At 47.5% G+C, this 72,089-nt stretch overlaps 1 protein-coding gene across 1 annotated transcript; it reads left to right on the forward strand.

Moving 5' to 3' along the window:
• The first annotated feature begins 12,440 nt into the window (after positions 1–12,440).
• On the forward strand, positions 12,441–22,185 carry FEZF1 (FEZ family zinc finger 1). Its single transcript, XM_086936557.1, has 4 exons — positions 12,441–13,588; positions 13,677–13,811; positions 16,157–16,289; positions 21,420–22,185. Exons 1-4 carry the CDS (start codon positions 12,707–12,709, stop codon positions 21,701–21,703), a joined length of 1,434 nt encoding a protein of 477 aa, XP_086792683.1. The 5' UTR covers positions 12,441–12,706; the 3' UTR covers positions 21,704–22,185.
• Positions 22,186–72,089: the final 49,904 nt, after the last annotated feature.

Raw genomic sequence — 72,089 nt, forward strand, 5'->3', positions numbered from 1 at the left:
TGTTTTCGTGGAATTTCATGGTTAGGGACAGCAAGTATGCGGGCATACCCATGCCCTCAAGTACAGCCCACAGATGGTTGCGTGGAACGAGGTCAAAGGCAGTCCGTAAATCGATAAAGGCGAGATACAGACTGCCCTTGCCCAATGTAACCACTTTCCAATAGAGCATTAGGAAACGGAATGTCTGTTCAATCGTGCCGGTTCCAGATCTGAAACCGGCCTGAAAGTCAGACAGAACCTGCATTTCCTCAGCCCACTGCAGGATCCTGCCCAGGACCACCTTCCCTGCTGCCTTCTGGGTGGAATCAAGCAGGCTTATGGGTCGGTAATTGGCAGGATCATCCCTACAGCCCTTTTTAAAGATGGGGACGACTTCCGCGCCCCTCCAGGAATCCGGGAAATCGCCACCCGCCATTGCCTCATTCAGGAGTTTAGCAATAAGTGGGCTCCAGACCTCAGCATTGTTGCAAAGCAAGTCACCAGGGACTCCATCTGGGCCTGCCGCCTTGTTGGGGACTATAGGCCTAATTGCTCTGTCCACTTCCCTAGAAGAAAAAGTGGGGCCAGGAAGAGAGCTATTAGCTGACACTATATGGCCAAATACCCTGCTTGGACCCAAGACCCCCAAGGGATTGGAGTTGGAGTAGAGTTTGGAGAAGTGGACTAACCAAACTTCCCCTGTAATATTACACGTTAACAGGGAATCAACAGGCCTGTCCCTGCCTCTAATCAAGGCCCAGAAAGCCCTTGAGTCCTTTCTGGAGCCAGCCTCCATTAAGTCACTCCAAAAATTGGTTTCGTGCGTGGCCTTTGCCACGGCCTGGGTCTTCTTGTACTTTTTCCTGGCTACTGCAATCAAGGCAGGGTCTTTGGCACTAACCGCCAAAATTAGCTCGCTTTTTGCTAGACGGCAGTCCTGGGAATACCATTGGTCTCTACCCCTAGTTTCTTTTTTCCGCTTGGACCCTCCCCTCCCCTCAGGAACCATGAAAAGATTGCTAAGAGATGCAATGGTTTCTACAAAAGGCACGAGGATAGGAGTGTCGGAGTCCAGCGTGTCGACAATACACTTAGCTTCTTTTAGGATGGTCTTAGCTTGGGCCATTCTTTTAGCATCAGAAGCAACCTTAGCCCACTTCAGTCGCCTCCCACAATTAGATGGAATAACTTCGTGGGATGTTTTCCCGGTTAGCCGGGATGGTGCTGTGGCCCCTAGGTCCCACAGGAGAGCAAGCGAGAGGACCAAAGGATTGTGATCACTGTCCGTAGTTTGATGAACAACCATATCAAGAACATATTCCCACAGATTACAATTTAACAGCACATAGTCGATTCTGGAGGTATGTCCAGTCCTATTAAAGGTATGCGCACCCCCAGTATCTGACTTGCAGCGACCATTGGTAGCTCTAAGGGCGTGTTCAAGGCAAAGTGCATTAATGTCAATGGCATTCTGTGTCCATTTCTTGATAGGGTCAAGGGTAAGCAGGGGAATGCCTCTCTTGACATCGTCTTCCCATGTGTCCAAGATGTCATCACTGGCCAGAGGCTCGAAACAACAATTGAGATCCCCAGCCAGAATTATAAAAGAATCGATGTTACAGCCAGTTAGCTCCTCTTCAACACCAGTCGTGGACAAAGGGCTAGAGTTCCCCGCCCTAGCCCCCCTTAAATACAAGTTAAAAAGCTCCAGAGTTTTACCTCCCGGACATTGAATAGTGAGTCTCAGGAGATCTGGGGATGGAGAATTTATGTGTTTTACTGTGAGCCCCAACGAAATACTAAGCCAAATAAGAAGGCCGCCAGAAGGACGGCCTTTGCTGCCTTTGGGCCTGGAAGCCGGCACTATGTAGGTGGTGAAGCCAACCCTATGCACTGGCTCCAGGCACCAAGTTTCTTGTAGGAGGCAGATCCCAAAAGGCTCCATAAAGGAGATCCAATCAGGTTTATCAAGATTCCGGGCAAGCCCTGCCACGTTCCAGCTCAGAATTTTGAGCTGGGAAGCACCTGCCAGGGTTTTGCCCAACTGGGGCTCAGAAACTTGAGATATGGCATGGATGTCATTGGCCCTGGGAGATTGCAGAGGGGCTGGAGGTAGCAAAGCATCGAATGGGGTCAGTTTTAAAGCTAAAGGGATAGTAGGGGAACAGACAACTGAGGAGGGGTACACCGAGTCCTGTAAAGAAGGGGTCTGGGTTGAGGGCTGGGACAGAGGAGAAGTACTAGTCACACCCACAATAGTCGCCAAAGTCGGTCTCCCTGTCTCTGATATAATGCTATTGGGATTTCTAAGTAATACTATTGGTGGGGGCGTTAGGAGTCAGTCAACATCCTCCAGGCTGCCAAACCTATTTGGGTCTACAGTTCCGAACCAGCCACTGTTTGGGTTGGACACCATGGGAGGATATCCCCAGCTAGGCTGTTGGGGAACTGTAGGCCAATGGCCCCCCTGCGGACATACTGCACGGGGGGGATAGAAAAATGACAAGGGCCTAGGAGCAATGGAAGAACCCCAGTCTTGGTTCCCAGGAGACCAAATATGTTTGGCCGTGTGCACATCATCGAAAGTTACGACTATACAGTCACCGGGGGTCATTTTCCTCGTGGTGCCCACCCATGGGACTCTTCGTGTTATTAAAACTCTGCTCCTCCTGCCATTGGGGATAGGTCTATAGGTGTTGAGCCAGTGCATAACTTTATTGCGTAAGGAGTGCTGGTCCTCATACTGGCCATTCTCCAATTCCGGGACACCCGTTAGGACCACCATATAATCATTTGCTTCAGGAGGAAGGTCGATATAGCCTCCTCGAAAATTACTCCTGGTTTGAGAGCCCCCAACAGGATGGGTAGGGGGTTTGTTCCGGGGGGCCTTAGCAGGGCGAGAACCAGTGCCAGCTGAGCTCTGGGCTCTTGGTGCTGGTGGATTATTATTCTGAGAGGCCTGGACAGGGCGAGAGCTAGAACTAGCTACGTTCTGGGCTCTCGATGATGGTGTAATGTCATTCCGGAGGGCCTGGTCGGGGCGGGAGCTAGAGCTAGCTGAGTTCTGGGCTCTCGATGCGTTTGAAGTGGTAGCCCTGGCCTGAAGGGACGGATTTGCGGCAATACAACTCCTGGTGCGGGGTTTGGGGATGGGGTGAGTCGGACGGGAGACAGTGGGATTGGGGGGCAGACCAGGGATAGATGCAGGGGGTAGAATAGGGTCCTGAGGAGTCATGTTGCTATCAATCAATCCCTGGCGTTCGAGGCCTCTCAGGCCAAGAGTGGCCAAGGCGATGATACTTTTCTCCATCTCGAGGAGATTATTCTCTATACGAGAAAGCCTTAAATCCAGGGGGGATAGAAGATTTTTTAGGGACTCCCATACCACTCCTATAAATTCCCTCTCCCTCCCTTCTTGGTTAGTCCAGCCCGGATCTATTCTCTCAGGTAATAGCGTGCTTCCAGGATCTACAGGGACTTGCCCCACGCTATTATCGACACGGGTGATCAATGGGGAGGAAAGGGACGTGACCGAACTAGCATCATCTATAGTTTTATCAATGGTGGGCGTGTTGGCCCCCTGTACTAGTATTTTTTTCCGTGGGGAGTTTAAACTAGGGGAGCGTTTTCTCTTATTAGGATTCTCTAGAATATTATCGAGGCCGCCATATGAAGTGGAGGCCAAGGATACGTCAGGGGATTGTGGAGAGGAAATGGAAGGAGCAGGGGGGCTACCCTCTGCAAAGGGCGAAACGTCAGTCAATGCGGGTAGACCTAGGAGTGGAGAGGGGGTAGGTAGAGTGGGTATATCATGAACAACAACCAGCGCTATAGCACCCTCCTCTATAGGAGTGTGATTGGGGGAAACAGCAGTAGCTATATGGCCAAGGGAAGATTTTTTATGGGAAGCAAATTCGAGTGAAAGCTTCCTAGCCGCTTCCAAGTCAAGGGATACTCTAGTTTGCAGTTTGTTAATTTCGTGATCAATCGCCTTGCTTGTCCTCGTGATAAAATCGTCCATAGGCCCATTAGGTGCCACCCCTCCCTTAGCTGCCCTATTACGTGTAACACGAGTACACATGGGGGCTGCCTAAGGCTAACAACCCAGACGACAAAAATAGGCAAGCTCAATACCCAGGAAGCAAAGCAAGGATGAAAGAGAAGGGGCCCAGACCAGACCGCTCAGACCTCGAACGGCCTCAAACGGCCCGCTCTTTGCCCGGTCTTAGCCCCGGCGCTGCGTCCCCGCGCTGCGGGAGTGCTGGGCAGATAAGTAGTTGGCCGGATCGAACAAGGGGGTGCGGCAGCGGGGAGAGCGGACCGGAAGTTGGAAGACGGTCTCGCAGGGACTCCTGGGCAATGGAGTCCCCTGCACGCTCGCAGCCCCGCTGACCACACTCACCCGGCAAGCCTCTGGAGCACCTCGGTGCAACCCAATGTCCAAGGGTCGAAGCGGCACCCGCGGAGCGGGTGCGGCGAGTAGTGGCTGGAGTAGTGGCTGTAGTCCAAGGAAATGCCGCTGAAGGTAGGAAAGTGCTTCAGTGCTCTCTGTGCGTCCCACGAAGGCAAGGCGGTAGGGCTTTTTCAGTGCTCAGAGAGGCGGGGGGCGGCAGCGGGGAGAGCGGACCGGAAGTTGGAAGACGGTCTCGCAGGGACTCCTGGGCAATGGAGTCCCCTGCACGCTCGCAGCCCCGCTGACCACACTCACCCGGCAAGCCTCTGGAGCACCTCGGTGCAACCCAATGTCCAAGGGTCGAAGCGGCACCCGCGGAGCGGGTGCGGCGAGTAGTGGCTGGAGTAGTGGCTGTAGTCCAAGGAAATGCCGCTGAAGGTAGGAAAGTGCTTCAGTGCTCTCTGTGCGTCCCACGAAGGCAAGGCGGTAGGGCTTTTTCAGTGCTCAGAGAGGCGGGGGCGGCAGCGGGGAGAGCGGACCGGAAGTTGGAAGACGGTCTCGCAGGGACTCCTGGGCAATGGAGTCCCCTGCACGCTCGCAGCCCCGCTGACCACACTCACCCGGCAAGCCTCTGGAGCACCTCGGTGCAACCCAATGTCCAAGGGTCGAAGCGGCACCCGCGGAGCGGGTGCGGCGAGTAGTGGCTGGAGTAGTGGCTGTAGTCCAAGGAAATGCCGCTGAAGGTAGGAAAGTGCTTCAGTGCTCTCTGTGCGTCCCACGAAGGCAAGGCGGTAGGGCTTTTTCAGTGCTCAGAGAGGCGGGGGGCGGCAGCGGGGAGAGCGGACCGGAAGTTGGAAGACGGTCTCGCAGGGACTCCTGGGCAATGGAGTCCCCTGCACGCTCGCAGCCCCGCTGACCACACTCACCCGGCAAGCCTCTGGAGCACCTCGGTGCAACCCAATGTCCAAGGGTCGAAGCGGCACCCGCGGAGCGGGTGCGGCGAGTAGTGGCTGGAGTAGTGGCTGTAGTCCAAGGAAATGCCGCTGAAGGTAGGAAAGTGCTTCAGTGCTCTCTGTGCGTCCCACGAAGGCAAGGCGGTAGGGCTTTTTCAGTGCTCAGAGAGGCGGGGGGCGGCAGCGGGGAGAGCGGACCGGAAGTTGGAAGACGGTCTCGCAGGGACTCCTGGGCAATGGAGTCCCCTGCACGCTCGCAGCCCCGCTGACCACACTCACCCGGCAAGCCTCTGGAGCACCTCGGTGCAACCCAATGTCCAAGGGTCGAAGCGGCACCCGCGGAGCGGGTGCGGCGAGTAGTGGCTGGAGTAGTGGCTGTAGTCCAAGGAAATGCCGCTGAAGGTAGGAAAGTGCTTCAGTGCTCTCTGTGCGTCCCACATGTGTAAAGGGTCCCGCTTCTTTCAGCGGCAGCCTGCACTGGAGGTGACGTCCTTTCTGTTACTGAACTGAGACTCCTCTTTTTAGCAGCGGCCCCGCGAGCCGGAGGTGCTCGAGCTGTATTCAGCCTTTCTAAGAGCTCATACTTTGACTTTCAGGAGCTGTCCAGGGTCCTGGGCGTGTTCTTTAGCTTCGAAGTCTGTATCAACCTCTGCTTTTGTACAAAGTAAGAGCAACAAAGGGCGCCCCACTCAGGGGAAGAGCAGTAAAGGGTCCGCGCACCCGGGACAGAGCTGCGAGGGCCCCCATACCAAGGGCAGAGCAGCAGGGGCATCCACACGGGGGGTGAGGGGGGGGGGGGAGCAGAGCACCACAGGCCTGCACACCCTGGGACAGAGCAGTAAAGGCCCCCCACACCAATTGTAGAGCAGCAAGGGCCCCACACCCGGGGACAGACCAACAAAGAGCCCGGACTCGGGGGGAGAGGGGGGAGAGCAGCAAAGGGCCCGCATACCCTAGGGAGAGGAGTAAATGCTCGCACACCCGGGACAGAGCAGGAAAGAGCCCGCACAAGAGGACGGAGTACGGGCAGAGCAGCAAGAGACTCGCACACCCTGGAGGGCAGAGAAGCAAAGGGCCCATACTACCAGAGTTAGAGAGTCGGTGCTCGCGAGGCCTATTTTCCCAGAATTGGGACATAAACAACCCCCCAGGGCATAAGCAGCACCCGCTTTTGGCTCATAGCGCCACAGTACTCGGGTGATGACTTCCATTTCGTTTATACCGGATAATGAATTGAAGGGCCTGCCTGGCCTCCTTAACATGCAACTGGCACCCCCCAGACACAGACTGCAAGTGACCGCCAGCCTGAACTGAGTGGCACGGGAGCCCTGGCACCAGGGGTGACGACACACAGACTCACTGCCAGGCAGCACTCTCTTACAGCGGTACACACACAGCGTGTGCGCACATCTGCACCCTCTTACCGCCAGTACAGACACACCGTGTGCACACAATTATCTGCACCTTACAGCGGTACACACACAGCGCGTGCACACGACTATCTGCACCCTCGTACAATCATGGTACGCACCCAGCGTGTGCATACATCCATCTGCACCCTCCTACACCTGTACACGCACAGCGCGTGCACACAACTACCTGCACCGTCTTATAGCGGTACATGCTCTGCCTGTACACAGCCCCTGCAGGCTCTTAGAGTGGTACACACTCACTGCTGCACAAAACACTCTGCAGCCTTTTACAGCCGCACACACAGGCTGCCTGCACACGGCCCTCGAGAGGCAACAGTTCACATGCCACACTCTTGCCAAATGCCACTCGCTCCCTGTGAATGTCCCTTTCAGCTTCCCTGGGATGGAGGGGGTGGGGGGGCTGGCAAACCAGAGAGGACATCTCACCGACGCAGTCTTCTATAGCCACACTCCCGCATGTACAGAGACCACCACCCACGAGAGACCGCCACCTCACCCTAGCCTTCCCAGACCTCACCTCTGTAGACACCCCCACGCCCGAGGACTCTTGCAAGGGTACAACCAACTGGAGGCACACGCAAGAGCTGCTCTACAAGGTCAGAGGGTTAAAACCCACCAGAAAGAACAGCTCGCGCGTCCCAGGCTTCCACAACACGATCACTGCTAGTATGAAGTCGGTTCATAGCCCTCTGCAGCCTCCTACATGGGCACAGGGAATCAAGCAATCAGGGGGTATAAAGCGCGCTACTAACCCGTGAGGGTCTCAAGGGGGGCAGCAACACGGAAGGCAACATTCGCACGTGCCCAGTAATTCCAAACAGACTCCCTGCCCTGCCCGCACACAGACCCGAAACACTCACTGCCCGCACACAGACCCGAAACACTCACTGCCCGCACACAGACCCATGTCCCACTCTCAGGGTGATGAAGCGCCCCCTATTGGCTGGTGTTAGAGACAGTGTTCATTGTACTGCAGAGATGACACTGTAGCCCCTTACAAATTCTAAAAACATTGGCGGCGGGGTGGCATCATTAGGATGGGCATTTCCCCGGAAGTGCAAGGGGGGGGGTCGCATTGAAATTGCAGCTCACCCGCTCTCGCCCTATGTGACGTTTCATCCGGTGCATTCCGGTTGAGGTGGGGGGCCTAGGAGCGCGGGTACTCCGGGGTGCAACAGTTTATGTACTGGAGGCGTCTGGGTGCTTCGTGGTTCACCCATTTTGCCTGCTCCTCGGACGCCTCCATGCCCTGACGGGCGCCTTGATAAAACGTCTGCTGGGGGGTCGTCCATGACCCCACGAAAGTACTGGGGAAGAAAGGTGCACACTGGGCCCTCAAAGTGTCAGTTATGAGGCTTAACTCTCACCTGGAGTGAAGAGTTGGTTCTCCTACAAGAAATAAATTAATATTCGCATGTAACTTGGAGGTAAGAACATGTTCCCACAGAAATAGGGTTTATTTGTGGAATCAGGGGCACACACCGCCATCGGGCGTTGTTGACCCTTGGGTCCGTAGTACAACTCGGGGGGGGATAGTGACCATGTTTACCTTGAGGTCAGGTCAGTATTGTCCCAGTAATGTTTTTTTCTTTTTGCCTGTTCTCAAAGTTTTACACCAGAAGTTATTACACTAACATGTTTGCCCCCTGGCGTGGGCCAATAATGGGGTTGAAAATGTTCGGGCCACAGGACAGGGTGTCCCTGGCTCCGAGCCGTGTCCCCATTCCGAGAGTCCAATGGGGTAAAAAGGCGGGATCGACCCCTGGCCTCTTGAGACAGCTGGAGGTGGACTCTGACATATGGGTGTTCGAGGGCGGTATGGGCACTGGAGCATGATGCCATGGCCGCCATCTTGGTCTGCCATATTTAAGGGGCGTGCAGGTGGCCTGTTCATGTCAAGCATGTATGCCTGGCCAATAGCTGAAATGGTAAAACGCGTTTTGGACTGGAGCAATGCCGGCCTGCCAGATATACATTTATTTATTAGGGAAATATTGTATTTGAACCTTAGATTCTCTTTTCAGGATGATATGTCCACAATTAGAATGTGGCTGTGAAAGATAAACAACTGTTTGCAAAAGACATACAATCCATGATTTCCAAAAGGATTCTTTGCGTTGTGACTATCCTTTTGGAGAGAGAGTGGCTAGGGCAGGCCTCGCCAGTCCACCGCCTATTCTGCATCAAAACAAAACCGAGGAAGACGTTGATCCTCATTGAACCATATAGTGTCTTGCAAAGTTGATTTCTGATTGGTGGAGGTGGATCTTAGGCGCTGTGCACATCTCCCAAGCAGAGGTGTCCCTCTACAGAGTATCCGGGCCAGGATCCTGCCTCCCTGTCAGATTCACTGCCATCTCACGGCACCAGATTGTCAGTCACACAGTTCTATTCCCAGCCCCAAACTTTCACATTCATTCCACTAATGCCACGGTCCCACACTGCTGTTGCTCAGAAACCCAATACCACATAGTACTACGGGATCACCCCAGCACCTCATTGCCATCACACATTCCACTGCCAGCACCGCGCTCCTACAACCACAACGTTTCACAACCATCATCACCAAAGTACCACACCCAAACACTGCTCTCCCACCACCACCAGCTCTACACTACAGGAGAGAGCACCTCCCCCCACCACAACAATACTGCCGAATACCAACAGCCATACTTAGCCACTATAGTTCCACAGCACCACTGCACACACCTGGATTCCATCTTCACACCACCGAACTACCACCACACTGCAAGCCACGAAACCTACATCAGCCTCTGAGCACACAGACCCATCCCCTGCACCAGGGTCCAAGTCCTAAAAAAAGAAGTGGGGGGGACGCTGACGTCATGACAGGAAGTGACGTCACAAAGGTGGCTTGCACCATCAGACTCTTTGCCTCCCCTCGCTCACCCCTTAGATGCGATTGCATCAGAGAAGCCAGCACGTGAGCAGCGTCCTGAATGAGCCCTGCTCTTGCCCCAGAGAGGCCCAAGAGTGAATGTGTGGCTCAATTTGCTCCAGTTATCGAGCTTCCGGTAAAATAAGTGGGGGGACGCCATCCACCCGCATGGTACCCCGACTCGAGCCCTGCCTTGCACCCACTGCAGCTCCACAGGAGTTTACAGCCACTTCCTGCGCCCTCGTTGTCCCACAGCACTAGGGGGCATATGTACAAGCCCCTATCGCCACCACAACGTCACCCATATGACGCTGTGGTTACGATAGGGGCTGCACCTTATGGGCAAAGCACCATTAAGCCACTTAACGTGATTTAACATTGCCTTGTACATAAGGCCCCCTCACGCTACGGTTAGCGTTAAAGGGGTGGCCAGTGGGTGTTGTGGTGGGAGTTCCACCTCAACACCCATTGTATTTGACGCTGCCCTCTATGTACAAGGGTGGCGAACATAGGAGTCAGCGCCAAGATTAAGACCAGGCAAAAACTGGTCTTAAGATGGTGAAACGCATTATTTCTCCTCGTTGCTTTTTCCATGTGTGCTGCCTTGTGCAGCACACTGGGAAAAAACCAAATACCATGGTTTTATGTGTGGAAAGGTGTCTCTTTGTGTACATAAACATTTTTAAAAAATTCAATTTTGTCACTTTCATGTGTGCTGCATGAAGCAGCATACATGAAAGTGACAGTATGGCATTTCTAGGATTGTTTACGTACAGGAAGGGACACCTTCCTACACATAACCAATCCTCCCCTGCACGCAGACACCCTTGCACTCTGGTGCTAAACATAACGCCATTGCAGGGGGAAACGCACCATATTCGTGTAAATATGGTGCAGCCTTGCGCTTCTGAAGTGGCGGGGCTGTTGTTAACCCAGGGAGGCTAAGGACACGCTCCTCCACTTCCTGCCACATATCCCCCTATTTTGCAACTTCACAAGAGCACACAACCCCGAGCGCCAAGTTACCAGCATCCCCACAACTGTACACATAATGCTTCTTCGGCACGAATGCCAATCAGTTTTCACTATAAAAATCCAGATCTGTTGTGTATGGCAGTGCAGGCTTCACACCGGCGCTAGGCCCAGGAGCCAGGGTATATGAAGCTCTAGTTCAGCTGAGGGCTTCGTGAAAGCGCATCAAAGCCCGGCCTATGCTCGAGATCAGAGGCGCTAGCAGTGAGACTTTCTTTTCTTCTTGTAAACTCTGCCATGTTCAGATGCCTGCGGTGCTGCCACAGGGTGCGTGTGGCGCAGGAGAGGAGTGCTGGAAGCGGTGCAGAGACATAGGACCCGCATCCCATAGGAGCTTTCTCTGTGGGGGCCAGTGACGTTTCAGCCACCTCCATTTTGTCCAAGAGTGTGAATATTTGCCCCTAAGCCCTGAAATGCAAGCGCCTGCACATGAAATCCAACCCCCAGCCTTTCACCACTTCCCTAATTATACCTTTGACTGCTTCCAAGAACAAAGGTTGGAAATGCAAACTGAAACTTGATTTTTAAATCGTTTTACATAGCTGTCAAGTGGCCCGTCATCGTGTGTGACACTTTCAGCCAACCCCGGCTTTTCATGTACAACGTCGCTGCACCCTGGGACCTCTCTGTCTTTTTTAACATAACATAAAGATTGGCTGAAAGTTTCACAGGCAAAGTGCTGCTCACTAAAAAGTCAGACGTGCCAGATTCTGTGTGGTGCATGACGTCATACATGACGTAAGATCACCGGGACTCAAGGTTTTAGCTTTTACAAAGAGGTTGAGTCCATTTACAACATGATTTCTCGCAGGTTATACCAGAGGTAAGATGTCATTCACGTCATGCATGAAAACAAGCATTGCCAATGCCGTCTCAACACATGTATGTGAAAATGTTACTTTAAAGCGCACGTTTTTTTCAAAAGTTCTTGGAGTGCCCGACCTCCTCCTCCCCCTACCATCCAGCCCATTAACCCTACTAGAAGAAGTCTGGCAGAAGTAACAGGGCTCATAATCAGCAGAAGGGACTGGTGTGTGGGTTACACCTTTGACAATTAAATTGGCAGCTTAGTCGACTCTTAAAATGGATTAAATCGCTTACATTTCACCAGTGGGCAAGCCTGCTGCACTTGCCTATTGAAAACTCGGCCACGTGACCAGGATACAGCAAACATTTCGTGAACCTGGCTCCCATGGCTCATAGCGTTCGTGCCACACAAGCCACCGGGCACTCTGTGCTAAGTGTGATAGTCTCTGGTGTTCCGGCTGTTGGGGGCTAGCGGTACCCCTGGGGTGCTACGCAAAGAACTCTTTCTGGTGAGACTCTCCTAATGGGAAAAGGGGCAACCATGGGGCGGGGTTGACTCCACCAGCTGGCTGGCATGAAAACAGAGACACAAATATTCATCTGCGCCTACAAACCGACCAGAAATGGGGTTCGGGTGAGCGCTGGGGCGGGAAACCAGTAGCTGGAGAAAGGGGGCAGGCAGGGAAAGTACAGGACACAGGCAAAGATATCCTGAGGAGGGAGGGGGGAAAGTGAACGCGAGACACAAATCAAAAGAGAGGGAAAAGGAGGAGGGGGCAGAGTCGGAGAGGGGAGGGGGCAGAGTGACAGCGAAGGCAGGAGAGGGAGGCGCGGCCCCTCCTCTGGGCGGGAGAACTCCAATCTCCAATAAAAACTCTTGGCTTACTAAAGAAAAAAAAAAGTTTGCCTCTGTTGACTGTTGGAAGCGAATTGAGCAATTACCTCGCCCGCCGCCTCGTCCTGGAAGTTAACGATTGCGCGCTCTTTGCCGAGTTATTGACACAACACTTCCCTGCGCCCGACAGGCGGAGCCATGTGAGGTGGCCAGGCTGCACCCCTCCACGGCCGGGGGCACCGAGGGCACGGGGGTCCGGGGGCAGGGCCAGGAGGATGCTGGCAGAGGAGCGCGCGCTGTCATCGCCACTTCAGTGACAGCAGGCGGGAGGCGTCCATCAGGAGCCAGCACAGAGACCCCCCAAAGCCCCGAGACATGGACAACGCCTGCCACCACGCTGCCACCACTCTCTTCACCTCCACGGGCACCCGGGAGGCCATGCTCACCAGTGCCAAGCCCCTCGCCTTCTCCATCGAGAGGATCATGGCCAGGACCCCCGAGCCGAGGGTCCCCGCGGGTCACCACCTGCTGCCCGGCTCCCTGGCCAAGGGAGAGGGCAAGCAGGGACTGCACCTGGGTCCCCCGGCCCTGCCCTGCGTCATCCCCTTCATGCCGGCCAGCCTGGATCTGAGGAAGGGGCCCCTGCAGCCCCCGGGCGCCTTCAGCTGCGCCCTGGCGCTCAAGGCGGACCTGCCCCGGGAGGCGCTGCCCCTGCACCAGTACAAGGTGGTGCGGCCCCGGGTGCTCAAGCATTCCTCCTTCCAGGCCATGGGGGCCGCCTTCTGCTACTTCAACCGCGGGGAGGGGCCCTGCCACCCGCCGGCCGGCCTCAGCATCCACCCGGTGGCCTCCTACTTCTTGAGCTCCCCCCTGCAGCCGCCCCCGAAGGCCCACCTGGCGGAGAGGAACAAGGTGTCCGTCCCCGCCCTGGACAAGTACTGCTCGGGCCTGGCCTTCAAGGACCTGTCACCGGCCCAGTTCCAGCACTACGTGAAGGAGAGCGCCCACCTGCTGTCCGACAAGATGGCCTTCAAGGAGCTATCCCAGGCGCAGCTGCAGCACTACATGAAGGAGAGCGCCCACCTGCTGTCCGACAAGATGGCCTTCAAGGAGCTATCGCAGGCGCAGCTGCAGCACTACATGAAGGAGGGCGCCCACCTGCTGTCCGACACGATGGCCCTGAAGCCCTCCAAGTTCATCCCCGCGGGGCCGGTGGCCTGCAAGCCCAAGGTGTTCACCTGCGAGGTGTGCGGCAAGGCAAGTGCGGGGCGCAGAGGGCACGGCCGTCTCCTGCAGTGCCACCCGTGCCGCGGAAGCTAACCCCACTCTCTTCTTTTCTTTAAAGGTGTTCAATGCACACTACAACCTGACCCGGCACATGCCCGTGCACACGGGAGCCAGACCCTTCGTGTGCAAAGTATGCGGCAAGGGCTTCCGGCAGGCCAGCACTCTGTGCAGGCACAAGATCATCCACACACAGGTACCGGCTGCTGCTCGTGCGCGAGCTGTGACAGGGCGCGCTGTGACAGGGCGCGCTGTGACAGGGCGAGCTGTGACTGCCGGTGACAGGGCGAGCTGTTCGTGCCTGTGGCAGGGCGAGCTGTGTGTGCCTGTGACAGGGTGAGCTGTGTATGCCTGTTACAGGGCGAGCTATGTATGCCTGTGACAGGGCGAGCTGTGAGCACCCATGACAGGGAGAGCTGAGTGTGCCTGTGACAGGGCAAGCGGTGAGCACCCGTGACAGGGCGAGTTGAGTGTGCCTGTGACAGGGTGAGCTGTGTGTGCATGGGAAAGGGTGCGCTGTGTGTGCCTGTGACAGGAAGAACTATTACTGTCTGTGACAGGGCGAGCTGTGTGTGCCTGTGACAGGGTGAGCTGTGTGTGCATGGGAAAGGGTGCGCTGTGTGTGCCTGTGACAGGAAGAACTATTACTGTCTGTGACAGGGCGAGCTGTGTGTGCCTATGACAGGGCGAGCTGTTAGCACCCATGACAGGGCAAACTGTGTGTTCATGTGAAAGGTTGCGCTGTGTGTGCCTGTGACAGGGCGAGCTGTGCGCGCCTGAGCAAGGGCGCATGGTGTGTGCCTGTGACAGGGCGAGCTGTGACAGGGCGAGCTGCGTGTGCCTGTGACAGAGCGAGCTGTGTATGCCTGTGGCAGGGTGCACTGTGTGTGCCTGCTTAAGGGCGAGCTGTTAGTGCCTGTAACAGGGCGAGCTGTGTGTGCAAACATGTTAGTGCCCTAATATGAACCGTGCAAGTTGTGCGCGCAAGTGTTAGTGCCAGAATGTGTGCCATGCCTATGACAGTGAAAGCTGTTGGCACCAGGCTGTTAGTGCCAGAATGTGTGCCATGCCTATGACAGTGAAAGCTGTTGGCACCAGGCTGTTAGTGCCAGAATGTCAGCCTTGCCTGTGACAGCGCAAACTCTTGGTACGGGTTATTCTCAGAACATGATCAGTGCAAGCCCTTAATGCGAGTGTGTTAGTGCTGGAATGTGAGCAGTGTATCTGTGCACATGCATGCACATAAACATGTGTACATACAGCAATATGGTGTGTAGTACCGTAGCGCAGTCCCCACAGAGAATAAAGACTTTATACAGACACGTCAGTCCCTAAAAGGAAGCAGCGAGTTGATAAAGTTGAAACACGGCGCTCCTATTAATGTGATCATGTGTCGCACACAGACATATGTGCGTGTGTGTGTGTTTCGCCTGTGCGCACACGCGCGCACCCTTTTATTTACATATATAGTGAATAAAGTGGGAAGCCAGAAATCCTGAGATGATTTATCCCAGATACTCTTGTTTCCTGTGTGTGTGTGGTGGGGGTATAAATCCTCTTCCCACTCTAATGAAGTGCAGTCATTCAGCCTAGATATTAGTGGGCAGATTTACAAGAAACTTGTGCCACTTTTGCGTCACTTTAAACAAGGGAAAAGTGACGCAAAAGTGACGCAAGGGGCTTGTAAATCTGCCCGTAAGTTTATGGGAATGTATCCTTGCTTCTTTTTACCAAAATATATGATCTAATTTCCAAAGGAATTGTGGCGTTGCCTTTGATGCGGTTGTAGTTCCAGCTGCCTCTTACCCTGTGCCCCTCGCCCTGCGCGCTGGGACCCTGGCCTCTTCCCTTCATCCTCTCTCTGGGGCTCTCCCGGCTCACCCCCTTGCTCACACTCCCTGGGGTGACCTTGGGCGGGAGGGCGCAGCTCCGGCCGGCCTCTCCTGTGCACCACTGGCTAACAGGCGGCGGCCTCCCAACAGCTGCCTGCACATAGAAAGCACCGCCCGAGCAGTGGAACGCTTGACACTTACGAGGACACCCCTTGCGCCGGGTGTGGAACCGAGGGTCGCAAGGAAACCCCGCAAATGATGATAAAAACGCGCAACTAATTGAGAAGACGCGCACATGCCGACTTCCCGTTACCCTGCAAAGCTGGGAGACATTTTGATTTTGTGAGTTGTCCTATTGCATTTTTTAAGCGCGTTACCCATTTTTGAGGATACCAGGCATCCGCCGAACGCAAATACACAGGGACAGATTTACAAGCCCTTGCGCCACTTTTGCGTCATTTTTAACATGGGAAAAATGAAGCAAAAGTGGTGCAAGGGTCTTATAAAGTTGCACCTCACAGTCTTAGTCCACTGGAAGTGCTGTCTGTCGCGTTGTGTGTGACAAGGCACTCGCATCCAGGAATTCCTGCCTGAGAGGTACCCCCGTCAATTCGTCCTCTGGACAGGTGTCTTATCACAGATAGAGTGAGGGCGGCCTGCAAATCGTCTCCGGCATTAATTGTATGTTTTTTTGTGTTTTTTTGTACAGGAAAAACCTCACAAGTGCAACCAGTGCGGCAAAGCCTTCAACCGCAGCTCCACGCTGAACACTCACACCCGCATCCACGCCGGATACAAGCCCTTCGTCTGCGAGTTCTGTGGAAAGGGCTTTCACCAGAAAGGTACGGCCGCCGCCGGCATACATGTTGGGCACCCCTGGTGCTGCCGAGCCACTTGGCACAAGGGTAGTGGAAAGATACGGGGCATTGCGGGCAAGGCAAACGGACAGATGGGCACAGTGCTCAAATAAGAAACGAACACTTCTATGCGCCGCTGGGCACTGCGCACAATTGTAACAGAGAGATGCGTGCAGTGCTCAATTAAGAAATGAACACTGCCTGGGCGCCAGTGGTACTGCGCGCAAGGGTAAGGGAGAGGTACATGCTCCGATAAGGATCGGGTACTTCTGGGCACCGCTTGGGCACTGCGCTCACAGGTATCGGGTATCCGCAGGCACCACCCGGACAAGTAACGGCCATTAGTGGGCACCACAGGGGCAATGTGTGCAAGGGTATAGAAACAATATGATCAGCTCATGGGTGCCAGAGAGAAAAGGACCGGGAGGGAACGGACCCTTCTTAAATCAAACGGGTACCCGAAACATACGGAGAACCGGGGGCAATCAATAGACAGAATTAGCGCATCAGTACTGAGCCTTTCTGGAATTTCTGTTGACGGGGCTCTCAGGCTGTATCTAAAAACGAAAGGAAAATAAAATATCCCAGGTAGAAACAGAAAAAAAAGCATCAAGGGGCGGGCAAAAGTGCACAGGGGACACTGTTTACTTTTATTAGATGGAGACTGTTGACTCAGGAGGGTCCAACTCGTGTTTTATGAAGCAGACACTGCGCACTGTCGGTGGATAGTATTCGCGGACATTGCACAGTGTGCCTTGCAGTATTCGTGGGCATTGCGCAGTGTGCCATGCAGTATTCGTGGGCATTGCACAGTGTGCCTTGCAGTATTCGTGGGCATTGCGCAGTGTGCCTTGCAGTATTCGTGGGCATTGTGCAGTGTGCTTTGCGAGTATCCGCAGACATTGCGCAATGTGCCTTGGGTTATACGTTGATTTTGCGCTGTGTGCCTTCCGAGTATCCGGAGACATTGCGCATTGTGCCTTGGGTTATTATGCGCAATTTGCGCAGTGTGCCTTCCGAGTATCCGGAGCCATTGCGCGGTGCGCCTTGGGCTTTTCGGGAACATAAGACAGTGTGCCTTGTGTTTTTCCCGGACATTGCACAGTGGGTTTTCCCGGGACATTTGCAGTGCGCTTTGGGTTATCCGCGGACATTGCACAGTGTGCCTTCCGAGTATCCGCAGACTGTGCGCAGGGTGGCTTGGGTTCTTCGGGGTCACTGCGCAGTGTGCCTTGGGTTATAGATGGACTTTGCAGTGTGCCTTCCGAGTGTCAGCGGACGGGGTCATTGCAGCAGTGTGCCTTGGGTTATACGAGGATTTTGCGCAGTGTGCCTTCAGAGTATCCGGGGACATTGCGAGGTGTGCCTTGGGTTATACGCGGACTTTGCGCAGTGTGCATTCCGAGTATCCGCAGACTGTGCGCAGTGTGCCTTGGGTTCTTCGGGGTCACTGGCAGTGTGCCTTGGGTTATAGGCGGACTTTGCAGTGTGCATTCCGAGTGTCCGCGGACGGGGTCATTGCGCAGTGTGCCTTGGGTTATACGCGGATTTTGCGCAGTGTGCCTTCAGAGTATCCGGGGACATTGCGAGGTGTGCCTTGGGTTATGCGCGGATTTTGCGCAGTGTGCCTTGGGTTCTTCGGGGTCACTGCGCAGTGTGCCTTGGGTTATAGGCGGATTTTGCGCAGTGTGCCTTCAGAGTATCCAGTGACATTGCGCGGTGTGCCTTGGGTTATACGCAGACTTTGCGCAGTGTGCCTCGCGAGTATTATCGGACTGTGCGCTGTCCTTGCGGCGCCTGCGCGGTGCTCACAGTCAGTTGTACGTATGGCCTGAGCGGTTGGGAATTAAAGAGCCCCCGCCTTAAAACGCGAATAGTCAATTACTCTTCGGGGTAGGGCGGTTACACTGCATTAAGCGCCTTGAAGTGCCGCTCTACACCAGTGTCAGCTCCATCGATTACCACAGTCAAAAAGGCTTCACCTGAATTTGTACGGCCGCTTTTAGCGCTTTGTAAACCGCAGACGGAAGCGTCGAAAGACCCGAGCGCATCTTGGAGGCAGTGAGCGTCGGAACAGATCGAAGCGGGGTCTGTGCACGTTTGATCAGCGGGGCCCAGGGTGCGAGCTGTCCCGTACTGCACCCGGCTCGACACGCCGTGCCAGGCGGCGAGCAGCGGCTGTACTATTGACCAAGACAAACATGGCAGGAACCATTAGCGCTAACATGTACTAGGGGGGTTATTTGCACACACCTTGCGCCGTGGTGCGTCCCTTTTAATAAGGGGAAACGTGAAGTACCGGCGGCGCTAGGGGTTTGTATATAAGGGCCCCAGGTGCTTGCTCAAGGAAAGCAGCAACGTCCCTTTTGCGCATTCGTGCTCCTTTCGTGGCATGGAGTTGCGCAAACATGCACACTTAAGCGTATGTTATAAAAATATTGGTGCAACAAGTAAAACTATGGAGAGTGAGGAATTTGCTCTAATTTTTTGTGTTCAGGAAACAACGAAACACATAGCTTTTCTTCTTTCTAATTCTAATTTAAGTATCATGAAAAAAAAGAAATTCATTTTACCAAAAACAAAGTAAACGAACCCAAACCCTTTCCATCAACTCCCTGTTTCAAATATAGTCAAAATAGTGCACTATTAGTGTGTGTTTTTATTGTCCGCAAATGTTACTGGCCGAGCAGGTTATCACACAAAAATATTTGTAAGTTAAGGGTGTGTAGTATATGTTTTTCTAAATTGTTTTACAATTTCGTCTCTCCATTTCTGGCATGTTGAAAGGGGAGTGCGCATGTGTGACTAGTGCAAAATCTGGTCGACACATTCTCATTTTACACCGTGAGGGCACCTTGTACCTTCCTGCAGCCCTGCAAGGACCATGCAATGCGCTCACAGTACTTCGGCAACAGATTCTAGGGGAATGCAACCCACGCACACAGGATAAGTAGAACACGCGCTCAGGGATCAAAGGTAGCGAACGGAAATGACGTCAGCCTCCTGGTGAAATCAATTTTGCACCAGGGCAAACATGCAGAGATGCTTTTTCTGTCGCTTTTCGTTCTCGAACATGCAAGGAAAGAAGCAGTTTTTCCCTAGCCCATAATAAATAACCAATATTTTACTCGCCAAATATTAAAAATACGATTGTGGAATAATTCAAAAGATGGTAATAGAGTTTGGTTGTAAATAGTACTAAGGTAAATGCTAGTTTAAGATAAAGTAAAGGTATGATACAAAAATGAGTTATATTTTAAAAAAATGTAACAAGCTGATTTATATATAAATAAAAAAATATAGAAATATATATCTATTATATATATCGAACTCTACCCGCCTGAAGGTATTGGCGCAGTTTACATAGACAGCAGTTACATTACACAAGATCATATACATTTTTTAGACACAGATATTGAGTGATTTGCAAGAATCACGGGATGTTGAGCCAACCCCGAGACTCGAAGTTGGTTCTTCAGTGCCAGTCAGCAGCTCTGCCCGCGGCACCAACTTCTCCTATTTGTACCTCACAAATAAAACTGAAATAACCTTTTCTATTTTGCTTTAGTAACAAGAAATTGATCGACATGATTTTTTGCCACAAACTTTGTTTTGTCGTTTTCGTTAGAAAAGTGGAGAAACATGTCCATCTTTTATTTTCAATTATTTAAGCAGCGAAATGGCGCATATTCAGTCTACTCCTCGGCTTTCTGTGGCCCGTTAGAATGTATGTAATGTGCCCAGGGCTGGCAGAGGGAGACACGAGTACGGAAATGCATTTGCTAACTGTTTTCCCGCACCAGCGCAAAGTTTGTCATTAGTAGAGAGATGCGCATAAAAATAACAAAATCAAACTGAGTAAAATTCGATCAACCAGCAGGATCTGAGTCAAATATTCGTGGCTTGCGCAGGCAAGCAGCTTTTAAATAAAAAGATAATACCTGAAACCTCTCATGAGGGGCTTTGGGGAAGAGTCACTTGAAAATGTGCGCCTCTGCAAAAAAAATAAGAACTACCCAAAACGCGTTCGACACCTTATCAGGGGTGGCAAGCGTCATTTAATTACAATTACAATCAAAACAAATCATTATTTGCGCACCTCTGCTTTCACAGTTGCGCGTTTTTCTACTTCGCCCGCGTGGTCTCAGTTTGCACAAATGCCCCCTGTTGGGATTCGCTGAATGCAAATATCACATATTTAACACTGTGACATTTTCGGAAGTTCTCCCTAACGGAGAACATTGCAGAATGCATGTTCAATGGTTCAGAGCGGCATTTGTTTTTGTCATATTTTCTGGTAGGATCGACTTCTTAAAATGTTACCAGCTGATGGAAAGGTTAGACGTGCCTGTGCGCCATTAAACACAGAGGGCATGTGCGCAAAGGGGTGATGGGGCCACAATCGCTGCGGCAAGCCATGCCTCCTCTCAGGCAATACACAATAATGTCATCCCCGACGGGGGTGCTTTGTTAAAAGATAAACCAGGATTTTAATGTGTAACCTTTGAGCCTACACAGTAAAACCCACTGTGCACCACGTGGTTCTTCTCTGCCCCAAAAAATAAAAAATAAAAAAATTAATTTATATATATATATATATATATATATATATATATACATAAATATATAATCGCGTTAACACTGTCTCATATTTTTATAATTGTAGCAGGTTTATAAACTGGAAGAAGGGGATTTCTTTCTAACCAAGTCCAATTTCCTTTATTTCGTATTATTTAAACATAGCCTCGCCCCAAAAATCTGTAAAACGATTTTGTTTTTACTTTCAATTTAATGTTTAGTTTTAGTTTGAAGCGGTGTGCAAATGTCTCAAAGCTGAGTGGGCGCTATCTCCTGACTGGCTGACTAGGACAACAGTCACGGCTGAAATGTTGCAAAGGTGCATGTTTTAACGAGGAATGAATGAACGCTCTCCGGTGGGTACGAACACAGGAGGGGAAATGATGAAAAGAGGAGTCATCAATGGAGGGTGCTGAAATGCGGAGTAGTCATGGCTGTGTGTGGGGGGATGGGGTTGACAGCCGACACTGCAGGTACAAAAGGAAAAGATGCTTGGCTCCGTTGCTAATCTCTGCCCTCTGCTCCTCCTTTTCTCAGGGAATTACAAGAACCACAAGCTGACGCACAGCGGGGAGAAGCAGTTCAAGTGCAGCATCTGCAGCAAGGCCTTTCACCAGGTGTACAACCTCACCTTCCACATGCACACGCACAACGACAAGAAGCCCTTCACCTGCCCCGCCTGCGGCAAGGGCTTCTGCCGGAACTTTGACCTCAAGAAGCACGTGCGCAAGCTGCACGAAGGAGGGCCCCAGGGAGGCAGCCCCGGGGCCCCTGGAGACCTGCTGCACCCCGGCGGTCGCAGCCCCAGCCCGGGCCCCTGAGGCCGGGAGCTCTACCCCACCTGCTCCTCTCTCAATACATGGAGGGGGCGCCGCCCTGGGCCACCGCCCACTGCAAACACAGACTAGAAGACCTGCGGCCCCCACTACAGGCACAGATCCCAGCTGAGACAATGGACAGGTGATGGGCGGGGGGCGCCCACCCCACCCTGTAGGGACGGGGACCAGTGCGTCCAGGGCCCCCAGACCCGCATGAATCCCGATGTGGCCGGCGCCCCCGGTGCGCCCCCTCCCGGTTCACGTGTTCCCCTCCCCGCTTCCCTCATCTCAGGACCCCGAGATGTAAAAACCAAACCCGAGAGGCGCGGGCCGGAAGCGCCGCAGTATTTATTGAAGTCTGTATTACCCGCCCGCGGACGGTGATTCTATTTAAAGTGTACAGATTACATTTCCGTTGTGTTCCTTTTTTTTGTTACTCCCGTGCCAGGTGTTTGCTGGCGCCTCCCTTTTCTACCCGATTTGAGTATCCGATATAAATATATATATAAATATATAAATATTCTATATGGAGAGATTGTGCTGACGATGTGCCGGATTAAACGTTACTTTGGTTATTGGACCCGCTGTGAGTGTCTCCGACCCTGTGTGGGTAACTCCCCCCCCCCTCTCCCAGAGGAGGGGGTGAACTGGCTTGCTGGCGGTGGGTGGGGTATACCACGGGGATGTCTTGCCTGGCATGGCTATGTGTGGCGGGTGAGGGTGGGTGGTGGCTTGCCTGGCATGGCCATGGGATGGACTTCTAAGAGGGGCATGGATGGCATTGCCATGGGTGTGGGGGGTTTGATTGTCTGGCAGGCCATAGCTGTGGGGGTTTTATGGGGGCGGGTCTCGCGCTCTCGAGGTTCAGTCGATCAGACTGAATGAAGCTGGAGGCAGGGAGAGCGGATGCTAAAAACAGCTCTATCTGATGCTCCTGCCCCCCCCCCCCCCTCCCCCAGGGGAAGGATGCAGGGCCCCGCACCAGCCGCAGGGCCTCGGAGCCGCCAGGCGCGCTCTTGTTGTCTTGCCAGGCGGTGACACAAACTGTTAAAGACTTTAATTAAGAGGGGTAATTAGTTCAGATTTATCAAAGACGTGCTTGTTACACAATTAGCGATTGAGCACGCGCGCACAAGCTGCCAGATGAGCCCCCGCGTCGGTGGAGGAGGGGGCGGGGCCTTCAGGAGCAGCAATAACACACAGACAATAACACACAGACAAGAACGACAGGGTCCCCCTAACGCTGTACTGGATAGCAGGGGGCAGACACCACCCAACGACCCGCCGTCCCTCATCCCCGAAAGAAATGAGCTACTAGGACCATCAGACGCCTGTTATCAGAGCCCCATAGCGCCCACCGAACGCTTCTCTGAGCTGTAAAACGCTCACTGCCCCCAGAGTTCGTGTGGACACCGTTGTACGGGGTTAGGCGTGACCATGAACTTGGCAAGGGAAAGAGACTGCGGGGGAGACTTCCACAATCACACAACTCGGTTCAAACATAAAGCGCCTGGTGACACTTAAATCATTTTCATTTTTATCATTTTTGTGACAGTAACATCTGACATTAAAATTAGAATTGTTAATGTCAGGATGGTGCATAATAACCATGTACATGTTTGAGTTTATATATATATATATATATATATATATATATATATATATATATATATATATATATATATATATATATATATATATATATATATATATGTATTTATTTTATTTGCAATTTTATGCACACGTTTTCAACAGCCTTTGGAAATACAAAAATGTATCAAGATAAAGTTAACCATAAATTATAATAGGCATCAACGCAACAAGTACAAGTGCCAGAAGGAACATTCGTTGTTTCTGTTCATTTTAAAATGTTTGCTGTGTTTACTTTCTGGTAGACTGCACTGCCCCTTCGACTCGAACAAAAAGAAGAAAACAAACCGTCCTGGGATTCGGGAATGTATTTTGTGAGGCTAGTGCGGTGCGGGCTCGAATCCCCCATTCTCCGCGACCGGTTCGAGCCGCGGAATAAAGCTCCGCGGGCGGCACTTCCCCGACTGTCCGCGAAGATGCGGTGCGCTCTTTCTAACAGCATTATAAAACACCAAAGGCTTGACTCCGGGGTTAACACAACAGTAGGAAACAATTATAGGATTAGGGCCTCCTTTTACCAATTACCAGCGGACAATAAGTGTGTGTGGGGGATGAAAGGGTGGACTGCGAGGGCCGGGTCACAGCAGATGACGCCGCCACATACAGAGGAGACGGTGGGGAGTCGGAGGGGAGCGTGGGACAAAGACCCTCTCGGGCCCGCTTCACCCCCGTCCAGGGCGGGTGTGCGTTGAAGCGCTGCCTTCCGAGGTGGGGGTGAGGTGTATATACAGGAAAGAGCCCCTTGAAATGCTTTCTACAAACTAAAGTTTGCACCAGGACGTAAAAAAAAGGGGGGACAATCTGTCCGTGCAACAGTTGTTGCATACATCGTTTCCACAATACCTGGAGCAAAATATTTTCCGACAATAGAGCATGATCAGTTTGTTCAATTGTTTTTTTTTATTGGCTAAACAGTAAAATGATAAGAAACTGCATTTGCATTTTTTTACACAGACAGCGCTTCTAATAGCAAGGTAACACGTCGAATACTTCATATGAACCCGAAGTGTCATATTTTTAATGCATTCATAAATCTGGCCCTGCGTTTTTTAGGTGCACGATTATTTTTAAAATGTGGACAGAGGCAAACTTAGTAATGATATTTTTTTTACATAGCTCTATCTACCGCTCATCTGGGCCTTCTAAGCGCTGAACATGACAGATACACTCGTCTAACCATCTTGACGGGTTTAAAATAACGAACAAAAATGGTGCAGTGTGGATTTTGCACGTTTTTGCGCTAAAGCAATTTTCATTAAATGAGGGCTGTTTCACGAACACTGCACGTCACGGAGCTAAACATCTCTTTTGTATTAAACTGCACTGTCCACAGTACATGCAGCAAAGCTGCTACTTAGCACAGTAGCCGAGCTCTGAGTAGTGGCTGCTGCCTTCCGTTCCCAGCTCTGGGGCCGGATATGACGTACTAATGGAATGACAGCGTCAGTGCAAAGTTAGCACGTTTTCCTTGGCAATAGTCACACAGCTCCATTCTGCACCTGTGCACACTTCTTATATAACATACCCCTACTATATTTCAGAAACCTAGGGTTTGCCCACAAATAGTTTGCTTTTAAAAAATATTTATTTATTTATTTATTTATTGCTTTTTTAATACACAGTGGGACAGATTTTACTTCGGTTTATGTCACTGAGAGATGTTCCGCACATGGACACAAACAGGACATACATTGTGGAGTAAAAGGAACACGTTCATTGTTTGACAGTATCAGTCAGTCAGTCAAACCTTTTTATTCGGTTCAAGAGAACCATAAAAATAGACAAGATAAACATTAAACACACAATAAAATATAAATCAAGGTACAAAATATGATGTAATCTTCATTTTGAAAATAATCCGAGTAATCACTTGATAAAATAAAACAGACTAAGTGGCACAGCTTTTTTTAGACATGTGCTGTGCTAGTACATGGAGCAAACTGGACAGGGCCCCACAGTTCATGTTTAAAAGTCGGGGAAACCATGGCCATGCTTTCCAAAATGACACTGTACCTTAAGCAGGGCCCCTGGAATTATGCGACAGGGGAGGACTAAATTATGCGGCAGGGTGGTATTAAGTGGCAAAAAGGCAAATTATGCCATCTGATGGGGCACAGTATTGCTTCCTTATTTTGTCATTTTTACCCACATTAGCACTGTCTGGGCAAAGCTTTCCCCGTAAAAGTACCAGTTTAACAGCCACACACAGCCATAAGAAACAGAAAAGTTACTGGTTAACCGTTGGGAAGGGCTTACCACTGCACTGCAACACTCGTTGCCATGTTTTTAGTAACTTTTGACCCATTCGAAGTAGAAACATTTTTTTCTTAAAAGATGCAGATTATTCAGCAATAGTGGATTATGTGGCAAATGAGGTACATATATAATTATGCGGGAGCACCACAGCTGCAAAATCGCCTAAATCTAGTGACCCTGACCTTAAATTTGAAAATCTAGAAGTTAGTGCATATGAGCTTCCAACACCAACAGCACCGCATGTTACTGGGCTAATAATGTGTGTGCTAAAGTCAGAGTGACCTCAATAAACAGGCACAAGCCCCCTTCCTAAACGCACGCGGGTGCAGAGCGCGCCGAAGATACGCCACTTCCTGTTAGGGCCTTTCACCTGTGCCTGTGGCACAGAAAACGCATCGACCGGTTTCTGTCATTTCCATCTCACCACCCGAGGCCGTGCAATCACACTGCGCCACCCGGGTCGAGGCGACTCGGCGGTCTAGCAAGGGTGCCCAGGGGCCTCGTGAAGGCACGTAAAACGGGCCCGCAAGCTGAGCAGCAACACTCTGCACTAGCCAGGGTGCAGTGGGCCCCGGTGCCACTGCTCCTGATGCACCGCTGACAGCTATACTACTGAGGCGAGAACCTTTACATTAAACGTCAGCACGCTGGGCGGTATTGCGCAGTGACATTCTTTCAGTGAGAGTTGTTCTCCCTGGCACCCTGGACCCTTTGCCGCGCCGTGATGTGTGCCACTGCCTTTGGGAGCCAGTCTGCGGGCTTCAGGGCCTAGGGGTTTCGAGCCCGAGGGGCCTGTCAGGGACTCTGAAGTTGTTTGCCATGGCCAGGCCTGTCAGGGGGTCTAAAATTCCACCGCCTGCCTGCTGAAGGACCGTCCTCTGAATAAAACGGTCACCAGGCCCACGTGGTGTGGGGGGGGGGGGGAGGGACTCGACTGGAGACTCACAGGGAGGGCCGGCTTCAGGGTGGTGCGCCTGGTGCAGCCGCACCTGGTGCTGACATGGGGGTGGGGGCCCTGTTTAAAAATAACTTATGACTTGAAAGCAAATACTGCAGAGGCCTGTCTGTGTGTCTGACAGTTTTCAGGCAACAATAAAAATAACTCTGGGGGTCAATGTACCTGGTCGAAAGAGATCTGAGTTTTATCTAGGGACATGTTTGGACTCACCCCAAAGTAGCGCAGAGGGTTAATGTGCCTGCTGCAAAGAATGTGTACCATGCAGATGCGGGTGAGTGAACTACCTAGCTCTATAAAGCACGAAATGCATGTCAGAAAGGAGGCTACGGAGAGTCGAGGGACGCTGTTAGGGGGTGGCAGTGAGGTCATGGGGTGGGGGGGGGGGGGGTTAAAAAAAACTATTGCACTAGGTGTCACCAGCACTAAAGCCGGTCCTTCCACAGGAGCCTCCAATTAAACACCATCTTTAACTTCACCAACAACAGCATTACCACAGCATTACCACAGCATTACCACAGCATTACCGCACTAAACCCAGAAGCCTTTTTAACTATTTGAAAACGACTCTTATTCATGTACCAACCAAGCTTGCCGCCCCATTAATATTAAATATTCATTTCAATCGTGCATAGAGCCGACTATCCCTTCATATATGGCAAATGTGTCATTTACAGTAGATACTTTAACTTTAAAAGGTCGTATTTCCAGTTGACATGCTATCTAGTTAATTGTACTTGTACAGTGCTTACATGTCAAGAGACTGTTCGGAGCGCTAAGAACTCACACACCTCTGCAGAGCACAGCACAATCTCTGCTTCCCTATACGTAAAACTGCACTCTTGTTCCGTGGCACCCTTTCTATATCACAAATCAGTGCATTTGATGTGTTGCTTCATCAGTGACGTCAACATGACGTGTTCCAGATAAAAGGGACAGCCCCTCTCAGTAATGAGCACCATTCCTCTGTTTGTTTTTGCACGACAGGTATCAGCGAATCCTTAAAGAAACATGTCTTATTTTTAATATAGGCCTATGTATTGCCTAAACACTCACTGCTAGGCAGCGGCGGGTAGATGGACACATATGTGATTCATGTATTAAGTCATACATTGTGCACGCCTACACAACGCTCTGAGCAATGTCACTGCCCCTCGCGGAGCTCGGTGCCCCACAAGGCACCCAGTTACTCTTGACTCTGTGACCTTGGCATGGTGGGCATTCTCACAGTGGCTCTGTGCATCTGGCGCGGTGGGCACCCTGACACTTCTGGGTCCGTACTCTAGCAAGGGGGCACTCTGACACTTCTGGGTCCGTGCCCTGGCACGGGGGGCACTCTGACACTCGATGGTCCATGCCCAGGCACAGTGGGCACTCTGAAGCTCGTGGGTCCGTGCCCTGGCACGGTGTGCACCCCGAAGCTCGTGGGTCCGTGCCCTGGCACGATGGGCGCTCTGTGACACCGTTTTCTGCATGTTGAGAATGCGCCACAGAGGCTGCAGCGAGGAGGTCACTGTGCCACCCCGAGGGTCACACGCGGGAAGGTAACACATGTCTGGGAGTGCCAGTCCAGCAGTTGGCAGAGCTGACAGTTCCGCGCTGCTCGTGTGAAGTGACTGCAGGAGTAAGACCCTGGCGTGACGGTCTGCAGCTAACACCCAGCCATGTTCTCTACTCTGACCCCTCTCCGGAAATAGAAACACCCGCAGTTCCACTCCCCCAGCAGCCGTGAAAGGCTGGCCGTGCCGGGAGGCGGCGTGTGTCTGCGCCTGCCTCGAAGTGCCGGCTTGTGAAGGTCGAAAGGGCCACATGCTGGGCCAAACACCCAACCACGGAAGGACGACACTCTGACGCAGTGCTTTATTCCCAAAGCCAAGAAATGTGCAGCTTCCCTGCTAGGAAGGGCTGAGAACCAGGTAAGGGAGCAGGTGATGGCCAGGGAAACATACTGGTCAAGGCCGGCACCAGGCCTCCATCCTGTAGGAAAGAAAGAAGAACTAAACACTTTTTGCTGAAAAAGTTTAGGGCAGTGCCGGTTTTACTCAAAATCTAAAAATCCCAACAATTCAAAAGTGTACAACATTACCGCAAAATGAACTCTTTTCAAAATCTGTTCATTAACATTATCGGCCCACCCCTGCATCAATATATGAGCACTAAGATGGCGATCCCGTTCCGACACCATAATCAACCGCCCTCACCGTCACCTGGTCACCCACGCTGACCCGGAAAGGATTCCTCTGCTCATTGGTGGCAGAAAATGACCCACCAGAAGCCTTTCTAGGAAAAACTAAGCCGGGTTGCTTCCAAATCATAGGGCCCGGTATTGCTGAGTATCAGCCCTCAGAATACCCCCATTCTATTCCGTGGCCTCGTGGGTGCCCCGCCCCTCCCCCCAGGCATGGATCGCACATAAAATACCGACAGAACTTCGTTGGGTTAGGGGTCGTAAGAATCCTGGTCGTATTTTATTAAGAAAGACAACACATTATTTTTTTTTATATTTCTATATGTAAAACCCCATAAAACTCCATAGAATATTAATAAACAATATTTGTGTACAATATCATTTGCAATGTTTGTGGATGGCTAACCTTAACAGAGATTCTAATACAATAGCCATTCCTAATCATAAACTAAAGAATATATATATTTGTCTGCGTATCCTGAATTGAGCCTACGGGCAAGGTTATGGCTGGTCTCAACTACGTGCAAGGTCTCCCCCTGGAGTGACCATGCGCAGGAGGCCCGTCTGCCCCGAAGGTTACCTACCTCAAGGCACCCCCTCTGCCCTCAAATACCACCCCAAGGGGCTGTTAAGCTAACTTGTCGCCCACGCGCCCCTGCGAGTATTAGCCACAAGGGCCTGCTGGAAGCGTGCACCCCCCCCCCCCCTCCATCCGGCTGGCTGTGAACGCCCCTTGGAGTTCTATGAGAGACCACTGTCCCCCCAGCTATCCCCATTAACAATGGCAATGCCTACTAAGACCAATCATGATCTAACCGGCATACCTGAAAAGGAAGACAAGACCGACAACTGAAAACAAATCACAGTCAGATAACACAATCTGCTGACTCAGGGTATGGTGGGCGGGCAAAAAGTTAAATCAAATCCTGAACCCCCGATGGGGCAGCTGGCTGCAAACGGTGAAGAAGAGACCATCCCGACTCTCTGCTCCCCCTTTAAAGGGCGCAGGAACCAGAACAAACCGGCTGCCCCTGACATAAAAGTGCTTGAAGCACTTCTGGGGCATCACCCGAAAAACAGTGTGCCGCCTACGCATATGGCCAGGTATTGCCGAGTTCCCACCCTCAAAACACTCCCATTCTCAAAGTCAAAGTCAAAAAGGCTATATTTCGATAAAAAAGTTATCATAAAAGCTACTTAATAAAATACATAGGTTCATTTGATTAAAGGGGAGAAAAGGGGGAAGGGAAGTACATCGATTTAAATACAATTAGTTAAAAAAGTTTCAGTTTTCATATAAAAGAGACATTTCATTAATAGTTAGTTAAAAAGAAATTAAACAATTGCTTTAAGCCTTTTAGCTCTAATAAACCAAGCCCATGAAAGGAACTTGGCAAGAGTGCAAACATACAAGGTGCGACAGTCTGACATTAGAATGCGTAAAGCCTCCTCGTGGCGCCTGGTCCCCAGCTGGCGGCACAAGTGTTTGAGCCATTTCCTTCTTGGTAGAGCATACTCCCGGCATTCAAACAAAAAGTGTGCCACTGACTCTGGTCTGGATATGCACACTGGGCAGGACTCTGTAGTTTGAGCTGGTGGTTTCCACCGGGATGTAAAAGCACGCAGAGGAAGAGTTCCTGTTCTAAATTTAAAGTAAAGGACCCTATCAAATGGTTTCTCAATGATGTCTAAATAGAGTTCCCGAATTGGTAGGTCCTTGAATTTCAGGAAATCCTCCGTGAGTCTGCCCAGTGAGCAGTTGGTACTCCGTTGGGTCAGTATCCAGTTCCAGTAAAGGTTCTTAAGCGTAGCCTTTGGGGGAGAAGATCTATTTGTCCAGGCTTCACTTAGACCAAAGTTAAATAAAAGAGCTTTCATGTCTCTTAGCCAGTTGATTCTATGCCACCCTGGTGATGCCATAATTTCAGAAAGCCCTTGCGCGTATTTGGCGAGCTCCGGAACTCGCCACAAGCGCGCCCATAACAGAAGGGGCCGAAATTTGGCTAGATCTTCAATGGGGCGGCATCCTAAATCAAGCATTAATGGGACAATGGGAGTGCCTTGAGAAAGTGACATAATAGCCCTACAGAACTTCCTCTCGGATCTTGGCAGTTCATTGGTGATACATGGGCCCCATAATTCTGCCCCATAAAGAGCAGAGCTAACCCCCTTTGCTGTGTAGATCTCAATGACAGGGGCTATAGGTCTAATTACACAGGAGCGCTGTTCTTTCAGAAGAGCTCCTTTTACCCTCTTGTGGGTTAGCAGCATTTTGTCTAAATGAGGGGCCCATTGCATATTATGTGACAGACGAATCCCTAAATAGTCGAATACTTCTACCCTCCCCAAAGGTACAGCATTCAATTTCGGGGGGCATACAGCTTTTTTGGGGGGATTCATCACAAGGTATTTCGTCTTGTCGGTATTAATTACCAGGCCCCGATCTGAACAAAAGGACTGAAAGTTATTAAGGAGTTTTTGGAGGCCCATTGGGGTTTTTGATATCAAAAGCGTATCATCGGCAAAGAGAAGGGTGGGTATACGCTCTCCCGCCAGGGATGGTTCATCTGAAGGGTCTTTCCGAAGGTGCTCAACCACTCCGTTGATATATAGAGAGAAAAGGGTGGGAGCTAAAACACAACCCTGGCGGACCCCTCTCTCGACCGGGATACTGCTGGTTTTTTCGCCTTCTGTGCCCCATCTTATCTGTGCAAAGGTGTTTTCATGGAGCCTTATGAGTAGCGAAAGGATGTAGTGTGGCATCTCCATGTCAGCAAGGACCCTCCAAAGGGTCTCCCTGGGTACAAGGTCAAAGGCAGTCTTTAAATCGATAAAGGCGAGATAAAGACTGCCCTTGCCTATGACCACTACCTTCCAGTACACCAGCATCAATCTAAAGGCTTGTTCGATTGTGCCAGTGCCTGCTCTAAATCCTGCCTGATAATCAGAGAGGATATTGTTATCGCTGATCCAGTCCAATATTCTTACCAGTAAGACCTTGCCGACTACTTTTTGGCTGATTTCCAGCAAACTTATGGGTCTATAATTGGACGGGTCACCCCTAACACCTTTTTTGAAGATAGGGACGACCTCCGCCCCTTTCCAAGATGCCGGAATCGAAGCACCCCTGCAGATGGCAATAAGCAGGCAGTGAATGAATTTCCCCCATTTTGGAATGTCTGACCGCAGCAGATCCCCGGGAATGCCGTCCGGGCCAGCCGCTTTTTGGGGCATGATGGTACTTATGGCATACTCCACTTCTTTTATTGTAAAATCAGACTCTTCAGAAAGGACCTCCCAATCCATTTGGATCGAAGTTAGGGCCGACTCCCAACCCTGATCAGCATTAAATGCATCAGTGGTATTGGGGCCTAGTTGGCGAGTATATAACTTTGAGAAATGATTAACCCACGCCTGACTGGAGATGTTACATATAATAAGGTCACTGTCTGGTCTATGTCTGGCTCTAATTGTGTCCCAGAAGCACTTTGGGTCTTTTTTTAAGCTAGCCTCTTTTAAAGTACACCAGTACTCTTCTTCCCATTCTTTTTTTGCACATGCTAATATTCGCTTGTGCTCTTTCCTGGCTGTCTGGATCTGAGTTTGGGATTTGCCTTTGACAGCCTTTATCAAGAGGGACTTTGCCTGTCTGCAAGTGGGTGTATACCAATCCTGCTTACCCTTGGGGTTCCGTGGTGCCGTATTCCTCCCTGCGCACCCCTTTTTCAAAAAGACATCCCCTATAGTCCTAAGTGTTGCCTCAAAAATGGGTGTTGCCTTTTCAGTTAATGAAGCCAAATTGGAACTATCCAGTTCCATTTGTGAGGCCATAAGTAGTTCATTAATAATATTAAGTTTTGCGACATCTGTGGAAATTTTATTCCACTTCAGGCGCCTTCCACAGGAGGAAACGGAGATTTTGTGAGTTTGTTTAAGGGGTGCTACAGGTGGTCTATTGGGCCAGGGATCTGTTAGGGATAAAGAAAGCGAGTTATGATCGCTTTCCACAGTGGGTAAAACTACCATATCCTGCAATAGTCCCCATAAATTAAAATCCAACAGAATATAATCAATCCTTGAAGTATGATTAACTCTGTTGAAAGTGGCAGCACCCAGGCGATCTGAGGGTGTGCGGCCATTTGTGGCTCTTAAACCAAACTCCAGTGTCAAGGCGTTTAATTGGATTGCACTACGAGTCCATCTTTTTATCGGGGGAATGATTAAAGCTGGAATACCCCATCTAGCATCATCCTCACCTAGGTCTGAGATGTCATCCATAGGGAGTGGCTCGTAAGTGCAATTAAAATCTCCCGCTACCAAAATTTTAACTCCTTCAGCATTTTCTCTAAGTTCTGCTTCTAAGGTGGTTACTACCTGGGACATAGACCCACACTTGGTACCTCTGACATAGATGTTATACAAGACAAGGGTTAGCCCCCCGCTGGGACCTCTCAAGGAGATTCCTAGAATATATAGGCTATCAACCTGCTTCGGTGTTATACAGCAGTTAAGGGAAATGCTTACCCAGATGAGCAGGCCCCCCGAGGGGCGTCCCTTCCCATTTTTAGGTTTTACTGCAGGCACAAAGTATGTAACATATCCCACCCGGTGGAGAGGTTCAAGGCTCCAGGTTTCCTGGAACAGACAGATTTTATGCGCCTCTACTAGGTCATTTCACTCAGGTGAGCCCAATTTCCTCAGGATACCTGCAAGGTTCCAGCTAAGGATCTTGAGTGAACCATTAGTGTCCTGTCCATTATTATTATTATTGATGATATTTAAGGGGCCCAAACACTCAGCTAGTGACATGTTAGTGGTTGGGAGTGTTGACAGAGTTAATGTGGGCTCTACAACGGAGGCAGAATGAAGCCGCAAAATTGAGGTTTCCTTCAACATGCGTTCCTCCTCCCCCTGTCTCGGATCCAAGGGCGGGATGATGGATTCTTCAGGTAAGAGTCAATCAACCTCCTCCAGAGCACAAAACCTATTCCAGTGTGCAAACTGCGATACAAAGGGATCAATCTCAAGGGTGCCTTGCCAGGGTAATTGCCATTGATGGAAACTCTGCTGGGGTACTTGTTGGTAAGCCCTGCTAATGGGTATTCTGTTTCTCAGGGTTTGTCGTTGAGGTATAGGCGGGTAGAAATATGAAAGATGGAAAGGGTGGATTTGTGTATTGACTCCACTAGGCGGTGCATTGCATATATAATTCACTACCGCTGGATCTCTAAAGTTGATAGTTATAATATCCCCTGCTATTGTTTTTATGTTTCTACCTATCCACTCCCCTCTTCTGACCGCAAGGATTTCCCCAGAGATGTTAGGGGGTAGGGGTCTATTTAACTGAAGCCATTGAGCACATTTGTTTCTTAATTCAACTTGGGTTTCCCTTTTACCATCCTTCAAGGGAGGCACTCCTGTCAATACAACCACAAAGGGCGAGGCTTCAGGCGGTAAATTAATTGACTTAAATCGTGTCGGTCTTGCCTTTGCCTCTTGTATTTTTATTTGGGAAGCGGCTGTACTTGTGCTTTTTCTAGGGCTTTGGCCATCCTTATCTGCTGGGTTAGGGGGATTACCATTTCCTGAAATCTGTTGGGCCTGCAGAATGGTACTGGCAGTATTAGGGGTTGGGACTACAGTAGCTTTCTTCCCTGTTTCGGGCAGATGTTGCATAGATTTATTAGATTTATTTGCTGGGGGCGGGTTAGAGGGAGTGGGGTTGACTTTAGGTGGATTACTGGTGATTCCCCCCTTTGGCCCCCCTTTGGAACCCCCTTGAGATAATGTACCCTCATTACCCCCATGCTTGTTGGAAATATCCCTTTGGTGTTTATTAGGGATGTCAATATGTCAATTTTAGACATAAGTGGCTTTATGTGGGCAATGATCGTATCCTCAAGGTCTGCCTTAAGGTCAGCCACCATATTTGCCACCCAGCATGTTATACCTGGTGACGAATTGGTGGTTGGGGCCACTAAGTTGTGATTTAGTTTATTACGTTTGGCCTTTTTCTTCTTAGGTTCGCTACTTGAACTGCCATTATCTAGCACTTATTTAATTTGGTTCCCCGTCCCGCCATCCCTTGCAGGACTTAAGTCAGACTGAGAATTTACTGGATGCACTGTTGCCTCAATAGAATGCTGGGCACACGGGAGCTCAGCAAAGGAGGCAGTGACTCCGAGACTTTGGTCTAGCTCATCAGTGGCATCTAAAGTAGTAACCAAGGGATCATCTGCAGCATCCTGAGAAACATGCACAAATATTGTCGGAGGTAGAGACAGCCTCCTTTCTGTATTGGCTATGGCAGTGGATACCACCCCTATGGTCTGTTGCAGCATGATGTCAATTGCTGTACGGGTGGGGACAGATTGGGACTCAGGCTCCTTTTGTTTAGAGTTCGAGCGTAGGGTAGGCATTCTGACAGTTTTAGGAACCTTCTTCATTGTACGACGCATCCTGGATAATATACAGCACTAAGTAAGAAAAGCGCAGTAGAATCCAAAAGTAGCCCACTCACGTAAGAAGAGGAAAGTGAGGAGCAAATGGAAAAGAGTACCTGCTTAGTTGTAAGTACGTAGACGTCAGGGGTGACCCAGCCCGGCCTCTTCTGGCCTTTGAGGGCCGTAGAGGGCCCGCCCTTTGCCCGGGCTTCGCCCGGCGTCCTGCTCGCGTCCCGAAAAGCGGGCCTCTGCGCCGGTTTTGTGCACCTCCTGGTGCGTCATCAGCGGTGCGCGCCGCCGCAAAGCCTGCCGGGAGTTGTGGTCCCAGAGCGGCGGCGCGAAGATTGGAACAGCTGACTCTCGGCGGTGGCGGCGTGGGTTCTGCTTTCTATGGCCCCCAGTGACTCTCGGCGGTGGCGGCGTCCCGAAGCTGCTCACAGGTAAGTTTGCACTCCCATTCTATTCCGTGGCCATGTGGGTACCCTCCCCCTCCCAGAGGCATAGATCACACACAAAATGCAGATACAACTTCGTTGGGCTAGGGGTCGTAGGAACCCCGGCTGTATTTTATTAAAAAAGACAACACATTAACATTTTTTTACATTTCAATACGCAGAAACCCCCATAACACCGCATACAATATTAATATACAATATTTGCGTACAATATCATTTACTATGTTTGTGGATGGCTAACAGTAACAGAGATTCTAATAAAATAGCTAACCCGAAACTAAAGAATGTATACATTTGTCTCTGCGTATCCTGAAATGAGCCTACTGGCAAGGTCATGACTGGTCCCAAATACGTGTGAGGTCCACCCCACCAGAGTGACCTTGCCCAGGGGGCCTGTCTTCCCCGAAGGTTACCTACCTGAAGGCACCCCCTACACCCTAAAATACCACCCACAAGGGGCTGCACTGTTATGCTAACTAGGTGCCCAAGCGCCCGTGGGAGGATTGGCTACAAGGGCCTGTGGGAAGTGTGCACTTCCCCACCCCCAGCACCCTCCAGCCGACTGGCCATAAGCGCCCCCTGGAGTTCCATGAGAGACTGCTGCCCCCCAGCTATCCCCATTAACAATGGGAATGCCTACTAAGACCAATCATGATCTTACCACCACAGGCCAGCATAGTTCATCCCCTATCTGGCCCCCCCTCATAACTACCTCAAGGTCATGCCTTGCCTCTTCCCCAGGTCAACTATGCCAACAAGTTTTCTAAGGAAAACGAATTCCCCAACTTTGAGAGGTGGACGCCATCCAGTAAGAAACACGTCTCCCCCCAAATGCATCCAAGTGAGATGTTTAGGAGCTTTGGGTACCTAAACAACTTATCAATCTTCTTATTAATTCTCTTAACAGAATGGTTCAGGACCCATACCGAATCGCCACCGCCATTGCAATCTTGGGATGATGTGGAACCACACTAACACAGACTGCGGGCATCTCTTCGCCAACCACCCTATCTCAGTGATTAGTGCCTCGAACACGCCACTCCTGCCCATGTGTACCAGATCGTTGCCCCCCAGATGTACCACCACAATTCCAGGGGGTGTGCGCACCTTAACCTATAAAGACTCCAACATGTTCCTTAACTGCCCCAGGCGCAACCCTCCTTGACCATTAAAAGAGATGCTGAACCCTGCCTGATGGGTCCGCTCCATATAATTTCCTGGGAAACAGACTGTTTTAACCTGTTCCCATTAGAATGGCCTACAACCCATACTTCAGTTTCACCCGGCCCCCAGGCAGGCACCTGGGCTGCACGAGGATCCGTCGACCGGCACATATCAGCAAGTTTCCTTCCTGTATCATAGGACCTGAAAACTGCAAAAAATTGAAGAAATACACCATGATCAGAAAAGCGTCATCCCCTTAAAGCATGTGCAGCATAACATAGCACTTATAACAATCTGAGGACCACTGTCCAATCCTCTGTACCGCTTGCCCTGTAAGACCCTAGCCTTGGCATCCGTGGCCGCTCCAATTCTGAAGGAATGGGAATCGAATTCGGAAGGGTCCATCTCCGCCGCCCTGAGGGCTAACCCAAGAACCCCAGTGAAATGGAACTTGGTGAGCAGGTTGCCTTTCTCGTGCATTAAAAGAGGACCCCCTGCACCAGAGGTCTATGGGCCAAAAATGTCTCAAGGTTGCCCACGGGACAGTAAGAGCTCCCTTGTGCTCTATGCAATAAAACGTGGTCTCCCGTGCCGCCCAGGTCCATTTTTGACCAAGGGATCGATAGAGACATCAGACTCCCTTGCATCTGCACATGCGCCAGCTGAAGCCCTCCTTGCCAATCCTTCTTATTACTTGCCACCAGTTCTCCATAAAAGGCCAGGGTAAAGGCCACCCGGAAAAGATGGTCCTCCCAGTGGACCTAGACATGCTCCCCAGTGACCCCAATACTGCTGGCAGTGTGTTGATGACAATAGAGTGTTGAGCATCTTAATGTGGCCACTGCAAGCGTTGCTACCACTTCAGAGCCCTCTGTATTATGAAAGTGCTGATTTGATCCCGGTGGCCCAGCATTTTTACGAAGAAAGAAATCGCCACCATATGGTGCCGTGTACCCGCTGCTGAATGTCCCTCATCACTCAATGCCCTCAGGAAGGATAGTATAGGTGAGGATTCATGCCACACCCCTTCTCAGCCTTCCCCAAGGAAATTACAATAGGTACTAAAAGCCAACCCATAGGCCCGCCTCGTCATGGGTGCTAGGCTGGCTGCCATGAGGTCCGATAGGTCGGGGCACCAAGTTGCCATGGATGGTCTGAAAAGGGCGTTGGGCATTCCTCTGCTTCTAGGGTGGTATGACATGAACATCTGCGTCTTGAAATAAGACACAGCCTCAGCAGCATTATTCATCACCCTTGGAACATGCTTGGCACTAAACAACACATTCAATTGTATGTATTGCAGCTCTATCTCCTTCAACAGCCTTAATATCATTTTACATTTAGCTGACTGCTCATTAATGCGCTCCACTACTGACATGTTGACAGAACAAAAGACGACTGATTGATTGCAGAACTGCCCTTACCATATGGTCAATGCCACCAGGATGGGGAAAAGCTCCAAGAAAGCTATGTTGGCCGTCAAACCAGACTCCACCGACCATGATGGCCAACGCTGCGTGGACCATGCCGGGCCCAATATGCACCAAACCCCTTGCTTCCTGCTGCATCTGTCATCAGGCCCAGCTCCTCACTGGACCTGGGGGCATTGGGCCACACCACGGTGCCATTAAAATCACGCAGGATTGCCATCTAAATACGCATGTCCTGGCGAACTTCACTGAACAATCATGTGTGGTGGTGCTTTTCCCTTAGACCAAACATTGCTTGCGCGATGGAACGCAAAAATGGGCAGGCCATGGGGATAATTTTTAGCGCAATGTTGAGCTGCCCTGCACTTTTCTGTAACTGGTGCAAGGTGACTTCATCCTTACAAACACACTCCTGCAGTGCGAGGGTGAAAGCGGCAACCTTCCCCTGTGGAAGCCGTGGCACCCCATTTACCGAGTCTATCTCAATGCCCAGGAATTCAATTTCTGTCGAAAGCCCCACCGTTTTGCCCGGCGCTAAAGGGACTCCAAATTCACCCATCAGCGTGCAGAAAGACTGTAATGCCATTTCACACTCTGGCGAGCCCGGTGCACCCAGGAAAAGGAAATCGTCCAAGTAATGCAGAACCCACCAATGGCCCGTCTCCTGCCTGAAAATTCATTCAAGAACAGAACTGAACTTCTCAAAGTATGAGCAGGAGACAGAGCAACTCATGGGCATGCACCTCTCCATGTAATATTTCCCCTTAAGCTGAAACCCCAGCAAATGAAAATCCTGTGGATGAACAGGAAGTAAGCGGTACACTGACTCAAAGTCAGACTTTGCCAAGAGGGTACCTGGCCCCAGTTCCTGGACATCTGTATTGCCTGATCAAGTGAGGTGTATCTGGCAGTGCATAATGCACTGTCAATCGCATCATTCAATGACTGCGCCCTGGGAGCGTACAAGTTATGTATCAGGCGAAATTCACCTAACTCCTTCTTGGGCACCACCCCCAGCAGTGAGCAGGCAAAACCCTCCAAGGGCACTGTTTCAAATGGGCCAGCCACCCTCCCTAACCCCAGTTCCTTCTCAGCCTTTGCCACCGCCACTGCCATGTTAGACCTCACAGATTGCTGTTTCCAGCAGTGTAGAACACCCGGGTAGCCCGGTGGGTTCCGAAAACCCTCCTTAAAACCTTCAAAAAGAATTTGGACTGTGGTTGGACTTCTGTATCTATTTAGCCATGGTATCAATGCCATTAACTTCACTGGGGAGGGAGCCTTGATGAGGAGCAAATCCTCACTCTTGCTTCTTACCCCCTTTGTCTTTTGTTTTCTTAAAACATTTTGATTTGGGGTGTGGGGGAGGCCGCAAAATGAATAAGTGTGCTTGAACATACATGCCCCTGGCGGCCTGATGCAGGTTTGTTTATTATAATCCCAGCAGGTCCCCATTTTTCCTCCTCCCCCCGTGTAACCTGAGGGGTCTGCTTGAAAGGACTGCCTGGGGTGTTTCATGTGGCATGACCAGATAATGAGGTCAATCAGGTCCCATGTTAAATCAGGGTCAGTTGCCTTCGCCCTCCCAAACTCCTTGTCATATTCCTTCCACCCTACACCCCCATATTTATCATTTGCACAAGCAATCCTATTCTGATAACATGCCATTTGGGTGCCCAAACCGGTAACACATTCTGCCATGATTGCTTGGTAGTTGGAGAAACATTTCATCCAAATAACCAAAGGCTCGTCAGTTTTCTTTTCGGAAGGTCAGTGGCCACATTCCCTGGAGTGCATACACTCCTTGCACCTTTTTTACTTCTTCCCTTTCAGGTTTGTCCAGCAGTAAATCAAACATGTCCACATGTTCCCCTTTCCAAATCTTTTCCTTCACTTCAAGTGAAATGTGCCTGCCCAGATGCTCCCTTGTTGACACTATCTCACCGAAATCTAAACTTGGCAGCACTCGGACCATACCTGAGGCTGCAGTGTCTTATTTCTTGATTGGAGCGCCCTCCGTCACTGTACTGGGTTTTTCAGGCTCAGGGGCACACTGGTCTTTTTCTGCGCAGCCCTGATCAGCTGCGTTAGCTGCTACGTTACCAACCAATGTTGTCCCCACAGCCACAGTCTGGGCCACCGTCTGCCTGGACCCTTCTACCTGTGCCACCAGTTTCCTAGCTTTTTCAAGTTCATCCCCCTCAGCCAACAAGGCCCCATTGCTGGCCGTAGGGGCCCATTACCTGAACTTCGACAACCATGGCAGCACAGCAGCTAAAGTGGCGGCCAAATCCGGTTGACCTGGGGCTCCCCCAGCATTCAGTCCACCCAATGGCACTTCACTGGTGACTAAAACCGGATGACTAGGCCCCCCTGCATTCAGTCCACCCGAAGGCCTCTCGGTGACTAAAACCAGCTGACTAGGTCCCCCCTGCATTCACTCTGCCCAATGGCACCTCCATTGGAGCCCTCAGACCTACCTCCTCAGAGGAGACTCTTCCACACGGGGTTGAGGGCCCCAAAATCTCCACTTCTGGAACCCGCAGGGGCACCCGACCTTTGCTCCTGCCCTGTTTGGCTCTAGCTTTCTTGGGCACCGGCAGGAATGCTACTCTGGGGGCTACCCCAGCCCACCTAGGCCTCTCCTCAGGCATTCCCTGCCCATCCACCCGGCTTCTCAACTCTGCCAAGGACTGGCTCATATAGTCCATCCTGTGCTTCATTGCTCCCATTAATTCCTCCATGCACGTGCGCTTTTCTCCTTTCTGCATCTTAGGTGCCATTCCTGAACCCCCGACAGGGCAGCCGGCTGGATGTTGTGTCGGGAGAGGCAAAGAAGAGACCATCCCGCCACTCCGCTGCCCCTCTAAAGGGTGCTGGAACCAGAACAAACCAGCTTCCTCTGCCCCAGAAGTGCTTGAAGCACTTCCAGTGCTACGCAAACAAATGATGGATGGAATGCTGCTAAATCATACATTCATCCCCAGTCAAAAGATCTGGGTTAAATCTATTGTTCGTTTGCTCACCATGCCACTCCAGTTTAGACCCAGCCATATGCAAATCCGTCTTGACCCTGTGCCTCATGGGAACAGTCCAGACCAAAATGCCAAGGCAGGTCCGCCCTAGACCGGAAACAAGCATCCTGGGACCGGTTTCTGGATATTACCCTTCATCAGTCAGGCTAACTTGAATCCAGTGGCACAGTGAGCAAGGGATCCACGTCTGGGCATACCCATCCCACTTTGGGTGAAAAGTGCTACGCAAACAAATGATGGGCGGAATGCTGAATAAATTATACATTCACCCCCCAGTCAAAAGATCTGGTTTAAATTCATCATTATTTTGCTCACCATGCCACCCCAGTTTAGACCCAGCCATATACAAATCAGTCTTGACCCTGTGCCTCATGGGAACAGTCCAGCCCGAACTGCCAAGCCAGGTCCTCCCTGGACCGGAAACAAACCATGCTCTCCATTCCATTGGAGTCAAGCTATCCTGGATGATGAGGGCTGAAAGCCCGAACCCGGTCCGAGGATGCTTGTTTCCAGTCCATGGAGGACCTGGGCTGGCAGTTCGGGCTGGACTGTTCCCATTGGGCGCAGAGTCAAGACTGATTTGCATATGGCTGGGTCCAAACTGGAATGGCATGGTGAGCAAAAAAACAATTGATTTAGGCCCAGATCTCTGTAATAGGATGAATGCACAACATTGATCGGCATTCTGTCCATCAATTGTTCTTTTTGCATGAAGCTCTTCCAGGGCATCTTCCGAAAAACAGGCAATGACTTGGCGATGTCGGGGCTGGTGCCATCAGTGTCATCTGCCTCCATCACCAGCCACATCCTCTTCTTAGCGATGACGTGCACACCGCCATAGGTGTGGCGTGCACAGGTCCGTGTGCCGGCTATGCATTAGTTTCTTTCATTGCTTGTTGACATTTGCAGCTAATAGCAGTACATCTTTCTGACTTGAACAATTTTCTAGCGTGTGTTCTTTTAAACGACTCTCATTCAGGCATTCAGAAAAAATCACCCAACACCTTTAACCACGACTTTGAAACACACTGTGGTTCCGTAGTTTGAGGGTCTGGTTTGATGGTTCCGAACCTGTTCAATAAAGATCGTCGGAAATAGACGATTTTGGTATCAGCGGACCGCAAATCATGAGTGCGGTGTGTACAAGTGTTTTCGCATTAATCGATCAACGAGAACACTATGTATTCATGGATTTCGTTTGAACCCTCGGGTTCCATTTTGTGTGTGGCAGCCATTTTGTGTGGTTGCCCTCACATAGGCCGATGACTACGGCCAAGCAAGTCCTTGAGATACGTACACCTTAGCTGACTTCTGAATGACCTGGGCAAACTGACTCCTTGCCCGAGGCTGACCTCGCTGAGCCAGTTCCTTGTTAAGCAGCTGGTCAGATAAAGATCAAAGAGCAGGACATGCCAGAGTTTACAGTACACTGCACCCACCTTTCTATCTTGCTTCCAATCTGTTTCTGCTCCTTCCTTTACGACATAATTACTGATTTGGGTTGAGGGTTTTATGATGGGTTTGTCCGGCCTGATCGAACAAGAAATTGGAATGTGCTTAGTCATTTCTGGTGGGCTGGACAACGGAAAATGGGACTTTCGTCATTTGAAATGTCACTCCACGATTGGTCAGTTTGTATGTAACCAATGCTAGTCTGGAATGTTGCCTGAGGCCTGTCTTTTTGGCATAAAAGATCATGCTCCGCTCATTGAATTTGTGCAGTCTTTACTGAACCACCCGCGTTGTGCTTCGTAGATCTCTGTTCCTGGTTGCAGCCAATAAACTTTGGTCTTTGACGTCATCAAGAAGCATCCCGTGTCTCTGTTTGACAAGGCAGGGGAACTCGAAGGCATCGGGCGTTTTCCCTGACGCCGCTAGGTTCTAAAACCTGGTCCTTCAGTTGGCGCCCAACGTGGGGCGACTTCAGCGGTACCGGTCCAAGCCCGAAGATCATGGAGAGCTTTGTGTGGAAATTCTGGAGGAAGGCCAACCACTTCATCGACCCCTGTATGTCGCCGTGGTCCGAAAGTCTTTGCTGCGAGGTTTCCCGCCTTCCGACGGCTACGAAGGACTGCTGCCCTGACTGTCGCCCTGTCTTGGAGCCTTAGACGATTTGTAGAGCGAGACGATAGACGGGTCTTCTGGTGACGCCATTGACATTTCAGTTAAGTATGAGTGGAGGGTCTCCCAGTCCTTAGTTTGTTTTGGTATCCTTTAGTGGATCGCTTTGATTTGGTACCTGCAGGCCCCAAAGCCAAGGGATTCGTGTATTCACGAGATTATCGTTTTGAGATTTCCCTTGTAGTTTGAAGCTAGACTAGTGAGCACGATGCCTGGTTTTAGCAGACTTAGAAAGATATTTGGTTGTGGTAGTTCTAAGGATTCCCGGTTAGAGGATTTGTGTCTGGTTCCTCCGATTGGAACTCCTACATATGATCTTTATGTGAAGCATGGTGTAGGTCCTATTAGTTATAATGACCTTTGGGTAAAATACACGAGAAAAGACGGTGTCCTGCAGTGGCCCCGTTATGGTAGCTTTGAAACTGAGATTCTAGATAATCTCGAAGTTAAATTGTTCAAGAAGAAAGCCCGGCCGGCAATGTTTGACTCTTTCCGCATATGGTGCAAAGAGGCCAAACAGAAAGAAATTAAGTTAGTGAAGAAGAATAAACGAGAACGAGGTATGTCAATGGTGCAAGCTGCCATTGCGTATAGGGATAATGAGGTAGAGCAAGAGAGCGAACATATGCTTAGGGTTAGGAAGTTAGCGGTAGATAAATGCTACCCAGTTTTGCCGCGTAAAGAGCAGGAAGACAAGAAAGAGCTTGCGAAAGATCCTTTAATGTCGCATCTATTGAGTTCGCCACCCCCTTATGCACAGAATGCTACGGCACCACCGCCACCAGTTGTAGCTGTACAACCTCCGGTTGTTGTACCACCTGCGATTCCTCCACAGCCAGCTCCTCTTCCGTTGGCTACTGTTCCTTTGGCGCAGCCTCCTCAGGGGCCGACAACTTTGCCTCCCCCTTCGTTTGCTACTCCTACGCCTATCTATAATACTCCTTCTGTTCCGACTTTGGATTCCTCTACTTTTGTTCAGTCTTCTCTTATTCTTTCATCTTCCCCTTCTACTAGACAGAGAATGACTGCTGCTTTCTCTGGTTTTCTTTCTCCTTTGTTGGGACAATTGGGTATGTCTCCAGTTAATGAGCGTAGACAATCACGTAGTAAGTTGCCTGGTATAGATGAGCGTACAGTTTTGGATCACATGGCACGAAGATGGGTTACGTACACTTCTCAGTACGATATTCGAAGTGTTATGGATGCTTTTCGTCAATGGGAAGCACCAACACAGCGATATGTCTTTGAGATGATGTGTGTGTTCCTCCATGAACAATGGGTTGACGAAGTAGGTAGGAAGAATTGTATCGAATGCGTTCCGAGTTTGCGAAAGGGACCATTGTGAGTCTACATGACATTGAGAGAGCACTTGTGACGTTGTCGTTCTGTAATAACACCCCTTCTGAGCGATTGTTTGAGCCTGATTCATCAGTTAGGAGAAAAGCGCGTCAATATCCGATGCGTGAGGTTCCTCCGGTATGGAGACCTACTGATGGAATGTTGCTGCGCACTTCCAGCGAGTATGGGTACATGTTCCTTGGAAGCGTGTTGAAGTTTTGGCGATTAAGCAGTCTTTGCCTGATCCGCGCAAATATCCAGCAGGATATTATAAAGAGCTCACTCAGACTGTGAGTTTGTGTATCGTGAATTTGGCAGACATAGATATGTTGTTTGGGAATGTTGTCCCGCAATCTATTTGGAGTACGATTCGGCATACGGATCATGACAACGAATTGGGTGATACATGGGTTAATATTAATGCTGCGAATGATAGACAGGTAGGAGGTGCTAAGCCTGAAGATCTCATTACTTAACTTCCTGGTAGGATAATTAATTATATGAAGACTCTGATGCCTGAAGTACGTGTTAATTGGGACAAGTTGTCTGCTTGTAAGCAGAAGAAAGACGAGACGGTGTCTGATTTCTTTACGCGGTTTGAAGAGACCTTTGTGGATCATGGTGGTCAGGATATGGCTACTGAGGGTGGCCAGAGATTGTTCGTCGACAAATTTGTACATAATTTGCTTCCCGAATTGTGCACTAAGTTGAAGGACTCTGAGAGTGCTTGGGCTGTTTCCACGTCAGCGCAGATTTTAGCTACGGCCCAGTACTATGAAAATAGGCACAAAGATGAGTTAGAAAAAGCGGATAAGAAGACTAAGGAATTGAAGACTAAAGTTCTTCTACAACAAGCTTATTCACCCCGTACTAATAGTCAACGCGATTATCAACAGAATCAGCAGTACTCGAGAAACTCGCAAAGAAACGAGTCTTCTCAACAGCGTTTTCCGTATGGGCCTAATCAGTGTGCGTATTGCAAAGAAGAGGGCCATTTTAAGAATAGTTGTCCGGTTTTGTTACAGCGCACAAATTGTGCTTCTGGTGTAAGAGGTCGAGGTGCTCGACAAGCGCCTAGAGGTAGAGGTCGCGGACAGAATGGGCGTTCTTTGCCTCCACAGAACTCAATGAATAGTTTTGATCAACAGCAAGGTTCGTCTGGTAGGACAGCACAGTACTATGCTGATGACTACTATGTCGAAGGTGAGGAAGTGAATGGTAATGATTGTTAGGACAGACATGGACAAAGAGAGGGAGTTGTTTCAGTTCCAGTAGATCAGAGTGGACCTTATGTTGAAGTGATTGCATCAGGTGTGTCAGAGCCTTTTCTGTTAGACACTGGTGCTACCAAGAGTTCTATAATACACTCTAAACTCCCTGGCGCACCTTTGTCTGGCTTTGAGAATGTCTCTGTAGGTTTTTCTGGCGCCCCGGTTACAAATCCGATTTCTGCTCTGTTGGCTCTTTCTGTTGGACCTCGTACGTTTGAAGCACCCCTCATTTTGACTACAGGTTGTGGTGAGAATTTGTTGGGATTGGATTTATTGAAGAGATTATATTCCACGTTGTATTGTTCTCCGTCAGGAGTACATCTTACGTTGGGTGAGAGAGTGATCTCTCCAATGTACATGTCGAAAGACAGACTTCCACCTGAATTGTCTTTTTTACCTGATTCATTGTGGGCTGTTGGTCCGAATGATGTGGGTCTTTTGGAGATTCCTCCATATGTTGTGACACTGAAGCCGAATGCTAAGTTACCGCGCATTCCACAGTACCGTATCTCGAGTGATGGTGAGCGTGCACTTTTAGCGATCATTTATGATCTGATCGAAAAGGGCGTGATTGAGGAAACGAGAGGTAATGTGTGTAATAGCCCCATTTTGCCTGTTCTGAAGAGAACCGATTCTTCACAGCCTCCTGTATATAGGTTTGTGATCGATCTTCGTGAAGTGAACAAGATTGTTGTTCCACAGTTTCCTGTTGTACCTGATATTACTGCTTTATTGACTCTGATTCCGGCTACAGCCACATGGTTTTCGGTGATTGACTTGAAGAATGTTTCTTCAGTATCCCGATTGCCGTGGAAAGTAGAGATATCTTTGGATTCTCTTTAGGAGGACGAAGTTTCCGCTTTAAGCGTGCTCCTCAAGGCTATTGCGAGGGTCCATCGGTCTATAGCCAAGCTTTGAAGACGCAACTTGATCTGTTGGTTTTACCTGATGGTGCTGCCCTTATTCAGTATGTTGATGATTTGTTAGTTGCTGCTTACAATGAAGAAATCTGTAGAGAAGCCACTTTGTCGTTGTTACGCCACTTGTCTGATTTTCATCACAAAGTTTCTCTCTCCAAATTGCAATATTGTCGACAAGAAGTAACCTACTTAGGTCACCTCTTATCGAAGGAGGGAAGGAAACTGACCCCAGAGAGAATTCAAGCTATTGCGAAAATGAGTGTTCCTACAACACAGAGAGCAGTACGTGCGTTTTTGGGTATTACGTCGTACTGTAGACAGTTAATCCCTAATTTTTCCTTGTTAGCGAAGCCTTTGATAGCTCTTACTGTTAAGGATACTCCAAATCCTATTCCTTGGACTGACGAATGTCAGAAGAGCTTTTCTGAATTACGAAATGCGTTGTGTTCGGCTCCTGTGTTGGGTACTCCCGACTACGGTAAGCCTTTCACATTGTATGTCCACGAGAGAGAGGGATGTGCATTGTCAGTCTTGACTCAGCAGTTTGCTGATAAGCAGCGTCCATGTGCGTATTTTTCGTCGACTTTGGATTCGGTAGCTAGAGCGTTGCCGAGTTGCTTGAGAGCTACAGCAGCAGCGGCTGTTTCGATTCGACAGTCTGCTGGTTTGGTTATGGACAACACGTTAGTTGTAATGGTTCAACATGCAGTGGATACCTTGTTGAACAGTACCAAGACACAGCACTTAACTAGTGCTCGGTTGTCGGGTTACGAGTTGACCTTGTTAGCGAGTCATGTGCACATTAAACGATGCAACACGTTGAATCCAGCCACGTTGTTGCCAATTTCAGCTGAGACAGATAATGACACAGAACAACATGATTGCTTTCTGAGAACTGAGGAAGAAACGAAAAGGAGAATAGACCTTAGGGATACTCCTCTTCCAGAGTGCGATGGTACCTTGTGGGTTGATGGTTCAGGTTTTAAGCTGCCGAATGGTGATACGACTGCGGCATATGCTGTTACGACTTTGCATACGATTGTTGAAGCTGCACGTATCCCACATAATTCAGCACAAGCAGCGGAATTGATTGCATTAACGAGAGCATGTGTGTTGGCGAAAGGAAAATCAGTGAATGTGTATACTGACAGCCAGTATGCATTCGGTGTGGCTCATAGCTTTGGACGTTTGTGGCGTGAACGTGGATTCTTGACTTCGCATGGAACAAAGATCCAACATGGGCAGTTGGTGAATGAACTCCTTGAATCACTTACTTTGCCGTTGCAAGTAACGATCGTGAAATGCAGTGCCCATAAGAAAGTTACGGATGATGTTGGTCGCGGAAATGCGTTTGCGGACGAAGTTGCGAAAGAAACTGCGAGAAATGTGATGAGTCGAATGTATGTTGCAGGTCCGGCGAGATGGGTTCCAGAGAAAAGTATGTGTGAAGATACGATTGAGAGTGTGAAATCCATCCAAGCTGAAGCTACAGAGAGAGAGTTGAATGACTGGAGAGAAAGTAAGGGTAGATTGGACTCGAATGGTTGATGGACTGATCTGTCCGAACATCAAAGATGGTTGTTGCCTGACGCGTATGTGCTTTCAGTTGTTACAATGGCTCATGAGATGGCACATATCAGCGTGAAAGGGATTTGTAAGTTGTTGGCTCCGGTTTGGCAGAATGTGGGGATCCCCAAATGTGCAGAGAACTTGGTTAAGAATTGTATGGTGTGTCTGATGTACAATCCTGGTAAGGGAACTCCAACTGTGACATGCTTCATCATTGGGGCCATCCCAGTTCTCTACGAAAAGGGGCATGCTGCGACAAGGCGACTACGCTGGAGCACTGGTTTTGTGAGATGACTATGTGTGGTGCAAGTGTGGTGATGGTGGAGTGGGTGTGGAATTAAAAATACCGTGCTAGTGGGCCTCAACAATTTATTTTGCTCCTAGTGTGGTATAAAAAAATTAAAAAGGGGTAACACTGTATTCTAACTTTTACTGAGCTAGATCAGTGTTAAGGTCAACATGTTTCAAGCTACCTGATGCTTCCTCACCCGACCGCATACTGTGAGGAAGCATCAGGTAGTACCGAGCGAGTTTGCCGATAGGAACAATGTTTCCACGAGGCGTTCCTGCCCTTGCCTAAGACCATGGGGTGTAATCAAACACTCTTTTATAATTCCAAGTAGAATACAAACCGTATGTACAACAACACGCATGTTTTATTTAACAACAGCGTTTAATGTAAATAAGTAGTTTTTTAGCAAACACTTTTTTCATTTGAAAACAGGAGTGGCAATACAGGGCTGGACCCTGTATGGTCCTGAAGAAAAGCTTGGGGGAGCTTGAAACATGTTGACCTTAACACTGATCTAGCTCAGTAAAAGTTAGAATACAGTGTTACCTCTTTTTAATTTTTTTATACCACACTAGGAGCAAAATAAATTGTTGAGGCCCACTAGCACGGTATTTTTAATTCCACACCCACTCCACCATCACCACACTTGCACCACACATAGTCATCTCACAAAACCAGTGCTCCAGCGTAGTCGCCTTGTCGCAGCACGCCCCTTTTCGTAGAGAACTGGGATGGCCCCAATGATGAAGCATGTCACCGTGGGGCAACCCCGGTGAGTGAGGGGACTCCAGAAAGAAATTTTTCTTTCTTACATATTTTTGGTACACACTGACTTAGTAAGCAGTAACCACACAATACCTACCAGGTCTCTGGACCCTTTCACATAGGGTTCCTGTATTTCATATACTGACTGGAGGCCGACCTGGTCTGGTTTAACCTCCTTCTCCCCCCTTTTTTGTTTATGCAAGGGAACTCCAACACCAGCTGGTCATTTTGCTCCTCCTACGTATCCGTTCGAGGCTTTGCAGCTAGATTTCATCCACATGGAGAGGTGCAACAACCTGAAATATGTCCTGGTGGTTGTTTGCTCCTTCTCTAGATGGGTGGAAGCTTATCCTTTGAAGGACAATACTGCCTTGTCCACAGCGAAAGCCCTAATAAAAGAGTTTTTCCCGAGATTCGGCTTGCCGAGAATTATCTGGAGTGACAATGGGAGTGAATTTGTGGATCAAGTAATGAAGAGAGTATGACAGGGATTAGGAATTCGGCAGAAATTCCATGCTGCAAATCACCCCCAATCAGCTGGTTTAGTCGAGTGCTATAATGGCACCTTAAAGTTGAAGTTGGCCAAAATCCAGGCGAGCACTGGTTTACAGTGGCCAGATGCTTTACCTTTAGCGCTTTTATCCACAAGAATGACTGTGCATTCGCGAATGGGTTTGAGTCCGTATGAGGTTGTGTTTGGTCGCCCGGCGAATATTTGGGGCGTACCAAGACCAACCAAGTTTAGTGACCTCGAGTATCCTGTTTTGCTTGATTACTTGCACGAACTGACGGCTAAACTGCGTGTTTTACACCAACAGGTGCATGAGAGTTTGCCACGAACTTCTGAAGATCCAGGCCACGCCATTGAACCCGGCAGTTGGATCTTCATCAAGAACTTTCAGCGGAGCAAGAACGAGCAGCCCCGCTGGACAGGACCGTATCAAGTCCTCTTGTCTACACGTTCTGCAGTTCGAGTGCAAGGCAAAAAACACTGAATCCACGGTGCGCATTGTAAGTGGGCACCATTGCCTTTATCTTACGACCGTTGGGTCCAGGAGGGACTTCCAGACTCTGAAACAGAAACTGTTCCACGATTTTTGCCATTCAGCGATGCCCGTCCGATTGGAACAAACTCTGAGAAAGAAAGTGACGATCTCTTGCAAGAAGCTGTGCCTCCTTTGAATCGATTGAACACTACTGAGCCTGAACTCCTGTTTAAAGATCAAGAATTGCCTGGAAAAGGCCGCTATAATTTGCGACCAAGAGTCATGGACAAATAAAAAATAAATAACGTTTTTATGATTTTTCTTTTTACAGGTTAACTCTCCACCGAGGATCTACTTATTTTTGTTTTTAGAACCGCCGTCCGGGTTCAGCTGTAGAGTCGCGGTGCCAAGTCTTTAGAGTGCAAGCCTGAGACACTAGGTCAAAGGTTCTGGTTGGCCTAAGGGAGTTGCCCTGGGTTGACAGAGGCATTCCTTAGCATAGAACACCCTACCATCGCGAGCAGCATATTAGTTAGGATGGATTTCTTCGTGTTGGAGAGACCTGTAAGGACAATGAACTTTAAAACTAAGATATGCAAGCTGATCATACAGAAGAGATTTTTTATACCATGTTTGTTTTTGCTAATGAGTTTGATGATATTTTTAATTGGTTATGTGACATTCTCTTTTAAAGTGACGTTTATTCCCACTGTGCAACCTACACCTACACCTACTATTTCTTCTCATTCTTTTCATCCTTTGCCTGAACATGAGGTAGTTAGACGATTGGAATTTGCCAATAATTTCTTTATTCAACTTTTGCACCAACACCAGTTAGTGATGAATACAACAAATTGTTGGATTTGTGGTCTAATGCCCCATACGACCGATAAGGGTATTCCGTACTTGGTTCTGCCTTTTAGCTTAAATGGTTCCATTTGGGCTTATAGAACGATGTTTATTTATGCCCATAGTGTCTATCCCCAACGTTCAGTGAAAGACAACCCAAAGAATAGTGCTCTGGTCAAGGGTATAGTTGACATGATTAGAGGGATTAGCTCGTATGAGACTATTCCGAGAGATGAGACCCAAGCATACATTGGTTGGAACGTTACTGGATACGGAGTTAGTCTGAGTGTTAACCAGCGGGCAAAAAGGTCTCCACCGATTTGGATAGTGCCCCATCAGGGTCGCTATTGTCTGCAGGGTAATGGCAAGAATCCGAGAGCTCAGCTAGGGAAGAGCCTTTGTACTGACACCTATGTATTTACGTCTCAGTCTTCCCCAGCATTTTTAGCCGCTAAGGGTACTTATTTTGTTTGCTACGACAAAGCATATACATGGTTGCCTCCTGATTTTTCAGGCACATGTTTTGTTTCCTTCCTGTTGCCTCCCACTTTTACAGCTGCGGCAGATTACCATGAGATGAGAGTTGCTAGAGGTGTTTTCAGTCAGGAAGACACTGCAGGGCAAGAGTTGGGAGATTTCTTTAAGGGTTTTCTGCCGTTCTGGGGACCGATGGCTAACAGCAGGAATATTCGCCAGTTGACGAGAGTGGTTGAGTCCACCATAGTCGAAACTGCCGGTGCCCTTAGTAACTTGACTGCTGAGCTCCAGTCGGATAGACTTGTGACACTTCAGAATAGGGTTGCCCTTGATGTCATACTAGCAGACAGAGGTGGAGTATGTAAACTGATTCAATCGAGCTGCTGAATTTTCATTCCAGACAACGCTCCGTCAGTCTTCCAGGCCATTTCCAAGCTACATAAGATCTCTTATTCTGTCCATTTGGATAAAGGAGATTGGTCATTGGTGGGATGGTTATGGGGATTGATATCCACCTGGGGATGGAAAATTCTGATGGTCATTGGGATGGTCTTAGCTATCCTTTTCCTGTTCTGTCTCTGTGTACAGTGTGCTCCTGCTATTTGTGGCCTCTGTGCTACTTCGTGTGTAAAGAGACCTGTCCAGAGAGAGGTACTAAGTACTAGGATGATGCTACAGCGGGATATCGATGATCTAATGAATATAGATCCAGATTCAGACTAACATGAGTTTGGGTTTGTTGCCTATGTAAGGGCAAAAGAAGGGTCTGTAGTTCAGTAGTTTGAAGGTCTGGTTTGATGGTTCCGAACCTGTTCAATAAAGATCGTCGGAAATAGATGATTTTGGTATCAGCGGACCGCAAATCACGAGTGCGGTGTGTACGAGTGTTTTCGCATTAATCGATCAACGAGAACACTATGTATTCATGGATTTAGTTTGAACCCTCGGTTTCCATTTTGTGTGCGGCAGCCATTTTGTGTGGTTGCCCTCACATAGGCCGATGACTACGGCCAAGCAAGTCCTTGAGATAGGTACACCTTAGCTGACTTCTGAATGACCTGGCCGAACTGACTCCTTGCCCGAGGCTGATCTCGCTGAGCCAGTTCCTTGTTAAGCAGCTGGTCAGATAAAGATCAAAGAGCAGGATATGCCGGAGTTTACAGTACACTGCACCCACCTTTCTATCTTGCTTCCAATCTGTTTCTGCTCCTTCCTTTACGACATAATTACTGATTTGGGTTGAGGGTTTTATGATGGGCTTGTCCGGCCTGATCGAACAAGAAATTGGAATGTGCTTAGTCATTTCTGGTGGGCTGGACAACGGAAAATGGGATTGTCGTCATTTGAAATTTCACTCCGCGATTGGTCAGTTTGTATGTAACCAATGCTAGTCTGCAATGTGTCCTGAGGCCTGATTTTTGGCATAAAAGATCATGCTCCGCTCATTGAATTTGTGAAGTCTCTAGCGAACCACCCGTGTTGTGCTTCGCAGATCTCTGTTCCTGGTTGCAGCCAATAAACTTTGGTCTTTGACGTCATCAAGAAGCGCCCCCTGTCTCTGTTTGACAAGGCAGGGGAACTCGAAGGCATCGGGCGTTTTCCCTGACGCCACTAGGTTCTAAAACCTGGTCCTTCAACACTTGCATCAAAATTGTACTAAAGTGCCTCTGCCAATCTAAGCATCCTACCTTTTGGAAACGGTCCTGGGCGCCCATAAATACAAGAGAGAGGCGCCATTAACACCCTACCGTTGCAGCTTAGGGGAGTGGGGTGTCCACTGGGTAGTTCTGTGCCATATACAACATTGACATCTTTGTTTATGGATCTTTTGACTTAGATGGGAGGCTGCTCTGCAAAAAGCTAGTGAATGGACCTCTTGCAGCGAACAAACGCGTGGGGGGATTGAAAGAAGAATGATGTGTGGTGTGCGGCACTCCTTTGTGTAATCAGTGTTGACGTTATGTTCTTTCTGTGTGAATTCTGAACAACTTTTCTGGGTGCCAATGGGTGAACCCCCTCTGACCGTGGGGAGTTGGGAATTGAAACAACAATCGGTGCAGTGACGACGGAACGACACTGTGCCCTTATGGCACTCCTTGTGAGACGTTGTCTCTTACTGTAGTTGAATTATAATCCATTTAGGTGGAATAATGTACTTAACATCCATTCGTCATGATTGTATACAAAAGCACATTTATTGTTTTCAGTAGTTCATGAGGATCGATTCATTGTAATGTTCAAAACTTTCAAAGAAAGTTATCCTAAATCCTCTTCAGGCACCAAAATAATTTTCTTGGGCACTGAGACACCGGTTGGGTTGTTTATTTTTTCATACAAATCCAGATTCGACTTGATACCTAGAGCACAAGTTTGTTTTTCACGTTCCTATCACATCACAACACCCGCGTACCGAAATAGCCATTTCCACGTAGAGTTATGATTTGTAGCACCTTTCTACCGTTGTGTAATCACGTACACCTTCCAACTTTTCTTCTTTTTTTCACCGTTACATGGAAGAGCAACCACACCTGATCATTATACAACAACCCATTTGTTTACTTTCAGATTGTACGTTATTCCCCTGATAAAGGGAACGAGTCCCATAGGGATGTACATTTCGCAATTTGATCCTCAGTCAAATGAAGAAGCGACATTTACTTTCTTTGAAAGTTTCGAACATTACAATGAATCAATCCTCATGAACTACTGAAAACAATAAATGTACTTTTGTATACAATCATGACGAATGGATGTTGAGTACATTATTCCACCTAAATGGATTACAATTCAACTACAGTAAGAGACAGTGTCTGACAAGGAGTGCCATAAGGGCACAGTGACGTTCAGTCGTCACTGCACCGATTGTTGGGATTGAAAGAAGAACAGAGAGAGAATGAATGGATGCAGAGGTGAACTGAGTGTAGGATGAAGGGATGGATGGAGAGAAGGAGGAATGAATGGAGAGATAATATAGGTGTTGGTGGAAGGAAACAAGGAAGTTAAGATGGATGATAGAAGAATAAAAGATGGATGGAAAGAAGGATGAATCGGAGATAAAACAGGTATGACGGGAAAGAAACAAGAATGGCGCCTCTGCTATTTTTCGGCTTCTTTTTGGGACTTCGCTTACCTTCCCGCTACTTGGCAGCAGTCCCTGGGGTCCGTAACGCTGCTCACACCCCTACAGCTGCAGGGACTCTCAGCGAGGGACCGGACACGGGCAGGCGGCCCGGGACCATCTTTCCCAGCATTCCCGGCAGGCGCTCCATTGCGGCGTTATCTAGAAGCACCAGGAGGCGCTTAAGAACGCTCAGAGGCTCCCGCAGCGCGGGACGCCTCTGTTATTTGTTGGCTTCATTTTGGGACGTCGCTTACCTTCCCGCTACTTGGCAGCAGTCCCTGGGGTCCGTAACGCTGCTCATACCTCTACAGCTGCGGGGACTCTCAGCGAAGGACGGACACGGGTAGCCGGCCCGGGACCATCTTTCCCAGAATTACCGGCAGGCGCTCCATTGCGGCAACATCTAGAAGCGCCAGGAGGCGCTTAAGATTGCTCAGAGGCTCCCGCAGCACAGGACGCGTGCGGGCGTGCCTGGGCACTGCCTGGGCAAAGCCCGGGCCAAGGGCGGGCCCGTCCGCGCCGGTTGAAGCCAGGAGAAGGCAGGGTTGGGCAACCCCGGTTTCATTGGACTTCTTCTATCTTGAGGACTTGGTTAGTAGTCTTGTTTTTAATTGTATTTGAACTTTGAACTCTAAACTTAAGTTGCCAGCCTCCGCCATTTTCAGCATAAGCTTGTAGGGTTTTTGGGGAATTGCTCTTACACTGTTTTGATTTTTATATTAGCTGGCTGAGTTTTGTGCTTTTTAAATGGCCACTAAACATAAAGCTACTTTTTGTTTTTATACATTATTTTTAGAGATGAGGGGAACTTCGATTGGGCAGTGGCGCCGAGTTGCTTGAAAGGATCTAATAATTTACCAAGCTCCCACTGCCTGGATGCTGTGATCGAAGATACATCCGATCTAATCTGAAAAGTGATCCCTTCAGCTAATAAAGAGCTACTTTTTAGTGCCCTATTGAGTATCTCGTCCTTTAGAGTATAGGTCAGAAAGTGGACTAATATCTTCCTGGGTCTAATTTTGTTAGGGTTTTGTCTAAACGGATCCCTATGCACTCGTTGAATGTCTCTCATTAACTCCTCTTCTGAAAGTTCAACCTGAGTCGCTTGCTTTATCAACTTAACAACAAACTCTTTTATGTTGCCCCTTTCTGCCCCTTCCGGAACTTTCAGGAACCGCAAATTATTCCTTCTTTGTGCATTTTCTAGCGACTCCATTTCCTCTTGGTATCCCTGTTCACGCTGTCTAAGCTCTCCAATTTTTCTAGAATGTTGGACTGCGAGTAATTTGAGGTCCGAAACAGCGGACTCCAGTTCCGTGGTTCTAACTGCTAATGCATCAAACCTTTCTTCTAGCTTCTCACAATACAATTTTTTTTCTTGCTGATTTCTCTGTGAAGCTAGAAACCCACTTTTAACCTCATGGCTTAAAGCCTGTAACATTAACATAACAGACTGATCAGAAGTGTCCGTAGCCAATATAGCTGGGGGAGTAACTGAAAAATCATCCACGCTGTTACTAGTTGAAGTACTGATCAGCCCTTTAGGCTCATTATCAGCCATTTCTGACCTCTGCATCCTAACAAGCTCTAAAGCCTCTACTTGCTCCAATCCTGGATCTAGTTCTAAGTCTCCCAGAAGATGATATTTATTAGGTGTCTGGAGACTCCTTGAAGATTCGAGTGATGAAATCCTGTCAGAATGTTTAAGTTCCAATACAGCAGGCACTGATTTAAAATAATCTTTCAATGAGGGTGGTGGTTTATCCTTCGTGACGGGCTTCTGTGCTTTGGAAGTATTTTTTTTTCCTTTCCTCTTAGCAAATTTCGCCTTAGTTTTAGCCACAACCAGTGGCGGTATATCTGTATATATGTTTGCAGCGCCCTGCTTCCCACCTTTACTTCTAAGCGTGTACCCGGAAGCCTGGCTTCCTTGTACCTCGCTGCCTGACATACGCAGTGAGGCTTCTACAGGCACTATTTTTCTGTTAACAGTATTATTCATTTCTCTATTCAAGGAGTTTTGGAGCCCAATGCATTTTGGGTTAGGTAGTTTTTGCTGGGTAATGCCGAAATCTCTTCCAAAAAAGGAAATCCTAAATGCCGCCCTTCTACCTCTCCTGACTTGAGAAGCCGCCTTGACCCAACGAATGAGCCCCCCTCCAAGAGTATTATGTTCACTCACCTTTGAGTTGGTGCCATGAATCTGTTTTGTGGAAATAGTGGCGGCTTTCGCCGCGTCTGAGCTTTGTGCCTTCTCCAGGCTGAATCGACCTGCAGAGCTCAGGTTATGAAATAAGTCTTGCCAAAAACCGATGTCACAGGCAAAAGCTGAAAGGTATCATTGGAAACGTTGGAAATCTGTTCAGCGTACCCATCTGACCTTCACCGCCGATTTCTCAAACAGCTGTATGTTCTCAGAGCTCCCCCTCAGCCCCGCCTTCTGTCTCGCGTATGCTGCCGCGGTTCCAGCCGCATATCCAGGACGTTGCCACCGGGTAAGTAAAGATTGGAAAAGCCACTGAAAGCAGTACATTTTTTGTCCTTACATGCTCTAAAGAGTCAAAATAGCTAATTTTGTAGCGCTATCGTTGTGCTGAGCCGCCCGGACACCCGAGCCTCCTGGAGCCTCCCGACTAGCCGTGTCTGCTAGCCGCCATGTTCTCCGCAAAATGAGAGTCTTTAAAAGGGTCGAAGAGGCAGAAGAGTATCTCCAATTACTTACAGACGACAGTAAAAGTGATCAGAGAGAATAATAACAAGCGACTTAAAGCTCCAATAGTAGACACAATAACTAATGTCCTCACAAGGTTTGTTTGTTTCTTTTTTCTTTTTTTGTTTTTATTATATATAATAGCTATATCAACTTACACACCATCCTGACATCCGAGGATGGAGCCTTAATGGCCTGAGGTAGGCCAAGAGGAAGGAGGGGGGTTCTCCAGGGGAGCACGGGAGGGTTCAGGCTTGTACAGGGGGGGATGGGAAGGGCACTGGGTGGGGAGTATGTGGGGAAAAAACCCAAAAAAACGGCCAAATAGGATACTTAATTGTTCACACCAAGTAAAGATAAAAATGCTGCAGGATAGGGTAGCCCCGCTGGCGTATATTAAGATCTTGTCATGGAATTTAAATGGTTTAAGGGTTAAACATAGAAGAGAGAGGATATTCCAATATTTAAAGGATGCGCCCGAACATGTTTTCATTCTACAAGAGACGCATTCTACGGAACAAGAGCTAAGAGACATTTGTAGTAAAAAAAAATGGATTCAGCATTTAATAACTAAATCGCAGCAAACCTCAAATAAAGGAGTGGCTATAATTATTAAATCCAATCCTGAGATTACGTTACTAGAATCAAGAAGCGATAAAAAAGGGAGATGGGCTATAGCAAAGATAAATATTACTCGTACAAATTTACAGTTGCAGGATACTATGGTCTGAATTTAGATGATACACTCCCTCTTAGAGAACTCCTAGCTGAACTCCTTGATTTTGATGATCCCTTAATTCTTGCAGGTGATTTTAATTTAGTTCTTGACCCACAAATTGATAAATCATATAAACTTAAGATTTCCCATAATCCCAAAACAAGATCTCTATTATTAAATGCAATCTCCCAGTTTGGCTGGAAGGATATATGGAGGAAGAAATCCGGCATAAAAAGAGAATTTACTTTTCATAATAAGAAGTTGCGCCATAAATCTAGATTCGATTTTTTTTAAATTGCAGAACAGCTCTATGAGCTTGTAAAAGAGGTCAAACATCTAGGAGCTCATATTTCAGATCACTCTGCAGTCTCTTTAGTTCTCAAACTATCAGGCCTACAGAGTATTAAAAGATGGACTATGGATAGGAGTATTCTCTTTGATGAAGAGATAATAGAGAATTTGCTTTCTGAATCAAAACAATTCTTTAAAATTAATTTAGGGACAGCTACACTTCCCGTTGTTTGGGATTCATATAAAGCCTTTTTGAGAGGGTTACTATTGGCCATTCAATCTTCTAAACATAAAATATATAGGGCAAAGATTTTGGATATTGAGTTAAAAGTTAAGACTCTAGAACGGGCCCTATTGGATCCAACTTTAGCGGCAGGAGCAAATACTCAGGAAGATTTGATAGCCTGCAAATTACAACTTGAGGAGATTTTAGATGAAAGACTCAGCAGCGATGGCAGGCTAGTTCTCTGACCCATTTTGAATATGGTGAAGCCAGTGGCAAGCTGTTAGCTTGGAAGACTAAAAAAGAGCAGAAGAGGAACACTATTAAAGGAGTCCAGCTGGGCAATACGGCTTTGATTTCAGAGAATAGTTGAAGTATTTTCCAATAAATCCAAGATAGAATATGGTTCATAAAATGAAGTTTAATCCAGGAATAAAAGATCCCATCCACATACAATGCCAGCAGACATCAACTGACTGAAATTAGAACAATCCCATGTCAACATAAGGTGACATAGCTAATGACATCCTTAAGATTCTATTAAAGCTGCAGTGTTAAATATTACACATCTCCATCCCTCCAAAAAAACAAAAAAAGAAATAAGTTATACAACTTACACAAAATTATCAAGATACACAAACTATACAAAATCAGTAAGATAACTAGGCCTTCTGGACACACGTGTAGAAGACCTAATATTTCCAGAATCAATTGCTTTACTATTTTCCAAATCCTTTTCCTTGGAATCAAAATGTTCTCCTCCTTGCAATTTCATTCTAACAATGACAACTCTATTTAAATTCCAAATGCGATGATCTTGAGTTTGTACTGCATTGTTAAAAATTTTGATCACTTTGATAGGCTTCATAAACTTTGTTTCTGAACAACCCACCATGCCAGGTCGTCTGACCATAACCATATCGCCAACACAGACAACAGTTTTTTTGACACTTTTTTTAACATCAAAATATGCTTTTCTACGCTCAGCTTTATCCTTCTCATTTGTAACAACTTCATCTTTGTTGCACACACATTCTTTACCCTTCAACACTTCATACTTATTAACCCAAAAAGGTTCAACATGCGTGTTAGGAATTCTCCCACGAAACAACAAAAATGGAGTCTTTCCAGTTGTAGCATGAGGAGTATATCGGTATTCTTCTATTTTTGCCAAAACACATTTTTTCCAATCAGAGGACAAGTTTTTAGCTAAACTAATAGTGTCCTTGATCATCTCTCGACCATACCATTGGCCTCAGGGTGGTAAAGAGAACAAGTCTTATGTGTAATACCCTTAGAAGATAAATAATGTTCCATTTCCTTGGAAACAAATTGAACACCATTATCTGATAAAATGGTTGCAGGAAAACCTTCTTTAGAAAATAACTCACCCAAACATTGGATAATCTTACCTGAATCAATTCCTGACAAAAAAATACCTCTGGCCATCTTGAGTACATATCGATGACCACCAGTATAAACACCTGAGAATCTCTATAGTGTATGGGACCCACTAAATTCAGAGCTATGTCCTGCCAAGGACCATTCGGCCTTCTTCTTAGAAACATAGGTTGCGTATGCGTACTATAAGACTTGTCGCTAACATTACAGTGTGTACAATCTCTAATTACTCTTTCAACCATTTTATCCATGCCCGGCCACCAATATGGCATGCGAAGCCTCTCCTTACTTTTGGATAAACCTGAATGAGCAACATGAACCAAATCTATCAAATCTTTCCTGAGACTAGATGGAGGAATCAACCTTGTCCCACGAAACAACAAATCATTATCAACAGATAATTCACTGCGTACCGTCCAAAAAGGCTTAGTCAAAGCAGAACCTTCTTTGATTTTGATCCAACCATTTTTCATCAAAGACATAACTTCACATAAAGTATCATCCTTTCCCAATTCTTCAGACCATTTTTTCTCAGATAGAAATTCGTAATCCACAGCACAAACCAATTCATCATCTAACTCCAAATGATCATCTTCCAAATCACTATTAGAAAACAAACATGAGAGAACATCCGCTATACCATTATCAACACCCGGAATGTATTTAACACCAAAGCTATATTCTTGTAGGCCAATAACCCATTTTGATATCCTCCCAGATACAAGATCCAAACCTTTCTTACAAAAAAATTCCACTAAGGGTTTATGATCAGTATGGACATCAAAGACCAGGCCCCAAAGAAATTTCTTTAGCTTTCTCACTGCCCAAAACACTGCCAGAGCTTCCCTCTCCACGACGGAATAACGAGTTTCAGCGTCTCTCAAACTTCTAGACAGAAACATTATGGTTTGCATGCCTTCTGGACCATTTTGCTTTAATACGGCACCTAACCCTTTCTCACTTGCATCAGTAATTAAAATGGACTTGATCTTGGGGTTGAAGCTTTTTAACGCAGGAGCACTGTTTAACCTTTGTTTAATTTCATTAAACTCATTTTCACATAGATCAAACCAATGAAATTCCACACCTTTCCTCAACAAACACCTCATGTTTACTGTTAAATTGGCAAAGCCTTTGACAAATTTTGCATAATATTCTATCATACCTAACAGCTTCATGAGTTCAGTTTTATTTTCAGGTGCCACCATTTTGTTTATAGTGTCCACCAATTCGGATTTCGGTTTCACACCATCACCTGAAATATTATGTCCCAAGTAATTTATAGAATCAGATCTGAATCTACATTTGCTTGCTTTTACGGTGAGATTGTGTTTGCTGAATCGTTCCAATACCATATTCAATGTTACATCATGATCAGATACATTATCTGCAAAGATTAATACATCATCTTGATATATACAAACACCAGGAACATCTTTTAAGACTTTTTCCATTACTCGCTGAAACACAGAGGAAGCAGATACTAATCCAAATGGCATCCTCTTGAATCTATACGTGCCAAAAGGTGTAATAAAGGACTTAAAATCTCTGCAAGACTCCTCTAATTCGATCTGGTGATACGCAGAGGTAAGATCTATTGTACTAAAAGCTTTGGCATTCCCTAACAAAACCAACAACTCTGCAATATTTGGTAGAGGATATCTGTCAACAATTACACACTTATTGAGTTGCCTGAGATCAATGCATAAGCGCAAATCGCCATTGGGTTTCCGCGCTGCGACGACCGGAGCCATCCATTCACAACCCTCTATTTCTTCAATTATGCCATTTTCAATGAGTTTTCCAATTTCTTTTTTCATATCTTCTTTTACCGCTAAAGGTACACCCCGGACTTTACAACTCACAGGAATAGAATCATTCTTTACCCGTATTTTATGTTGATAACCTTTAAGACAACCTAGAGTTTCCTTAAACACATTAGGAAATTTCTTTTTTAATTCACATGCAAATTTGTCTTCCATTGACTTCCCTTCAATTAAATTTCCTTTCTCATTTACAACACTAAGAATTTTATCTTTCAATTGTATGCAAGGACTGGCATTAGGGTCTAAATATACACCCAAATCACCTTGATGTATCCAGCTGATAATGCTGTCTCCCTTCTTCGAGACGTACACTTTACCAGACACAAATCTAGATTTGTACTCTATAAGACCTATAAAATAACCATGTAGTTTTATACGTTTCTTGTCATACCCTAATGGAATGATATGAGGTTTTAGAAGAGATACTTTACCTTTCAATTTCCTAGTGAAAAATTCATCAGAAATGATTGTGATTCTGGCACCAGAGTCAAATAATACTTTGGTTTTTTCGCCATCAACTAATATTTCATCAATAGGATCAGGTCTTTTATGCGTGTTTTCCCCACCATCCCCAATAGCTTGAACCACCTCAATATCACAATCAGATCCTGAAGAAGTTCTCTCAAAAATTTCTACCTCTTTTACTTTAGATCTAGTTTTTGTTTTACATAATGCAGTGACATGACTTTTCAACTTGCATTTAGAACAGGTTTGTTTGAGAGCAGGACATTTTTTGTCATTAGCAAGATGACCTGGTTTACCACATCTGAAACATTTAAGCTCGGATACAGTCTTTTTAGAATCTGGCCTAGTGGCATCCTTAACATATTTATCACTTTTAGTCTTTACTATCTGGACCTTATTCTCTTTTTCAGTACTTTTTTGATTATAGCCACACATTTAAGAGAATGCTCAATACGCTTAGCAATAGATAATACTTCATCAAGTGAAGGCTCATCTTTTAGCCATAACTCATCTCAAACTTTTTCTATTCCACAACCAAACATAAATTGATCACGAATACGTTCATCAATTAAAGCTCCAAATTTGCATGAAGATGCAAGTTTCCTTAAACGAGTTACATAAGATTCAATAGTCTCTTCATCATTTTGCATGCATTTTGTGAACTGGTACCTTTCAAGAATAGTACTAACCTTGGGTAAAAAATGCAAATCTAATTTCCTTATACTAATTTCATATTCATTTAAGCCATTTGCCTCTGAAGAAGGCAGATCAGGTAAATCATCAAAAATATCTTGATCCTAAACAATGAAGTAATAAGGAACATTTTCTTTCAGCATTGAGAGAAGTCCCACAAACTTTGGCATACCGTTCAAAAACTACTTTCCATTTTTTCCATCTGATTGGAGGTTCACCAGGACTGGATAAAAAAATGGTGCAGCTGTAACATTTTGCATTTTGTTAATTTCTGAAATGACACTATAGTAAATAAATAAGTGATTAAAATGATGTTGAATAAGTAGTTAAAATGATGATGAAAACCATAACTTGTTTTTACAAACAATTGCCCTTGTGTTAGAAAAATATACAGGAAGTACAGCAACCAATCAAAATACACAAACAAAAACAAAGAAAATGTGTATAAACCAATCAAAATCCTTCTTTAGAAATTCCTCTTAAGTAACTGAAGTTGGTTGAAGACACGAAGAAAGAGAAGGTAAGATTCAAAATCCCTCAAGATAATAATTGTTTAGTTCGAGTAAACGTTAACTTTAAATCTGTTGATGTGAAAGTTCCTCGTTTACATGTATAATTGTAGACACCTGTTTCTGTTTAACTGCAGGCATTCATTTCGGTGTATAAGTGCAGGCACTTGTTTCCGTGTTTCCGTGTTTCCGTGTTTCCGTGTTCTCGTGTAAGGCACACGAGAAGACTGCACGCACAAGGATTTGTTTATAAACAATTAATTTCTTGACTGCTCGCGCTTAAGCAGCTCGTGCGACCCACGTTTACTTTCAATTGGGCACACGAGATGAGCACATTTGTCTTCAATCGGCTCACGAGCTGATATCGCTGCGTCCCACGTTTACTTCAATTGAGCACACGAGATGAGCACATTTGTCTTCAATCGGCTTACGAGATGATATCGCTGCATCCCACGTTTACTTTCAATTGGGCACACGAGATGAGCACATTTGTCTTCAATCTAGATTGAAGAAAATAATGAAGAGCCAAATAGATATTACTCACGAATTGATTGATGACAATAGTAAGAGCTCTTAGCCTTGATTGATGTGATTGATGTCAATAGTAACAGCTACTAGGCAGTTAAGTGAGGGTTGGCTTTTCTTCTTGCCAAGAAAGACTAAAATTGATTCTTCTCCTGTTAACTCCTCACAAAGATTTATGTTGGGATCTTCTCCTGTTAATTCCAAAGAGTTCCAAGCCGACTACGCCAGTGAAGTATTTTCCAATAAATCCAAGATAGAATATGGTTCATAAAATGAAGTTTAATCCAGGAATAAAAGATCCCATCCACATACAATGCCAGCAGACATCAACTGACTAAAATTAGAACAATCCCATGTCAACATAAGGTGACATAGCTAATGACATCCTTAAGATTCTATTAAAGTTGCAGTGTTAAATATTACAATAGTGTTGATATTGAACAGGTTTTCTTTAATCACTTTGATCTAGTATACAAGGAGGATTTAGTCCCACAGGAAGATTGAACTCAGACATGGCTTGACCAATACGCTGTCCGGCGAATTGATGATCAGACATCAGAGAATTTAAATAGAGAAATTAGCTTGAATGAAATAGGCATGGCAATAGACTCTGCCAAAAGAAGTAAGGCTCCAGGACCGGATGGGCTGCTGGCCGAGATTTATAAAGCTCTGGCCCCAGTAATTGCCCCTGTTCTTCAGATGCTTTTTAAATTTATTTTTGATGAAGGAGGTAATATTCCCTCTTCTTGGAATGAGGCTACAGTTGTCCTTGTTCTTAAACCACTGAAGTCTCCATCTCAGTGTGATTCATATAGGCCCATCTCTCTGCTTAATTCAGATTATAAATTCCTGGCCAAAATATTAGCAGAGAGATTGAATGGGGTATCTGGCAGATTACTACATTTAGATCAAAAGGGATTTGTCAGAGGGCGTTCTATACAGGATCTGACGCAAGCATTAGTAGGTGCAATTGATCTTGCTTCCCTCCATAAAATTCCGTTGACGATCATAACACTAGATGCTACTAAGGCATTCGACCGTGTGAATTGGGCATATCTGGCTAAAGTCTTAGAAAGATGCAATTTGGGTAGGAATTTTTGTAGATCTATATCCGCATTCTATCAGACCCCAATAGCAAGAGTATTAATAAATAGAAGTCTTTCATCATCCATAAAAATTAATAGAGGTACAAGACAGGGATGTCCCCTTTCAGCCTTGCTCTTCGATTTATATATTGAATTATTGGCTGAAAAAATCAGACAAGACCAGCGTATTTTACCATTCAAATATAATAACTGGGAGATAAAAGTCTCTCTATACGCTGATGATATGATGCTGTATACATCAGGCCCTATTAATGCAATTCCCCTTATTTATAGTGTGGCAAAACAGTTTGGGCAAATTTCTGGATACCAGATCAATCAGTCTAAATCAGAATGCATGATATGGAATATTATAACTTCAACACCTATCCCAATCTTAAAACATGAAATAAGATATTTGGGGGTACAAATTACGCAGGACATATATCAATTGGCTGACAAAAATTTGGTGAAAATTGAGAGAGTGCGGAATCTTTGAAAGGCTGGTCACTTCTTCCTCTGGCTTTAATTGGAAGAGTCAATATTATTAAAATGATGCTGCTACCTAAATTAATTTTCATATTCCAGAATATCCCTCTCGTTTTTAAGGAAGCCCGATTAGGTAAGATCCAAGCTAAATGGAATTCATTTACCTGGGCTTCAAAGGGCATAAGGATTGCTTGGAAGAATCTGCGCTGAAAGAAAGGCAAAGGAGGGCTCTGTGCTCCAGATTTGAAACTATATGCCTGGACTTTGTTAATCAAGGCGGGAATAAGGCTATTCGATACTCCAGGGAGGACAGAAACAGACTTTATGTTTCAGACTATGCTATCTGGGCTTCAGGGAGGCACTCAGGGATTTTTGTTTAAGTTTGGGGATCCGCGTTTTTTTAAGAAGGTTCGCTTAAAGGTCCTCAGAGATATGGCATATGTTTGGACCAGAGTAAGAAAGTCGTTGAATATCTCATATTATTCTGCTATCGCTCCAATTTGGGAATCACCAGGGTCTCCAGAGTGGACCAAAGACTTATTGATTATTCCACTTCGAGAGGCGAATATAAATTCTTGGGGCCAGTTAATGCTGGAAGGGGCCCTTTTGAGCTGGGAGGAGATCTCTACTCTTACGGATAACAAATTATCCAAGTTTAAATATTCACAAATTAAAAGCTGGATTCAGGCTACCGCAGTGGAAATTGGCTTTAACTCAGTTTCGGAGGAACATTTACTGAAGAAGGCAATGAGGATAAATACATCAGTTCTTTATTGGACAATCATGGAAGCAGAAGATGGGGATTTCTGTCTGCCGCTAGAACTCTGGGGGGACCAAGTTCCGGATGTCGACTTGCAGAAATTATGGCAAGTATCTTTTGATTTACTTCACGTTACAGTGTCTTCCGCCAATTTAAAGCGCAATCATCTTTTTTCTCTCCATAGAGTATATTGGTCTCCGGCCAGGCTGGCCAAATTTTCTAAGGGTCCCGTACCCTGTTGCCCAAAGTGTAAGCAGGAAAAGGCAGACGACCTACACATGTTTTTAACTTGCCCTGTTCTTAGGAATTTTGGTCCGAGGTAGAAGAAGGTATGAAAACGCTCTTCAATTTTGAAATACAGGTTAGTATTTCATTTGTTTTCTTTGGAATTATTTCTAATTATGAGGAATTTCCACAAGATATTAATACATTATCTCTGTATTTAATTATTCTGGCTCGTAGAGAGATATGTAAACTTTGGGTTAGCGATACAGCACCATCATACCTAGACTGGATCAGGGCAATTAAGCATACACTTAAAATGGATAAGGTAGCCTGGAAGAGAAGGAAGCATTTTTGGATCCCATGTATTAATTGGCTGGATAGGATGTGAACGATTTTGTCCAATGATTATGCCTTTTTGCAGATTGGTTTACCCCAAGATCAGTTCAAGGGCCTGGAAAGTTGGAAGAACTGAATTGAATTCATTCTTTGTAGTACCGTGTGGTATTCAGTGGGTATCAGCAGAAAGAGCATCCATTAAGATCTTCAGAGTTTAAGAAGGGGCCCTCTGCAGCTGTGCAGGGGGTGGCACGAACTGGTTACTCTGAGAATATCTTTTTTTGGCATATGAGGACTAAAAAGAGAAAAAGGAAAAAAATAAAATAAATAAACATAAAGCTACTGGGCAAAGGGTGGGGGCAGTTGTGGTGGGTACACAGGATGCATTTATCTAGGGCTGAATCGGTTCTCCAGCATGAAATTCGGCTAACTGAAAAAAGACTTTCCTTGGGGTCACATGTGGAACAAAAAAGATCATCCCTTGGGGCTATAAGAATGGCTAAATCACTAGTGGTTGTTCCCCATACTTTGATTCACCTAAGCACAGAGTCAACAGAAGTGGCCGGAATGGTGGGTACGGATCCCATTTCTGATCTAGGGACGGTAGAGGTAGCCAACCTGAGTGTTACGGAATTTACTAATTCCCCAAGGTTGAGTGCCCATGGGATTCCTGCGGGATCTTCCCATCTGCAGAACCCAGATCACTTTGCTGCCCCTTTCCATCCCAAGCTCAAGCCCACTCCCTAAATACACCCCGGGTAGCTCAAGGTGACCGATCTACAAGGTCCAAAAGATCTGCTAAAGATAGTGAAGGGGTGGCCAGTGCGTCCATGTTAGGGTTGGGCAATAATGGTGAGGGTGGACTTGGGGAGCCACTAGCGAAGCGTACAAGGGGTGGAGTAGCTTTGAGGGGCAAAGCAAAATCTAAACTTAAACATCTTACTTTGGGGGTAAACGGGAACTCATCCCGGAAATCTGATAATGGTCTGCCCCTAATTGTTAATTCTGACACGCCTAAGTTGGTGGAACACGAAGATAACCCGGATGATTGGAAGCGTCTGGAGACCCTAATTACTACCCTCCTCGCACCCTTTGGAATAAACTAGGGGCGATCAAAGCAAAAATTAATTCTCCTCTCAAAAGGTGTTGAAGTGATGGTTAACCCAGAGGTAGCTGGGACTCATAGCAGTATTATAGGGGGAGACACAAATCTCTGGCACCAGCCCGGTTAAGAGGCAGTGGTCTTGTTGGGGACCAAAATGGGGTTATGTCAAATGGGGCTGCAAAAAATCACAGTGGAGAAATGTGCCCAGTAAGTTCGCAAGTGCCGCACGTAACTCCAGGCCCAGGGGGGGTATTTCCACAATTGAGCTCAGTATATCTGGGGGTGGGTGACCAGGCAATTGTGTCCTGTCCAGGCGGTCAGAATTTGCCTATGTCGGATGGCCCACTAAGGGTATTAAAGACTGTATCTGACTGTCATAGAGATGGTCCCAGTCTTATAACTCATGTGATTACCAAGCCAGCTCGAGATAATTTAGATCTCCCGCCGGCGGCCTGTCCTTTTGTCGTGGTCTTGGCCGGTGTTCCTCCTCTCACGTCTGACCAGACAGAATCCTGGACCCAACTGAGAAATAAAACGGTTGATTGGCTATCCAGATATAAAGGTTTTAGGGTGGCCATGAGTAATAACATTTTGATGGTGCGTAGAGTTTCGTGGGTGGGGCAGTCGCAAAAGAACATAGGGGGGATTGTGTTGTTATCAATTTTCGAAGCTCCATGGTTGCCCAAATGGTCCTAAGGGCCCTGGTTCAGTACCCGTTATCTGCCACTTCCATTTGGGCCCTGCCACTTGGCTATTTTTATAAACCCCCATTGAGAACCCCGAAGGAGATGGCTTCTTACATCCCGGTCTCAAACAGGTTTGAGGTTTTGTCTGGCTTAGATGCTCAAGGCTTACTACCTGCTACCAATTTAGCTACAGTGGACCCAATGAACTCGGGGAGACGGGAGAGGAAGAAATACTTATCCCCTTGACTAGCCCTTTAACTATAACAAACCCTATTATCGAAGAACTCTGTCCCATTTCTCCTGGAGCCGCCGATTCTAACTCTATTTGGCAGTCATCCAGTGGTCCTTATTTAAAAGTTTTATCATGGAACATAGCAGGTCTCCGTTCTAAATGGGGGGATACTAACTGGGAACTCTTCCTTGCTAGTCACCATATTATAGCCCTGCAGGAAACATGGGATTCTAAAGAATCCTTTTTCCTGGATGGGTTTGTGTCTTTTTGCAAATATGCTGTTCCGTCCAGTATGGGGAGAGCCAGTGGGGGCCTTTTGTTGTTAATTAATCTAAAACTATTATACAAAGCCAAGTTAATAGACTCATGCTCGCCCAATATTCTTGCAGCTGAATGAACAGGGAAGAATCTACCAAGTTTTTTAGTGGTTAATTTTTATAATTCTTTTATGAGAGGTGATGATCTAGAGCCCTTAAGATCTCTTACTGCCTCTTTGGCTGATTATGAAGCCAAGGTTGATATGTACTACCACGTGTTAGTCCTGGGAGATTTTAATATTCACGTTTGTCCTATTAATTGTTTAACAAGATTAGAAGAGGAGTATGGTTCGCAGGGGCTAACGCACTTTGAACACACTGGCTCTGGGACCTTTCTAGAGAGTTTTTTATCGACCCATAATTTGATCTGCCCAGCGCAGTCGGATATTTCATCCCCTATACCCACATATATTGGCCAAGGCTACCAAAACACCATTGACTATATCCTAGTCTCAGGCTTACTGATGGACTTATTAGGTACATTCAGTGTAACGTACAATTGCCTAAGTGACCATAACCAACTGACACTGGATATTAACATTTTTGTTACAGAGAAAGATAAACCCTTGGTTCATATAAATAATAACAATATTGTCCCAAAAGATCAAGCACGTAGGATAAAATGGGAATTAATCAATCCGGATAGCTTTTTTGAAAAATGATCTAATGATTGTGTAGAGGAGTTTGGTATTTGTACGGACGAGGACTCCGACCCATCATTAATCTTAGGTGCTTTTGACCGAATTATAAGGCAAGTAGTGGTCAATTTAACCGTCCCCCGCAAATTAAGGTCCTCTAAATACAAAAAATGGTTTGATGAAACCTGCATGAGTTCCCATAGAGCACTCTTGGAGGAGCTCAATGGGAAGCCAATGGTTGCTGACAGGGTCAAGCATGCTAGGAGGGCATACAAAGCTGCAGTTGATAGTAGGAAGAAGCAGTTAAGAGAGATGGCATGGGATGAACTCAGCCAAGTGAGTGTCCTGGCAAATAGCACTAGGTTTTGGAGTATGATAAATAGACCCACAATAGACAAATCTTCTAATTCCGTCAAAGACTGTCTCATTTCCCCTGCGAGGTGGGTTCAGCATTTTAGGGGTGTATATAGTGATGTGAGCCACAGATCTTCTGTATGGCCAGCTGACAGGGGTTGTGTTTCGAACCCTCTGTTGTTTACCTTGGATGAAGTCGCTGAGGCAATTAAGTCAACATCTAGAGGGAAAGCCACGGGCCCCGATGGTGTACCGGCTGATTTTTATAGAGCAGATCCTATTTTATGGGCAAACATTTTAACTGGTGTTTTTAATGCCGCTAGTCAGGCTGGCTTCCCCTGTCTTGGGCCAAAGCAGTAATTATTCCGATCTTTAAAAAGGGAGCCAGAGATGATCCGACCTGTTACAGGCCAATTTCACTCTTGGACTCCGCGGCCAAAAAATGCGGAAAGTTGTCCTTGCTCGCCTAACCGACTGGTTAGATCAGAATAGTATTATTTCTGATCTTCAATACGGATTTAGGCAGGAAAAAAGCACATTGGGACAATGTCTTAATCTTCACTTAGTGATTGAGAAGTACACGGTCGCAAAGCATGGGGATCTCCATTTGGCCTTTATGGACCTGACCTCAGCTTTCGATCTTGTTAATAGATCAAAGCTTTGGGCGTCCCTTCATAATATTGGTTTAGATGTAGATTTGATTTCCTTCTTGGCGGCCATTCATAAAAATACCACAGCCGCAGTTTGTTATAACGAGGATGGCAGCCTAACTGATTCTTGGGCTGTCAAATGAGTGGTTCGACAGGGGTGCATTTTAGCTCCCCTGTTGTTTATACTCACATTACATTAACAAACTAGGGGACGCCCTGACTTCCTGTTGTAAAGACATCCCAAGAGCCGGCACAAAAATGATTCCTGCTTTACTTTATGCCGACGACGCGGTCCTGGTGGCAAGGACATCAAGATGTCTGCAATCTCTTTTAGATTGTTTTATTTATTTTATGGACTCTCTGGACCTAATTACGAATTTTAAAAAATCACACTCTATGTCCATTGTCTCAGCTAGAGCAAGGAAGGCCAAATTCTATTGCAAGGGTATGAAATTAACTAAAGTCCCCGCTTTCCCATATGTAGGTGTACTTTTTGATGAAAGGCTTGCGTGGACCAAAAAGAACACCCTAGCTAGAGCTTCGGGGGCTATTTTAGAGTTTGCAATAAGAATTGGCTCCAAACCACTCCCGGCACTCATGAAGATTTACAACGTTAAGTGTCTCCCTATGCTGACCTATGGGAGTGACATATGGGGATATATTGAGACTGGAGAAATCCAGGCAGTCGAAAACAATTTTTTCGTAGATTGTTGTCGGTCCCGGCCTCTACCCCAGTTTTTTATATCCACGAGGACCTGGGAGCTGGTTATATTTCTGACCTGATTGCGGTGGCCCCCTTATTGTGCTGGCTGAGAAACTGGGCTCAACCGACCCCCAATCTAAACCAGTTGATCATCCAAGATTGTATT

The sequence above is a fragment of the Lissotriton vulgaris genome, chromosome 1_1 (assembly GCF_964263255.1).
Source record: "Lissotriton vulgaris chromosome 1_1, aLisVul1.2, whole genome shotgun sequence".
NCBI lineage: Eukaryota > Metazoa > Chordata > Amphibia > Caudata > Salamandridae > Lissotriton > Lissotriton vulgaris.

Coding starts and splice junctions, on each gene's coding strand:
- FEZF1 (XM_086936557.1), top strand. CDS start 12,707: ATGGACAACGCCTGCCACCACGCTGCCACCACTCTCTTCACCTCCACG. Junction 13,812..16,156: donor ACAAGATCATCCACACACAG/GTACCGGCTGCT, acceptor TTTTTTGTACAG/GAAAAACCTCACAAGTGCAA. Junction 16,290..21,419: donor AAAGGGCTTTCACCAGAAAG/GTACGGCCGCCG, acceptor TCCTTTTCTCAG/GGAATTACAAGAACCACAAG.